The sequence below is a fragment of the Agelaius tricolor genome, unplaced genomic scaffold, assembly GCF_023055355.1.
Source record: "Agelaius tricolor isolate 1412-34295 unplaced genomic scaffold, bAgeTri1.0.p SCAF_15, whole genome shotgun sequence".
NCBI lineage: Eukaryota > Metazoa > Chordata > Aves > Passeriformes > Icteridae > Agelaius > Agelaius tricolor.
The window spans coordinates 18,961,476-19,033,165 of record NW_027269275.1 but is presented as its reverse complement, the minus strand read 5'-3'; the positions used below and the strand labels follow the sequence as shown (position 1 = coordinate 19,033,165).

The following is a 71,690-nucleotide window of genomic DNA, read 5'->3' as shown; positions in this document are numbered from 1 at the left end:
ATTTTATAATGTTAAATTTCCATAGATCTTGTGGCTCTTAATGTGTTCTGTGATTTACGACCCATTTTGTTTTTCAGATCTGGAGTTCTGCGCTTCAAAGAAATATTTTGCCAGTGTTGTTATTCCCTTCTAAAACTCCATTTCAGTGGTAATGTATTTTTAAAGAGTGAAGCCCAAGAACAGAAATAGCACGGATTTTTTTTGAAATCTATACAGCCTTGTATAGTTTTCACGTACAGCCTAACATTCATCATCATCTCCCCGCTGCTTTAGAACCACTAAATGTTATTATTCCCCTCTTTTTCTGCTAGGTAGGAATATTAATGAGATATCATTTCCCTGCTTTTGTAAAAACCTCTCTCCGGTTGCTTGTTCAGCAGATAAAAACTCCAAAAATCAGTGAGCAGCGAGACCACTGCTGAAACCCCATCCCCTGAGCCCAGCTTTGTAAACTCACAGACCACGCTCCACATTTCACCCCTGCTCCCTGATTTGCTTCCCGCTTCCCCCAAATTCCAGCAGCCAAAATTCCCCCCAATCCCACCCCTTTTACTGTCAAAATATCCAAAACTTTACTGAGGCAGGTCAAAAAAATCACCACAAACAAACAATCTGATTGAACCCCAGCGAAAAAAACCCTCTTAGACATCAGATTTCCTGAGCTTTTTCCCCCCTCTCACTGCTCTACTTACTTGTAATTATGTCTGGGGCCATTCCTTCCTATTCCACGGGATAAACTGGAATATTCTGCTCGGCAGTTTTGTCTCGAGCTCTTTAAACACCAGAGACCTTAGAAGCAAACAACCCTTTTTTTTTTTCTTCCCTGCCTGTTATGAAATTTTAATGATCTTCCAAGGCTCTCGAAATCAAACCAACTTTCTTCCCTCCCCCTGCCCCAACAACTTGGCTCCTTTGTACCTTTTGTTTCAGAACTGTGCCCAAACTAAATACACCAAACCAGGAGGGAACTCCAGCTTTAAAACAGGGGTTAAAGTGGCCCTTGTTTTCCTGCACCTCTTCCCACTCCTGGAAAATGCAAAATGAGGGGTTTTGCTTGGGGAGCGTTGGAAAAAAAGGAGGTTGGGGAGTGGAAAGTGGAGCAGGGATGAGGGCTCAGGGCAGAGAGTCCTCAAAAGGGGTTTCATGGAGGGGACGTGGGCCAAGCAGCTTTGTGATGGATGTGTTTATCCTGAAAACTAAGGTCCCATTCAGCGGGGCTGGGCGGGAGAGGTGCCCGGGAGGACACGGGGGCTCTGTTAAGGAGCCTTGTTCAAGCCTTCCCTCAAGTGCCAGGGCAAGGCTTTCTCTTAAAGGTGATCTGCAGATCTTAAGGATCACCAAAAGGGTTTTGTTGGGCTGGGAGAGAGGAAAACCTCCCTCCAAAAGATTCTTGATCTCTGGGTGTGGCCGGGCTCAAAGGGCTGCAATGACAGGGGAGCTACGAGGTGACAAAAAATGCTGTAAAATAAGGAAAATACCTGGCATATCCTGCTGCTGGAATGTGTTTTCTCAACTCAGTACTTGTCTGGAGATTTGGGAGCTCTAAACCCTCCCAAAGGTGTCTTTGCACCTCTTGTCAATCCCCTTCACCCCAATAACTCCAAATCCACAGTATTTGACTCCTCTGTAACACCTCCTGTGCTGCTCAGGCACAGATGGAAATTTCAGCCTTTCTGGACATTCCCTAATTGATTCCAAGTGCTTTTAGTCAGGCTGCAGAGAGACGGCTGAGAACCCCTAAAATGCTGCTTTGCACCCCTGAGATGCCCCAAACACCCACTCCAAGTGGAGTTAACAGGTTGCAGCCCAAATTGCACCTCAAAATTTGGTGTGTGGAGAACACCAGAACAAAACATGGCCTGGCTGGAGGCTGGTGGAGTTTAACCCCACTGCAGCAGCCCATGGAGCCCTCTGTGCTTCCCAAAGCAGAGCTCAGGGTGATTAATAAAGGTGTGGAACGTGTGGTAGGAATTTCACAACTTTGAAGGGAGTTTTGTTGCCTCAATGTGAGAAGATCTGATATAACTGCACTTGGCTCCAGAGGAGGGAGATGGAATTGGTGGATTGTCCTACTGGATTGGTGGTTGTCCTATCCCCATTTTATTGTCCTCATCAATCCATTGGGAAACGGGTGGAGAAGAAGAGACGGCTCTAAGAAAAGTCCAAGGAGAGCATTTGGGATAAGAAGCAGAGGAAGAATTCAAGGTAAAAGTGCAGGTTATGGGGTGCAGACTGGGGATTTGGGGGGAGTTCAGGAAGCCCCAGAACATCCCTGCTGCCAACAGCTCAGGGACAGCAAGAGTTGCACCCCCATAAAGGGAGGAAGGGGCTGCACTTCCCAACAGCCCCCAGCCCTCCTCCTTTAGGACTGAACCCCCTGGAAGGGGCTGGTGCAGGGCTGAGCCCTGGGAACGGGCTGCGGGCTGGGATTCGCACAGCCCAGTCAGTCCCTCACTCCCACGGCCCTGGGCAGCATTGTTCTCTAAAAGCAGACATGTTTCCTTCCAAGGAGCAGACATGGAAAGAAAAACACACACAAAAACAAATCATCTCGTCCTTCCTTCTGCGGATGGCGCGCAGCCCGCTCCCGCTTGTCACTGAGGCTGGAGGTGGACACGATCCCAGTCTGCCAGGGGCCATGGGGGAATGCAGGAGTTGTCTCTCAAGCCTCTTTTCCCTGGGAAATCCCCTCTTGATGATGGCAGAACCAACCAAGCTTTACCCCCAACTCCTCCCATGAGCATCTCCCTGAAGCCAGCCCATCCCAGCACCTCCCAAACACAAGCTTGGGGTACTTGGGGGTTTTCCACATATCCAACTGTTTCTCTGCTGTTGGGAAGGATCTGAATTAGCTCATGGCTCTGTCAGTCTTCCCTAATATTCACCCAGGGCCCTTCCCCACCTTGCTGTAAGCTTTGGAGCTTTCCTAATGTCATTCAGGGGTTTGAGGCTGCCGAGTTTTGGCTGGGAGGAAATCACTGCAGAAAGAAGAAAGAGGTGTGAGTTATTCCATCCCTGCTCCTGGGCTGCATGCAGTCCTCACGGCCAGGAGGCACTGAGGCACTGGGTGAAGCTCTGCAGATCCAAAAATCCTGGCTGATGTGTAGGGGATAAACCTGTCCCTTGCAATGGCATCGCCACCACTTCTCACCCTGCCTCTCTTAGCTGTCCCTCATCATGTATTTTTTAAAGCTTTCTCTCCTCACAAAATATTCAGTAGATCATAACAGGCTCAAAACACTTTTGGGCATCTGTCCTGCTGCTGGGGCTTTTGGCTGCATTCTGCTCATTAAACGGGCCTGGCTCTGCACAACCTGACAAATAAGAGGTGAACTTTACCCCCGGGTCTGCCACTTTCACACAACAAGGGCACATATTCCACAGCTGGGGAGCTGTTATTCGGCTGGGACTGTACCACAGGTCAGAATTTATGGCTTTGTTATTATTATGTTTGTGAGCTTTACAGCCCCACGGGTCCCGCGGGAACCCGCAGCACTTTCGCTTGGCCGTGTCAGTCAGACATTCATAACCCACCAAAAAGGAAGCATTGAAAATGCTGGGAATATCCTGTCTAACACTGTCTCTCATCTCTCTGACCCTCAGGTAAGAGCCAGACTTTGTTTGCACCCAACAGGGGAGGAAGCTGATAAAGGGCATTAGAGGAACATGGAGGGGGAGTCGATGGCAATGAGCACTCAGCAGAGCTGCTGCCAGGCACCTCTGCTGCCCTGTTTGTTCCCTCTAATGACACATGTCCCAAATTTCCTGATCACAACAGTCATCGTGTTGCTCTTGGTGTTTTATTGCCCTCTGAAGTCGAGCCAGGAGCTTCACAATGGGAGTTAACCTGGTGTTAATGAGTTTAACCACTCCAGTTCGTCTGCTGACTCCTCAGAGCTTTAATGGCTTTGGGGCGACACACAGAGGGATTGTCACTCAGGGACAATGTGTAAACACACCACACTCTGCCCAGGTTTCCCTGTGAGCCACCACAGCCATGCTGAGACCACAAAAACTTTGCTTTTTGGCTCATGGTTTGTCAGGGAGGGTGGCACTGGTGGGGTAAAATATCCAGGGTGGCAGATCTCCCTCTTAAATGCCATGGAGAGATGATAATGAGCCTCTGCCAGGCTTCTTTGTGGGGACTGCAGTGAGCAAACCTCTCTGCTGCAACGGGGGTTGTAGGGTCAGTGACATGGGGACATTTGTCACTGAGCAGGACCAGCCCATCCAGTGAATTTAGCTGCCAGAAATGCTCCTGTTTGGGCATCTGGGCCCCCTGCAGCAGCGAGGTCCTTCCCAAGAGCCACAGACTCTTCAGAAAAGTCAAAATATTCCAAACAACAGAAATTCTCACCCTCAAGGAGAACCAACATCTCCTACCACCCACAGCCAAGAGCTGACACTGAACTTAGGAGATGTATATAATAATAAAAAATATGTAAGTCCCTGATATACAGTGCTGTGGTTTTCTGTAGCATAGGATGAACTTTCTACCCACATTTTTCCCCCCTCCTGGCTGAATAAATTATTCCATTTTGCACCTGTCCACAGAATACATCATCTTCATTCAGCATACCTCAGCTCCTGCTGGGCAAGGGCAACTGGACCCCCTCAGGCAAAGGCCAAACCAGGAGTCCTTTTACCTAATAAAGCAGACAAGGCTACAAAGGCATCTACAATTCCCTTGGATTTCCCTCCAGGGAGGCAGGTGCTGTCTGTCCTTGAGGAGCACAAACATCTGACATGGCCATGACTCTGTCGTGCCTTTCTTTCTCTGCTTGTGTGTTCTGTGACAATTCCTGAGATCATGAAGTCGTGGATCCTGGAATGGTTTGGGTGGGAAGGCACCTTAAAAAGATCATCGTGGGCAGGGACACGTTCCACCATCCCAGGGTGCTCCAAGCCCCCATGTCCAACCTGGCCTTGGGCACTGCCAGGGATCCAGGAGCAGCCACAGCTGCTCTGGACATCCTGTGCCAGGGCCTCACAGGGAAGAATTTCTTCCTGATATCTAATCAAGATCTACCCTCTTCACATTTTGAAACTGATATCAACATCCTTATCTGTTCATGGTCTAGTCTAATCCCTCTCCAGGTTTCAGTTGCCCAATTTTTGGCAGCAGTTGCCCAGAGAACCTACAATGGCTGGATTGGTGCAACCACCACCTGCAGATCCCTGTGCTGAGGATGGCCCTAAAATCCACGTGCTGGATGATCAGGGGGGCTGAGTGCCACCAAAAATGATGGATAGGAACAAGAAACTGGGACTGGTCCTCCTCATCTCACATCACCACCTGCACGTTCCCAGTGACACACGAGAGGCACAGCAGCACCCGAGGAGGGAACGGTGCTGCTGCCGAAATGGAACATTTGCTGAGGGCCCAGGGCAGTTTTGGTGGGAGAACAGAAGAGATTCAGAGTCCTCAGGACCTGCAGGGTCTCCCACGTGCACCGGCAATTCACACTCAGGCTTTTACGAGGTGAGAGGAGCTGCTGGAAGGATTTTTTCCCCAGCTTGTTGGGAAGGCTCAGGCAAAGCCCTGCTGGTGAGGGCAGGCTCTCAGCCCAGGTGTGAGTGACAGCAGGCAGGAGTTCCTGGAGTCTGCTCATGCCAGCCTGGAGAATGGGCACGGAAAAAGAAATGCAGCATCTGCTTTATTAAAAAGCAAACCAGCCCTCTGCTCCAGTATATAAGTGCTTTGCTGCACTAGGAGAATTTCCCTCTTCCACGAGCTTCTGAATGAGGGAGCCAAGAATTTGAAAAGGCAAAAAAACCAAAAAAATAGAAGAAAGATGGAGATAAACTCCAGCTCCAGTGCTGTGGGCAGAGGGTGAACAAACGCAATCTGCTTTTGTGGCACTCAGCAGAAAGGCAGAGCCGAGCAGGAAGAAAGGAGGATCCGATTTCACATCTCCTCCTAATGAGCCCAGCATCACACGTGCCTTTCACGGGGAGAAAATGCTCTGCAGGCTCTGGAATGGCTGCCTGTGGATTTGTGCACACGTGGGACAGAGCTGGGCTCAGCTCTGCTCCTTGAGCCCCGCTCCCCACTCGGGCACGTAAGTTAATCCTTGTGGCCGCTTGGATTTGCACTTCGCACTCTCTGCGAAATGTTAGACATTTGTGAGCTGCGTGAGAGGGAGAAAAAGCTGCTTTTTGCCTGGCAGCCAGGGTGACCTGGCCTTATTTTGGTCCTGGCACCCTCCAGACCCACTCACATTTTTTGATTCCTCATTACATCCTGCGCGAATTCCTTCTGGTCTGAGAGTTTCCATTCTTGATCTCTGTCCAAAGGTGAGCGTTCTCTGTTGAAAGTTTGTTCTAAATTGATTTAACTATTTTTGAAAGTTACTCACTGCTGGATAAATATCCCTTTCCCCCTGCAAATGTGTTTCCCTGATTTTCTCCTCCAAAAGGAGCAGCTGGGACATAGTAAAACATTTTAGGAAGAATAGTCTGGTTGATACCAAGGGAGCCAAATGAAAGAGAAACAAAGAAAGCAAACAGGATATTTATGGCAACTCTAGAGAGCTGTCTGCATGTAGACATTAAAAATAGCCCAAAACTAACAATATTGGCTTTTTGGTCTATCCTCAAACACAGAGAACAACCTTTGAAAGACTTGGATGCACATCCAAAGCTTGTGTGAGTAACTGTGGATTGACAGGTGAAATAATCCTGAGCATGTTCTTAACCTGTCTAAAAGGCAGTTTAACTTGTGCACAGCCTGGAATACACACACTGCTCTGGTTTTAGACTGAGCTTAATGGTTCACTCCACATTTCCTTGGAGAAAGCTCACAGTTCTTCAGGGCAAAGAAAAATGTGGCTAAATTAGGCAGCTCCTGTGCCTTTCCCTGATGCAAATTTCGAGTTGCTCCTTGTCCTTTTGAAAAAGTGAGTCAATAGTATAGTTCTACAAGGAAAAAAATGCTGTACTTTCAATTTAGTAAATACAAGAGAAAACCATGCAAAGTTTATGTAATTTTCAAGCGACTTAAAAATTAAAAATCCCACTGTGTTTTCCATTTTAGGTACTGCTAATTTACAGTGGGTAAATCTTACTGCTTTAGCAATTTTCATCTCCAAAAGGGTCCTACACTGCCCAAATGTTATTTTTTCTGACAAAATAATAAATAAGCTGATATTTCCCTTTTTGTCTGCAAGAATTTGTCACTGCTACAACCGGAGTTCTTTCAGTGTTGGTCAGAACCTTCTGACGGGAAGAATTGCCTGAGATATTTTGTCCCTAAAGGGTTTTGTCCTTTCTGCTCTTTTCTCCAGCAGATGTATCAGTTCCTGCTTCAGAAAGTTGGCTGGAACAAGTAAGGCAATCCGTTTCACCATCCATTCTATTTTTCCAGCTGAATTTAAAGTCCATTTTAAACATAAATGGCATCGTTAACATCGATTTGTGGATCTGTTAAGATGTAGGTGGTCTGATGCCTTAAATATGTGCTTCATTGACTCCACCACTCTGAAAAATGCTTCACCAGGAGTTGCCATCCAACTCCTCTTTTTTTTTTATTTTTCCTTTTTGTTTCCCAAAACAGCTGTGTCACAGATAGCCCTCCCCTCCCCTTGCTCCTCTGACCTCTTACTCTGCAATCCTCTTGGATTGCCTCCAGGGAAGGCAAATATTCCCTCCACCTTCCCCCAGAATTGTGTGTTCCTTTAACCTCAGAACAATCTTTGGCCACTAAAAATAGACACCCAATTCCCAACCTTGCTGGCTCTCGTCGTGCCACCACTGCTTTTTGACATTCTGTTCTCCTCAGCGGATCACATGCACCATTCCTGCCTCCTTGCCAAGGCTGACAAAAAGCGCAACGTGTCACCAAAATTTTAAACAGGAATTCTGAGGACCAGACCAAAAAAAAAAAACAAACAAAAACCCCAAAAAAACCAACCAAAAAAAAAAAAAAAAAGCCAATGATGTGTTGAGAAGTTAAGATCAACAGAGAAAAACATTCACAGAACTACAGACTCATGGAAACTCAAAATGGAAAATGGATTAGATCCAGGCAATTTGTTTGCTAATTCAGGATAATCCCCTATGCCACTGGCTGTCTTAAAAGCCCTGAGTGAGAGATGTCTTACCAGCATCTAAGAAGATTATTCACAATCCAAGATGTCTCTGAGAATTTCTGACACTAAGATTGAATTCCTCCCCTCAGAACAGCATCTTGTCCCTTCCCATCATGGATCTCTGATCTTTCCATCCCATCTTCACAAAAGGGCTGGAGGTATTGAGACTTTCTCCATGAGAAATGTCTGGGTTTTTTTCCATATTGTTGGATAGTATACCTGCCTTGTGCTTTATCAAAGTTGCTCAATGATCTTAGAGGTCTTTTCCAAATGTAATGATTCTATGTTTCTAATTAGGATAAATTAACTTAAACTTTCCAATTGTCCCTTGGTTTTAACTGATTAGTTAGTTGCACAGCATAAGGTACCTCTAAAGAATGCACATACATAAGGTAGCCCCAGAGAAAATCAAATCAATGAAGGGAAACCCCCTGGATATTCCAGATTTGAGGCATGGACAGAAGGTGAAATATTAATTTCAATATTATTGTAGTCTATGCCACCCCATCCCTGATTTCAGTCAGTCACTTGGACCCCACCAGTTGTTTGCATTTTGGAGAGATAAAATGTTTGTGTTATTCAAGTGCAGCACAGTGAAAAACGGGTGAAGAAAAACAAATCTGAAAACTTAATGCAGAGAGCTCTGACAGGTTGGTGGTCTGGGGTGGTTGAATGATCCCTTTCTGGATTTTCCTGCTGCTGGGGGAAAATCCTTGGGGCTAAAGGAGCACAGCTCCAAACCAAACCATTTGTATCAGTGTCCTGGTAGCACCATATATCACTTTGATTTGAGAACTGTCCTCACAATCCCTGCTTGTTCCTGATCAATACTTCACTATGAATAAAAGTGAACAGAACAAATGGGAAAGATTTATTAACCCTGCTGATATGTTAAAAGCATTCTGTCAAAGAATTTGAAAAATGCTTCTCATATTAAGCGTTCAGAGACAGAAAATCCCTTTTGAGTAACGAAAGGTATGTAAAACACATCAGTACCTCAGTGTGGAAATCCAGACCTGGCTCGCTCCATACATTACTGATGAATAGGTATTATTGAAAACTGCATGTGGTTCTTAGCAGGGAGAGCAGCTCCACACAAGAATGAGAAAGTAATTGTCAGCACTCAAGGAGAAACACTGGTCACATCTTTAAGGGGGTTGAGAGAATGGGAGGCTTTAAGATGGTAAAACACAAGATTAATGGAATTGGGAGAAGCTGTTGACAGAATTTCTTGAGGGGAATGAAATTGGAAAGTGATACTCGTTGGGACGCGGCTCTTGGAAATTTGCAGCAGTCTGAAGCTATACACAGATCTCCTCACTGTAATAAAAGTATGGTCTGGGACGAGATGGGGGTTTGAACTGCATGTCAGAGAGTCACTGCTGGAGCAGGAGTCCAAAAATCACATTGCAGTGCAGCCAACGAATCCCAGACACGGGCATGGAACACACGAGAAATGAATCCAGCAGGATGCCCTGCACTGCAGGAAAATCAGCACCTTCACACTGTCAGAGAGAGCAAAAACCAACCCCAACGTGCCACCTTCACCCAAAGCACTTCTCCAAAGTTGGGACAGCACCTCGTGCTGACCTGGCCACAGGGGGAATTATTTACCTCTGGCCAAATTGCTTCCCAGTTTGTGCATGGGACCTTGCTGGGCTGGCATAAAGAAGAGAGGCAGCCCAGCTCAGCCCAGAGTGCTGCCACTGGGATGGGGCAAAACCAAGCAAATTTATCAAGGAACATGCTGGTTTTGGATGCAGGGGATATTCTGGTCATTCCTTAGCGATTTTGTACTGCTAAAACATGAAGCAAGTTCATGGCCAGGAGTTTGAAGGCAGGTTTTTCCCTCTGTGCCTGGCAAGGAGGCAGGGAGTTTTATTGGAAGCAGACATAGTTTCCACAGTTGCCTTTGTCGGCTCTGAATTGGGCTGTTCTTCTGGAGAACATCTTTAATCAACTGGAAGCTGGTCAACCCACTTCACGGGTCGGGTTTTTCACTGGAACAATGTAGTAACAGCAGAGCTGTGCTCCACTTGGAGTTCTGACATTTCTCTAGATGGCCTCAGCCATGCACTTAAAAAAAAAAAAAAAATCTGAATAAAGAGAAATAAGTAGGGCTTTCTCCATAAAGAACTTTGGAAACAACTGGCCCTGCTCTGGATGGAAACAACCTCAGCTGTGGAGAGGATATTGGAGTGGACAGAATTCTGCCATGAAGACCTTTGGCAGAAGGGTGGTCAAGGTCTTGAGTGCGCTCAAGGAGAGAAGACCCTTCCAAGAGCAGATCCCTCTCCTGGGATACTGAGGCAATACCTCCTTGGAGCTCAATTTTCTAACTGAGGGGAGACAGCATCCACTGCAGATTGTAGGAGGTCTTCCCTGTGAGGTCTTCCAAATCCCTCATGGCCATGTTGAGCCTACCCAGGCTGTGAAAGCCAAAACCATTTCAGGCACAGCGAGTGCAGCAGTAGGAAAGTCAGCTGGAAAGCTACTTTTTAAAAATTTCACAACAGAAAGTGAATCAAGTTTGATCATTTCTTCCACAGCACTAGCCTGGAATTATCAGGGATTATGGCTTGATGCAACACGAAAATTATCTCACTGTGTTTTACGTATTTTTGTTCTCTTTGGGGAGTTGGGGAGGAGAATTATGGAGAATACAGGAAAAAAAAAGTGAAATAGTCATCTTACTTACAAGAAACTGCTTGGTTTCCTAAACAAAGTGACATTGGAACACTTCTCATTAAATGGCACTTTCGGCCATACCCACAAGTATGTCTTTCCTGCCTGTTGCATTATAATCCAGCACCTAGGAACGCTCAGCCAGCTGGATCACTCCTTGGGCAGACTACTCCAGTCAGTCCCTCAGAAAACAGATGTCAAATCCGGCACTGGAAAGGCTCCTGAAGACCTCCCCACCACCACAGTGAGAAGAAAAAGTCGTTTAGAACCTCACAGAAAAAGGTTTTCTTTGGGGGTGTGTGTTTTCGGATTGGTTTTAAACTTAGAACTAAAATGAGGGATGCAAAATCAGGGGCCGGAGGAGCATCTGAAGATTTGGGCAAGGGGATCTGAATCTCAGAACAGATATTAAATTTGGTCTCTAGCTCCCAGTGTAGACTGGGAAACATTCTCAGCGGAATATCAGATTTTCAAGAGAGCCTGCAGACTTCCATCACAACTCCTCATCACTAAGTCAAAATAGATTATTGTCAGACTTTCAAGATCATTTCTGAGAGAAGAGTGGGCTAATTCACACAATAAGTTGTCAAAATCGAGGGGAAATCCCTCTTCCATCTGCTCTCCCTGGTTGCTGGGGCTGCTGTGGTTCCACACAAGAAAATGTTGATCGCGCTGGGTTTTTTTTCCATATAACTCCCTACTTCATTAAAAGCCCTGGATGGAAAATACAGTGGGAATGGTTCCAGGCTGTGCCTCAAAATGGAGTAGCTTTTGCAGGTCTCACCTCTTTTTTCACAGTAGTTGGAAGGGGCATGAACTTGGAGCAATCAGATGTCTGAAGGCTTTATAGAATGGGACAGTTTAAGGTTGCTTGGGTGTTCTGGATCCAAGCACTTCTTAATCTTCTCAGAGCTTGACTTTACAACTGAAACATTACTTTAAATACTGATTTTAGATGTGCTGCAGAGTTTAAAAAAGGCTGGCATTGTAGGAGATTGAAACTTGGATTTGTGTAAGAAATTACAAAGGGAAAGCACAATTATCTAGGATAGTCTACAGGGATTAAATGGAACAGTGGAAGTTAGGATTGACTGGGATGTTTACCTGACTTACAATATTTAAATAAAGCAGATGGCACAAAGGACTTGAGGTGCTTCATTGTAGTAAACAGTTCTCCAGTGATCCCATTAAATGGCAGGAAGATGTTCCATTCCTTCCTCCTCAAATAAATGATTGTATGTGCAGCTTTGATCCCCACACTCCACCCATAAAAGTGCTTTTCATATCCTGGGCATTGAAGAGCATGGAAAGACATCAGGATCTGGTCTGGAAGATTTATGAGAGCATTTAGTCAATCACCTCTACACCCTCAGCGAGCTGGGTTTGCCCCAGCACTGCCTGCCAGCTCCAGCCCAACCAGCATTTGATCTGGAAATGCTGCAGCAAACCCCAACATTTGTGCATGATTACCCAAATTACAAAGCCAGTTTGTAACATGCCCATAACGAATTAAACGAAAAAGTATGTACAATAATGAGGCCTTTATTTCCCAGCTTTTATTTTCTACAGCAAAACGAATAAATTGAACGATTTGAGCACCAAACCCTCCAGTCCACCTTGCCCTAAACAAACCACGGAGTGATTGCAGAAATGGAGAGGTAATTAACTGGGAGTTAGCTCAACCAGCTGCTCCCTGGATTACTGAACAGACTAAGCCTTTGGCAACTGGCTTGGGAAACACCCCTCAGCAATTTTCAGCGTGTCTTCCCTCAGAGCCTTCAACGTAGCCAAAACCCCAGGAATCCACAGGTTTTTAAATGATCAAATCCACAATTTCGCCTGCCTGTCATGTTCATGCCGCAGCCTTAGCAGATCTCTCCCAATAAGGTTTGCAGCACGTCCTCTGGATTTGATTAGGAGCAAATCTGCACTTCATCTTAACTCCTCCACTTTTTCTGCCCCAGACCTGAGGAATGCAATATTGGCTTCTCCCTCAGCAACTCCCACGTTTGGAGCAAACATTATTGAGCTGGGTTTCTATCTGGAGTGTGCTATTTTAAAAGGTTCCAATTCCCACCTGAACACCATGGCATCTCTAGCATTAAAAATCTATATTAATTCATATATTTTACTGTTAGTGATGCATCTACTCCATGGCTTGCCTTAAGCTTGGGAACCTATCATGCTCCAAACTGTGCAGCATTCATCATGTTAATTAAACACTGAATAAAGAAGTACTGATGGCAAATTCCCTCCCTCCACACAGAATATGAAATATAGATGATTAAGTAAAAAAGCTTTACTCATTTAAATTTATTTCTATAGATTACCCAAGAGCTTTCCAATTTGCTTAGACATACAAAAGAAAACATTCATTTTTTTTCTTTTATGGCATTTTATATATAATGTAATAAAAAAAACCCCAAAATAAATTGATTTGGAACTTAAAATTAATAACCTATGGTAAGCTAGTTTCTCCCTCTCAGTTTTTTGTTTTTAATGTTTAGCAATGAACACCAGAGTTCCAACAAACACTGCTCTGAGGCTTTCAATGTTAAACTCCTCTCAGCAAGTCTAAGGAATGTTTTCCATGATTTCTGTGGCCATATATTTTGGTGACTCCTGTAATCAGAGATCTGAGAGGTTGTGTCTTCCTCCATCCCTATATTTTACCTGTTGTGTGATTGATCTAAATTAAACTTCCCTAATGATCCCCCATATCACAACTTGTGTAAATCACATCCTATGTGCACGGGTGAGAAAATTTCCCACACAAAAGCTCCAGACATTGGCTGGGAAGGATTTCTTTGCTGGCTGTTGATAAGAGCCACTGGAAGTGAGTGGAAGGGGTTGAGAGGAGATATTAACAAAATGCAAACAGATAAGGAAAGAAAAATGGGATGTGTTTATCATTCCTGGCAGGGGTTCAGTGCTCTGTGCTGCAGGAGATGGTTCAGATTCCAGGGAAGCTGCTGCATAGGTGCAGATTGCCCTGGAAAAACAGACCTGGAGCCTTTGATTTTGGTTCACTCCGCAGCCAGAACACCAAACACTTTTTCCTGCTGCAGGTGAACTCTCCAAAGGGGGGGTCCTGAAACCAAACAGGTTTGGGAGCTCACTACTCAAATTAGAATTGTGGGATTATGGGCACTGAAAAAAGACCTGCACACAGCTTCAACTGCATGGACACTGAAAATGGCTTTAATTTTATTATTCAGTTGGTTTTGTGTCCCTAATTCCCATTGCTTTAGGTTTATGAGCCCTGCTCATGGATCAGGATTTAACCACTAGGGATGGTGTTAGCATGGAGCAGAAGGGGACACCCAAGGAGTTTTCTGGTTGAAAAACCCTTTTCTTCTTAATCTGAACTTGAAAGAAACTCAAGCCATGCTGGCTTTCAACAAAGGATTACTGCTCACAGAGATAAATTGATCAGATTTTCCTCATTTGGGAGGTTTAGAAGAATTAAAAATGAGATAATTGCTTTAAAACACTGCTTATTTACAAATATCACTTTGGGAGTCACAGGGATTTGCTGGTGGATGTTCAGGGTAAGCTCCAATTTCCAATCATGCCAATGCCAAAACTGATTACTTCACTGCAACCCCAAATTCATTGCTGTGCAGCTTGGTTTGTTGGTGTCAATGAGTACAGAAAGATTTTGTGTAAATGTCAGTTTACTTTTGGTACAAGCGTCACATAACTTGGGTTTGTGCACAAAAATGAAAGTGAAACTTCAGCTGAGTCCACATTATTTCCAACAATCATGTTAGCCAGGTCCACTTTCCAGCAAGCCTATGACACTCAGTTGGAAGGTCACAAACCATTCTGATGAACCTTGGTTGACTTTTCAGTTTCAAAAAAAAAAAAAAAAAAATCCCCAAGATTGGGGCAATTTTTACCTGGTTTCCAGTTTCATAGGTACAGCTGGTTGACATTTTTCAAATAAAACAAATCATGACCACTTGGCTTTGCTCCAAACATTCATATTTTTAATGCACCCCCCACCACCATTTTTCAACCTCACTACTTTCTTTGGAAAAAATTCAAAAAAAGTCTTCAATATCAAAAGGGAAAAAAAAATAAAGACCTACTCAGTGGCCTGCAAAATACATCTTTTGTTTATTTCTAGGCATTTTTTTGGTTGTTTTTGGACAGCCAGAGCAAGTGTTTTGCCGGGTTACCTCAGATTGTTCTGTGCTTTAAATTTCCTTCCATTCATAGCTGAAACACTTTGGGTCTGATTTTCCAATGACAAAGCCAAAAATATTCAACTTCTGGTCACCATCTTCCAGGTTTTCTGGGGCAATAAAAAATGATTTATCATAAAGCCAAACAGGCTGAAAAATGTTATCACACTTGTAAATGTCCCAGTAAATCTTTAAACCCTGATTTTCACCCTCAGCTTCTAAGGAAGACTTTTGTAAGCATCAGTCAGGAAGGTCACAGCAGATCATTGTATGTAGCTTAAGCAAAGATTAATGTCCACTTCTCGGGGAGCTCAGTTTGGGCTGTGCAATGGCTGCTGTTGAAAATCCAAAATGTGCCATAAATCCCCAGTCTGGTCCAGCCCTGAGAGAAAATGAGTTGAGTGACCACAGAGAGTGGAGTGAAAGGTCCCTGTGCAGCACAACTCCAGCTTTGTGGAGCTGCACATTGTCAGGAATGGCCTCTCCTCCTCCCATGGAGCTATCCCTCCTCTCCCTCCTCCTGTGAATCTGCACATTTTATGACCGAGCTCCTGGACCCCCCAACACGGGACTTGATTTCTCCTTCACTTGGGATGTTTTTCACCTCCTGGGCACTTGGTGGAGGGTTGACACCTCGGTGAGCATGTTCTCAAGCTGCTTTTAGCCAGAGACTCAGAGCTTAAGCTTTTCAACAGCTGCTTTATCTCTGCTTCTCACCCCTACCCCCGCCCCAATTTGAGGCTGAGATGAGCCTCCGCCCCCGACGCCCATGATATCTCACTCCAAAGTCCTGTCAGAGCCACAACCAAGGCCATAAATTTCCCAGCTGGGTCACAGTACTCCCTATTCATTTAGTGAAATGTTATAAATGTGTCCAGGCCCTGAGTGAAACCCAACCCCTACATTCCCTGCCTGGCGATTCCCGCGGCTGATGGCGGGGTCATCTGGAATTACCATTGCCTTATCTGATTGGAAACTCATCACCTGCAGTTTCAATGCCTCCTGAAATCCAGCCCTCTGCTCTTTCAGCTCTGCTGCTGTGCCATGGGAAGGAGCACAGGGGGTTGGTCCTGCCTGGCCATGGAGCAGCAGAGGTGAGCTGGCCCAGAGTGATGCTCTCCAGCACATCTGAGGATGGGAACCCTCACCCCAAGGCTGCAATTCCAAGCTTGGCAAAGCCAGAGCTCTTGAGGAAGGGGCCAACGAGCAGCTGTTGTGAAGCAGCATCATTTCACTGAGACTTGTAATTTATATTCTATTTATTTCATATGGGACCCTCACTGTGACCCTCACGAACATCATCTGGTAGTGGTTACGTGACATCTGATGTCTTTTCTTTCTCTCGCCCTGTCCTTGAGCGAAACTGGATCTGAAATGCAGTGGAATTTTTTTGGTTTGACAGGTGAAGGGTTCAGATTTTTTTTTTTTTTAATGTTTTTGCTTCCATTTCACCCAGGGAAAAAGAAAAAGCCAGAAGGACTCACACCTCAGACGTCACGGTCTGAGTACAAAGACCCACGGGGCAGCCCCCGTTTTGAACTGTTCCACATAAACCCACAGTTAAACCCTTCAAATGTTTCAAACACCACCCGAGGCCCTGTGCAGGTGCAGAATTAACTCCAGGTATCAGCGGATTGAGCTGCCACCCTTCCATCTCCCAGCCCAACCATGGAACTCCCATTCCCAGATACGAACAGCAAGTGCCTCCGAGCTGTGTGCTAAATAAACACAGCCCAGGAAAAGCTCAAACCAAAAGGCTCCACTTCCAGCCAACATTCCTTCCCCCGTGCCAGCCATTCATTCCTGTAATATTTAGTGGATTGCAAAGAGATTTTGGATTTCCTGTCAGGTTTCTGTCCTTCAGGGAGTTAATTATGACTTGGGACTCAAGGAATGATCTCTGCTGCGGTGCCACGCTCGTGCACGTGCTGCTGCTCTGATTTATCATTGTGCCCTTGCTCCTCTCAAAGGTTCTGTTCAAGTCTCTGAGAAAAAAAACAAAACAAAACAGGGAATTCACTGACCTGGAGTGATTGATTGGGAGACAGGAGGGGACAGGAGGGCTGATAATTTGGTCTGGGCTGGTGGATGCCTCTTACACAGCTTCAGGGAAAAGAAAGGGTTGAGAAAGGAAAAACCAGAGATTTTAGTGTCACTTTAGTTCCCTCCACCTTGTGTCCAGCTCCCATGGCGTAATTCAGTGTTCTTGGTGGGTGAGCCCTTCCCATGGAGCAGGCTCCAGCCACCGCCAGCCTCAGGGACACAGATCAGCTCCTGGGATTGCTCCAGCCTCCCCTGCCTGATTCCCTGAACCCATCTCTGACCTGCAGGGAGTGTGAGTGGGTGCAATTAGCCCTGTTTTCCATGAATTAGCACAGGTAATTCAGCACAGAGCTCCTTGCCTGAGTATTTGCCCAGCAGGGCAGGTGGGTTCTGCAGCCACGCTGAATTCCATTCTACTCAGTGACTGCTGTGAATTCCTGCACTCAAATCTCCTTGTGAGTAACTTCCCCAGCTGTAAAATAGGGACAGTGTATCTCTCCAGTGCAGGGGTGAAAGGAAAATAAATACACTAAAGCTTCTAAGCAGCCTAGGTATTAAGAAAATGAGATACATCTGTGGGTAAAATTTACAGATAGGCCATTTGGATACAATCTGATTAGATTTATCCCCTAGTAAAACGGGGTAATTTCTGTGAGTTCAAGAATGTTACTTCTCTCCCAGTGAAGCAAAAATCCCTGCCAGCTCCCAGGCTCAGGCTGTGCCAGCCCTTGGGGAGCATCTCAATGCTGTATCTGATGCAGGAGGATTCACTTGTTTTCCACCCGTGGTTGTGCCCATCCTTGGCCATTTGGGGAGGATTTCCCATGGGTGGCGGCTCACTGCTGGCTCTGCACCCTGCAGATCCCTTCAAACCACAGATCCTGGCTCTGGGTCAGCTGTGGATTCGCTGCAGCATTCCTGTCTCATTTCCCAGTTTATACTGGATCTCTGCTTCGTGGGCTGTGACTGTGGGGGTTTAGGTCTGGCACGAAAATGAGGACAGAAAAGTGTGGTTTGCTGTGTTGGTGAACCTAAAGCATCATTGCAGGGCCTGAAAAAAAGTGACAATTAATAAAGGACATCTGGTAACACTGGGACAGGGTTATTCCAGGGAGATAAAGTTCATTGTCAAGGCAATCTTTCTGAAAATACCATTATTCATGACAGCAGTGACCAATTCCCAGTGTTGGATTTTTCCTGGGTTTAGACCACGTTTAGCCAAAGCCATGCCCTGTGTTAAATGAGATATCCATCAGACAAAATTCTGGTCAACATTTTCATCTCCCCCTTTTCCTGGGGCTGGTCACATCACAGCCTTGCACCGTGGTGGCATTGCTGAAGCCTTGCTCCCATGCAATCATGGAATCATGGAATGGTTTGGGTTGGAAGGGACTTAAAGCTCATCTCATCCCCTGCCATGGACAGGGACACCTTCCACTGTCCCAGGTTGCTCCAAGTCCCATCCAGCCTGGCCTTGGACACTGCCAGGGATGGAACAGCCACAGCTGCTCTGGGCACCTGTGCCAGGGCCCTCCCACCCTCACAGGGAAGAATTTATTCCTAATATCCCTTCTGACCCTGCCTTTTGTCAGTTTGAAGCCATTCTGCCTTGTTCTGTCCCTCCAGACCATCATAAATTGTCACTCTCGTATTTCTTGTCAGCTCCCCTAATGTACCAGCCCTCCCTCTCACCTGCAGTTTGAGGTTAGGCTTCACAGTTGAAAAAATGAAATATAAAACCAACCAAAACCAGCACTGAGGGGCCATTTCCCACTCCAAGGAGCAGGTCTTTGCACCTCCCAAATCCCCCTCCCACTTTTCAGCACACACAAATCAACTTTGCCATCCTGACCACAGCATCCCGTGTCATCCATGCCAGGATTGTGGACTTGTGGCAAATCACTGGGAGGGTCAAACTGTGGAAACCTCCTCAGGAAGCACCAGCCCAGTACAAAATTACTCTGGCTGCAGCTGGGGAGGAATTTTGAGCAAAACATGGCAGTTCCCCTGGATCTGTTGCCATCTCCAGCAGGCTGCTCTTTCCTTACCTTTAATAACTTTTATTAAGACTCAAACAGCACTTCCTAAAGCACTTCTGTCATCTGAAGGCTTTGACCTGGTTGAAAAGTTTATTGTGAATATTATTTTCTGACCATTAACAGAGGGATCATCATCTGTTTGGGGAAAGCAAGGTGCAATAAAGCAAAAAATTTAACCAGGGCTACTGAGAGGCTCATTGTCAACACCGAGATTAAACTTCCAACATCAAAGACCACCTCTTCTGTCATGAGGCCATGTAAAAATAAAGAGATTGTTGCTGGAAGTGGGTTTGTGAGAGAGGCTGCTCCTTTTCTTAGGCAAGCTGTGTGTCCTTGGATCATCACAGCTACAGCAAAAGGCCTCTGGAGGTCCTGACTCTGACAGCAGTGCTAGAAGGTTTGAGTGGTCTGGGAATAATCAACCTCAACTCCAAAAATAATACAGTTTAAAGGATTAGTCCCTAATTGTTTCACCCTCAGACAAAAGCCAAAAGAATGGGGCTGTCTCAAAGTCTCAGGCTAATGGCTTAATATTAGTGTGCTTAAATTAAAATTATTCATTTTGCCAAGAAATTAGCTTAAAATTTCTTGCTTAATACCCAAGACCCAGCCTGGGTGTGCCTTTTCCAGCTACAACAGCTTCCTCAATAAAACCACATTCCTGTTTCTGAACCCTTGTCTTGCTTTTGTCTTTCTCCCATCAAAGTGACCACAAATGTTTGGTGCATCACAAATTGAGGTCATAATTAGCTCCTCTGGCACGTTTTTCTTGAGAAGGTGATTGAGCAGGCACAAAGGGCTGACACACCCAGGAGATGTGCAGCTCCCTGAAAAAGCAGCATTTTTTACCAATTTTTTTTTTTTTTTTTTTTGTAAAAAGAAATATTGCATTTTTTGCTTGAAAATTCAAAGTGGAGAAGATTTTCTGGTTGATTTTTTCATGTCCCTGGCCTGTCACTCATCCTCAGCCAGGCTGAGTTACACCACCTGCACCTGGCCCTGCAGCTCCCCTTGGACACACAAAATTCCCTTGGAGAACAGTAAGGAAAGCCTTTCCATGGAGAAACCCAAAGGAATCCTTTGGGTTTCTCAGCACCAAAGCCTTCACTGAGCTCCCACACTGTAATGAAGGAATTTTTAGCAACCCTACATATAAAATTGGAGCAGGTGCTCTCAATAAAGAAAATTCTTAACCTTGCTCGTATTTATTTCAGTTCCTCTCTGTCTGGGCATTAAGCCACTATTTCAGGTTTCAAGCTTTCCTGGCTTGCTGGAAAGGTGAAGGATAACCTTTTCTCCCCCTCTTTTTTCTTTATTTTTTTTCCCCTCACAAGAAAATATGGAAACAGATTTTAACATCAGCCCTGGAAGCAGTTTGGGTGATTTGCCAGCAAATGAACTGTGAGGCCACCTAATTAAACAAACCTCCAGCATTTTTCAAACTCCTCTCTCCCAGAGTGCACAAAAGATGGATTTTTGTCCTTTTGGAAGGTGGCATGAAGGAGGGAACTCAAAAAGCCTGATCCTGGTTGTGTCCCAGATATGGATTTATTTCAGAGATGAATTCCACCTGCAGGAATTATCCAGAATTATCTGGATCCACCTGGATCCAGACCTGTTGGAGCTGCTGGTGATGGAGAAAGATTTTAGATCTGGCTTATATTAGGCACAGGGTGTGTTTAAATTTGAGCAATTATTTTAAGCACGTCAGGTGCCCAGAGCCACATCTTTAAGAAAAACAAAAAGCAGCTCCTTGTCCTGCACCTTCTCAAAAAGAAGAAATTTTGTAGTGAAAAAACCCCAACTTGACAAAACTTTGGCACTCTGGGCACAAACCAGCAGAGCCACATCCACATTTCCATAATTCCTGGAGCTGCCGTATCTGCCAAGCTGCTTTGGGCCACTGGACAAGTGTGGGGTGAAAATAAACAATTTAAAGGGGAAAATAAATAATTAAAAAAAAAAAAAAAGGGGCTGGCAGGGGGAGAGGGAGACAAACAGTCCATTCATGAAGGCATCGGGGCTGGGCTTTCCAGCATTTCACACTCGCTGAAGGAATCACTGGGAAAGCTGGAGGGAGGCTCCCTGTAGGCCATGGCAGGGGCTGGAACTCTCCTGCTGCTTAAAAAGAAATGTTTGCCCCCAGAAAGAAATGTTTGCCCCCAAAAAGGAATGTTTGCCCCCACCCCACGTCACTCTCCTCGTGCAGACCCCGCTGAGAGATGCCCTGGGTCAGTGTCCAAGGGGAAAGTTTGGCTCTCCAAGCACCCAGGGCGTGTTTGCAGCTAAATCCTGCTGCTGTTTTTATAATTCATAAATCGTTTGGGCAAAAATTACAGGCAAAAATCAGAGCAAAATGAAAATAACTTGAATTTATTTGAGGTGCTGTGTATGAACACTGAGCTTTCCTTACGGATTCTGCAGACACCGCATTGAAGGAAAATATTTCTTGCTTGAAACGATTATTTGAAAGATTTCACAGGAATCTTTTCTCCTCTGGAATGGATGGGCAAATTCCCAAAGCAATACTATCAGCTGGGAAAGAGATGAAAATCATTTGAGTCAAATAATTTAAGAAAAGACTGTAAAAATCTGCCAAAAACATTGTCCTGTGAATTTATTCAACAGACTCCAATCACTGGTGGATCAGACAATAATCAAAACACTGCAATGATTTTCTCTGCCAAGGAAGCAGAATTTTTAAACAATTGGTTGAATTCTATTGAAAAAAATCAGAAATTCTTTATTTGCATATATGAAACCTTCCACTTGTAGCAGAATTAACTTAATCCCCCACCCAAACATAAATATTTCTGAAGAAATTTAATAGAAGAAAGAATTGAGTACTCCCACCTGAAAAAGAGAGGACAACCTGACACAGTTTAATTCAAAATTAAGAGTCCAGCCTGTGCCACTGCCACATTATTTAATATATATGACATATATATTTCATCTTTATCGTATTGCAATATTCAGGCCTACAGATAACTTTTTTTTCAGTATGTGAATTAAATATTTAAAAAGGTGTCACTAATAGGGAACGTACAGGGAATATTAGGTAAAGATATAATTTGGATAAGAATTTAATTGAATTTGAATTTGAATTGACTAAGTCTATATATAACTGTGAGGAAAACAATACTCAGAGGAGCAGGGGAAAGTTCAAATATCAGTGAATTTGGGAGATTTTAGTTACAAAAACCCCATTAACAGCACTGACATTCAACAGTGACCATGAATCATTTTTAGCTTCTTTTCTCTTATCAGAGAGTGAACTAAGAGTTAGAGAATCTATTTTATCTTTTCCTTTCATTTACAATTTTCCCCTAAACTCAGCCCCAGTAAAACCATAATAAAGTATTATTTAATTCTTATTATTAAATTTATTATTATTTTGTGCAAAGATTAACTCAAAGATCTGCCCACAGTATCTGACACTGAAACAACACTTTCAAGGTATCAAATATTTTGGTGTTGCTTTCTCTAGAGAAAAAGAATCCATCCCCTCAAATCCGTCAATATAGAAATATCTCAACTACACCAATTTTGGGGGAAAATAGTAACTCCTTAAATCTAACTATCACTTTCTAGGTATTTGTACATCTCATTAGGCTTCTTCATTTTCATCCTTAGCTAAAATTTGTATAATTGTAACTTTTCTTTTTTTTAATAGCGGCTACAATTCTACACTTGAGGAAAAGAATATCTTGAAATTACCACTGAAAACTCAACGAACCCTTTGAATTTCACAACTTGACTCTGAAAAACCCCTTCCTGGGAAGCCCTACAAGTTTTGTGTGCTTTCGTGGAGGGGGCAGCCTGGTCATCTATTTTTAGCTTGGAGATGAACATTTGCTGACGCCCAGCTGGAAACAATTGGGAACGCAAAGAGCCTCGCTGGGCTGGCTCAGGGGCTGACCCACATTTGTTAATCCCCAGTTTTGCCTTCACCTGGAATTGGGAAGAAATGGTGCTCACACTTTGGGGCTAAACGTCTCCAGCAAGATGAGAGCTGATAAGACACCCAGTTAAAGAGGGAATTGGGAAAAAAAAACCTAATTAGGTTTAATTGTCGCGCAACGGTTTCATCAATGTGGTTGGTAATTAAGTGCAAATTATGCACATAATATATTACAGATGTGGGGCTCTGCTTTGGAAACATAGAGGCTATTATGGGATGGAGGGGAAGAAATTTGTTAAAGTTGTGGTAGAAATGTTGGTTCCCCCCAGAGTGAGGCTGTAGGTCTCGGTGTGTCAGAGTAGTTTTAATTTTAGAGCTCGTCCTATCAAGAACTTTCTTTGTTGTTGGGCTTCAAACCAGCAGAAAATGTTAAGAAAACTCAATCTCTAAAATATGGGGCACTGGGGAGATTTGTGATGGTTATTATTTTCCAGAGAACTTGAGTAATACTGTAAACACAATAAACTCGAGCTGAAAGAGTCACTCCAGTCCAACCCGCTGCGTTTATATCTTCCCACATAACTTAAAAAAACCCCCAAAATCTAAAAAATTTCCTTTCTGTTTACAATTTTTCATGTTTAATCTGAATTTAGAGGAGACTTTTGTTTCTTTCTAAGCTGCAGTACAATTAACTTGGCTACTGTAAGATTTAAGACATGAGGAAGATCATTAGACTGGACTACCTTGCCCTGTAGGTGCTGCTGGCATCACATAAATATCATATAAATAATTCACAAATTCCAACCCACACCATACTATAAAGAAAAGAAATAGCATTTTGGAAAAGGTTTTACCAATTTTTCTTTTTCAGTTCATCCTGGAAGAGCAAAACACTTCCTGACATTGGGGTGTGTTACAATGAAGAAAAAAGATTTTTAGAAGCTCTGAAGAAATTTCACTAAATTTAAAATATTTCAGAAGTATTTCAGAAGAAAGATGGTTCTGTTTTAAACATCACTCTGAAGAGGTGGATAGGACTGTGGAAGTACACAGAGCCACTTTGCATCACTCATCTGTTTTATTTTCAGCATTTGTGGATGCAACATCATTCATCATATTGCGACTCTGAACAGCAGTTGGGTAATAGGACAAAAAGGAGATGTTTTAACAAAAAGCACTGATTTTCAAATTATTTGAAGAAAAATTGAGTTCTCTCTCCTAGTTTCGATCACCTGAAGTTTAACACTGACTACGTGTTGAGAAAGTGAAGTTTGATAAATCCCAGTTTACGATTTCTATGGGGAAACTGAGGCACAGAGAGAAAAACATGGGTCGATTGTGGTTTCTCGAGAAGTATGTGATGGTCTAAACCCGACTCACCAAACTTCAGCCATTTATTTACCCATAACACTTGATTTCTTCTATTATTTTGCCCACTTTTAAGTCACCCAAGCAGCATAAATACACAATACCAATTCCATCATTGGGCAGGCTTGGGATTTCAAGCCTTCTGTCAGGCTCCATAAGGCTTTTCAGCTGGAATATGAGGTGTGAACAAAAAGAACTGTTAAAACAATTGGGGTCAGCACCTGCCCACTGGATACGAGAACTCCTGTGGACTTTAATGGCATTATTTGCATGAATAAAGAGAGCAGGGATACCCCATGGCTTCCTCATTTATTTCCAGCAAATGGAAACCTGGTGTTATATGACCAGAAGAAAATGAAAAAGAGGTGGTCGGAGTGTGGGATTTCTCCAGTGATTTTTGCAAGCAGCTGAAAACCCCTGAATTCCCACAGAAACGTTTTTGTTTACTGACAAACCCCCTCCCATTTTTAACAACTCCTCTTCAGTTACTCCTGGTTTCTGAAAGTTGAAGCATCTTCAGATATATCCATATTTTTATCCCCTTTGGTTTCCAACAATTCCTTTTTTCACAGAACAGCAGCAACTAAATCATCTTAGCAGAAATACAAATTTTAGCCAAAAAAATTCAGTAAGGAATAAAAAGGCTTTTTTTTTTTTTTTTTTTTTTTTTTTTTTTTTTTTTTTTTTGTTCCAGAGAAACCCTGGAGGGTAGCTCTGTGCCTGTGACAATAATTGGAATATCAGACAGAGGTTCAAGGAGAAGCTGCTGCAGCCCAGCCCGGGTAGGGCAGTGTAGATGCTGTCACTGATGTCCCCCAGCCCTGGCAGGGAAAGGTCAGTGGGAATGGTGTCCCTGTGCCCTCCTCACTCCACAGGACAATCAGGTCCATATGTTCCATGTGCTCCCGAGATGGCTGCGACTGGAGCAAGGTCAGCACTGCAGAATTATGGGCAGGAAGGTGGGAAAGGGAGAAAAGGTTTAAAAAGGCCAAAAAGCGAAGCTTTCATTTTATATTCAATTTGTCTTTTCGCCTAGGAAAAGGGCACAGGGGTTGGGAATTATGATGGGTTTTTTTAAATTTTATTAATGACAGGCTTTGTGGTTGCTAAGGGAACTTGACCCAACCAGGGGGAAAGGAATGGCCCAACTCTGCATTATCAGGATTAATCTGCTGCCTTGAAATTGTTGGATCTTTCTCCGCCGGCCTCACAAGTCCTTCCTGCTCTGTCTCTATCTCCACGACCACCTTGTTGACATGAGCCTCCCGCTTAATCCTTGGGAGGAAACCTAACCCTTGGCCTGGGAGAGCTGTCCCAGGGAGAGGGTAAGCAGAGTGCAGCCGTGCAGGAGGTGAAGCAAACCCCCCAAAGCCCCCAGGCTCACTCCCATCACACAATAAAGCAGCGAGAGCAGGGCGATGCTAATTTAACAGGAGGCTTGATTACACCCTGATAGGCCCTGCTGCTGCCTTCCAGCAGCCCCCTTTATAGAATCAGCATTTATGACACCCCACATTGTCAGGCACGGGGATTTGCTTCTGTAGGGCGCTTTGGCTGGGCCATGAAATGTAATGTTGTTTTTATTGCTCAATAAACGCTGCTCGCTCTCTCGCTGCCGCTCCAGCTCCGCTTTTTGAAGCCTGTTAAGCCTCTTACACAATAATCTCACAGTTTATACCCAGTTCTGGTTACTCCCGAGGCCTCCTAGAGGCCAGATTCCAGGATAACTCAGTCTCTTTTGCAATCCAAATTTTTTAATTTCTAATTCTTCTATTTTGTTTTTTTTTTTTTTTTTGGAAAGGCTTTGCCCTTCAGGATGGTGAGGTTCAGTGGGTTCCTGTCATTGAACAGAAGGTTTCTTCTCTCTTTCTGGAGAGTGTTGGCCTGAAGCACAGGGTTGTAAAGCCTCTGGTATTTTCTTTCCCTGTCCACGTATGTCCACGGGTGGCTTTGCATGCCACGATTTAATTTAGGTGCTGACAAGAACCCTGCGGGCATCTCCCCCACTTCCCTGCCAGCAAACCCAAATCTCTTCCTGTGACATGCCCACCTCCAAGCTGGCGCTCCCCTCTGAGGAGCCCAGTGTCTGTAGCACATTAATTAACAGAGTTATGAAGGGTTCAGCTGTCCCACCACGCTCAAGAACAAGATTTTCCAGCGCTGACTTCCCTTCGGCATTAATTAATGTTTGGGAACTCCCTACACCCACACTCCGCACTCCTGCGCTGTTCTCTCATCACCTGGGAGGGCTCCTGCTGTGCCAGACCATTATTCCTCCTGCTGTGAGGGGATGCAGTGCTCACAAATGCACCTCTTTGCAATAACACTGTGCATGGGGAGCGTTTGCAGCAGTGAAATGCAGATATTTTAGGCATTGGTTGTGTGGAGCAACTCATTAAGGGCTTAAAAACCCCGCTGTGCAAGCTTTGGGGGCAGGACTAAACATTGCAAACTAGGCTAATAGAGCATAAAATGATATTTTAAAATTCAATTTCACATTTTGCACTCAAGGCTCAAAGTATTCTTCCATTTCTTTTTTCCCTTTTTTTTTTTTAATCATCAAAGAATCGCAGGCCTTTGGGTTAAATTGTGCCAAAATCTCCAATGGGATTTCTGTTTACAATGATTTATTTATCATGAGTGGCCTGAACTCTGTGCACCACTGGAAACTCTTGCAAGCAAGTGGGTCTGTCTCTGAATTTCTCCTTGAAAAATAATCAGTGTTTTTCCCTTCAGACTGGACCATTACAATTCTCTTTCTTCCTCTTTTTTTTGGTCATTTTAGATAACCACTTTTGATTACCCATTCCCACACATGTAGATCATTTTAATATCCCCATTGGTCAATGCCAAACATGAGCACAGTGAGTGGTTCTCATCTTTTCTCTTTTTTCAGTCCATGCAGTTATCCCAGCAGGAATCTTATCCATATGAACATGCTTTAGGATGCTGTCCCTCTCTTCTGTTGAGTGATCATGGTTTTGTTTAAATTAAATACTGAAATAATAATTATAGCATTACTGTGCTATCTTCAGTGAAGGCCATGGCCATTTTCATACCTGCCTTGATTCTGGCAGTTATTCTTTCCCAGAGATTATCAGGATATTGGATCTCTCTTTCACTGTCAATACACATGTGTTTATATAAAATTCTGCTACCATGTTTAGCTATTTTATGTTATTTTCATGCTTTTCTATAAGGAAGCTGTATTGGGGGAAATATAAAATAAAAATTCAGGAAAAATTAGTAAAATTCAGGAAAAAGAGAGGAGAGTTAAGTTTCCATAACATGTTTCTGGCAGATGTAAATGGATTTAATTTTTTTAAACATATAACAAATTGATAAACTATAGTTACAGCAACAGCTTCTCTGCTTGCTTCTAGGATGATTTAGCTCTGTATAGAAAATTTTATCTTCAAACAGTGCAGGTGGCCCTGGTTCTCTGATTCCTAAATATCCCAAATGCTCTTTAGGGGATGTTTGCTCTCATTTATTCCTCTAGAAACAGTGGCTTTTTTGAGTGATATTTTTATTACATTTATTTATTTATTACATCAGCGCGATGGGGCGCTGAATGACATAGAAATAGTGGATCTGATTAAACCCACAGAGGTCAGCTTTTACTTCCCTGGGGTTTTAGTGAGCCCAAATTAATGTTGAATTCCTCTTTTAGTGTCCAGACACGTGAACCGGGTTCAGCTCAAGCCCCCAACCAGTTTCATCCACAAATGTGACCTCCAGGACCCCAGAACAGCAGCACCACAAACCCCTCCTGGTCAGAGCTCTTCCCCTCCCCAGAATCACACACTCTGTCCTGCCAGCAAAGGGTTAATAAACACCCCTTTGGAAAAGAATCTCCTGAGAGGGAGCTCAAATATTTTCTCAATGGAGAGTTAGCGGAGTTTTCTGCAGGTCTGGGGTGAAAGAAAAGTCTTCAGAAAGTTGGAGAAGAAAGCTCCTTTGAAATGGCCCGACTGGTGTTATGATAAGCACTTCGATAAGCCCACCCATGGCAAAGTTATTAGGAATTTATATCATATGGATCCCATTAACCTAAACGTTTGCTTTCAAAGAAAACTTCTCGGTACATGACTACCACTAAGCCCAAGCACTTCAGGTTGGAGGATTGTGTTTTTACAAAGGAATCGAGGGTTATCCAATCAATTAGCTGAATTCCCTGTGTAATTGTGCTTTAAATGAATCACCTGGTACTAATGAGGCTGCTTACCCATTAAAGGGGGGGAAAAAAAAGAGTGTTGCCTTTAAAGGGAAACATTTTTAAATCTGGAGAAAAAAACGTAACGCAGTTTTTGGTTAATCTTTGGCCCTCGGTGCCTTGGGATATACCCAAGGCAGGTCGATTGGGAAGATTAGGTGGAAGGATTTAGCTTGGATGGCAGTCAAAATATCACTCAAGCTATTTTTAATTCATTATTACAAGACCATCTGAAATCATTACTGATATCAAAGCCGTGTTATTTGGGTGACAACAAAAATATAGGCTAAGAATAAGGCTGCAGGTTATTCTTTAAGAGGTAGGAAGCAGAGCAGGAGCATGGAGCTGACAGAAAGAAGAGGAGGAAGGAACTGGGGTTGACTGGGGCCAAATGCCCAGTGCTGGTTGTGCAGAAATTCAGCTTTAGAGCTTGGAAGAGAACCCAGTGGTTTTCATCATCTCGCCTGCCACACTCTGCTGCACTGTGGAAGGGTTTAATACATAGGCTTTTGCCATGGAATCACTTATCTCTGTGCTCTATTATTGCACAATTTAAACACATTTGAGACCTTGCAGAAGCATAATTCTAGGCTAAATAGGCCATTTGTCTATCCCAGCCAGGCAGCACGTAGCCATCAGTGGTTTGGTGAAGGATTTTATCATTAACTTATATCGTGTTTCTAAATCAATTCACTTGAGCAAGAAGAGAACGAGGGAAAAAAAAAGCAATTAAGGCCCTGCTCCACTCAGCAGAGTCCACAGGCAGGAGGCTGCAGTGAATTATCCAGAGCGTGTTTCTCCCAACCACAACTGGATTGGAACAATTTACTGGATGTGAGCACTGAATGACAGCAGATCTGGATGGCTGATGGTGGAGCACCCTCAGACCTCCTTCCTAAAACTTGATTTTCCTTCTGGGAAATGCTTCACACCTTGTCCTGCTCCTCTTGGTCACGGTGGGATGGGTTGTAATGCCTTGGATCCAGAAGGGTCCTCAAGGCAGATATTGAGCAGCTTGTTGGAATTATTGCTGGGCTATTTTTGGTTCGTTCAGAGGTCAGTTCCTTTCCATGAGCAGGGAGTTATGAGATATTCCCCTGGACAAACAAAGACATAATTGCTCGGCAAAATAAAAGAATTTGCTCAGGAGTTGGCAAACCAGAGCAGGTTTTTGCTCTAATTCAGAGAAATTTCTGCTGCGTGTAGCTGGGATTTCTGGCATGTGAAAAGAGTCTGACTGAACGTCTCCCCAACTGTTTTCAGTCAAGTGGGAAAAAATGAGAAACACGCGAGAAGTGCCCACTTTTGATCAGCAAGGTGTTTTGATCTCATAAATTATGTCTGAAATTAGGCGTGAACTGGAAAGTGTGAGAGTGTTTTCCCTTGGTCTGGGAGCTTCTTGTTCGGAGAGAGGGAGCACTGTGCCTCCACCTTCATCAAATACCTTTTCTTTTTCCACCTCAGCTTTCTAAGAAGGAGGTTTCTGCTGCCATTTATCAGGGGTGTCATGAGTGTAGGACGGAGAAGCACCACATTCCTCCCCTTCCTTCTCCTCTGGGATTTCCTCTGTCTGAACCTCATGCTTAGCTCCAAAGAGACCTGAAAACGTTCCAGGCTGTGGAGCAGGTTGACCTGCAACCTAATCTCATCCCAACTGTCATAACAGTGTGTTAGCCATGCACAGCTCATAAATCCCAATAACGCAGAGTTAACGGGGAGGGCTTTGACAGTGCCAGGATTAGAAGGGCACACAATAAACAAAGAGTGCCTGAGTGCAGAGGTACAGTTGAGCAGTGAAAAATCACCAGGTGATGCTACAAATCTTGTGCTGGTATTTCCATGGGCCTCTGGGGGAGCTCAGCTCCCTCCTGTGATCCCTCTTTGGACACACCTTAGGACAAGGCATGGGAAGAGGGTTGGTGGAGGGGCTCAGCCTGGTGTTATGTGCAGCTGAAGGGACAGGTCAGGCTGCCTGGGAGGATATGAGAGGAGTTATCTTCCCTCAAGCAGTGATTCCCTCCTCTAGAATTGGGATTTCTCACCAGCAAGGCTGGGAATTCATGGCTACGTGAGGAAGAGCACAACGTGTGCATCCTGTGCACCAGGTCCAGCTTAAACAGAACAAGGAGAAAAATCACCCCTGAAAAAGATGCTCAATTGTTAGAGGTTTCAGAATATCTGAGTGAAAGAATTTTCCTTGTAACTTCCACAACTTCCACTCCAAAAACATGGATAAGTAGAAAGGCTACAGAGAAACTTATTATCTTTTTACAAGAAAGCTTGTGGTGCTGAATCGTGCATCTCTTAGATCCTGAAATAGATTTTAACATTGTTTTCTTAACCCTGGCATGGGAAAGAGTGGATTTTCCAACCTTTGTTAATGATGGACAAGCCTGAAGAGTTTTGATAATTTACTTCACAATGGGTAAATAGCCAAAGTAACCTTATCTGAACAAGCCAGGATCATTTGGTGTGAATAAAGAAGCTGAAAGACTCATGAGAATGGGACTTCTTGCAAGATTTCCTTTATTTCCTCTTTCCAGTAGGAAAAATGACACACAGAGGATATCCTATCTTTCTGTATTTCAGCACCTCTGCTTCTCCTCAGAGCTGGACTAAAAGCTGCAAAGTCATGTGAAAGTAGAGACTGGGAATCATTTCACTGACCTTCCTGGAAAGATTAAATGTGACCCTAGGTTTATCTGTATCACCACAAAGTGATAGAGAAACAGCATTTCTTTGATGCATTTTTCTTTTAAGCCTATTCATTTCATTGGTGTGATTTATTCACTTCACGTATTTTGTTAGGCAATGGATCGGATCCACCTTTACCCCCTGTTCTTTACAATCTTTTTTGCTGGTAAAACTGGGGCTTTCTTAGCTGAGGAGAAAGTTTAAATCCTCTTGGACTCACCCAGAGAGGTGATAGAAGGATCTTGGGTTACAAGTCGAAAGAGTAAATAATCTACTCAGAGGAACCAATTTTAAGTCCAAGTGAGCAAAGTGTGGTTTAGCTTTCAAATGTGAACTCTTAGAATTGATGGAAACATCCCTTTGCTGCAAAAAAGAAAAATAAAAGCAGTGCAGGACTTGACTAATGGAAACACACTATTGCAGAGGTCTGAGCTAAAAAAGTAGAGAACCTGGTGTCAGTAAAAGTGTGCACCTCCAAAAGAAAAAAAAGTTTTAAATACTGTGTATTCAGAAAAAGAAAAAAAAAAAAAAAAAGGAAAAGTAGGAAGAAAAAAAAGGGAAAAGTAGGAAGAAAAAACCCAAAGGAAAAGAAGGGCCACGATCCATGCTGATGCCTGCATTTCTGTTATTAGTAGTGGCCCTGTCCCAGCCAGGCATGAATCACATGCAGAAATCAAAACTAAACATTGAGCAATCCTTTGGGGGGCTGGGGGTGGAAATCTCCACGTTTGGGTTTCCTCCAAGAGGAGCAGGATGCTGGGATGGGGATCCTCCCATGCTCCAGGGCCTCCAGCAAAACCTGCTCACTGGGATTTTGCTTATAGTACCTGAAAATGCAGCCCACAGGCCTATGAAATGAGCAGCTTTCAGTGTCTTCCTTAGTTTGGGGATTTTGCTCTTGTGAATATCTCTGCCCATAAACATGGACACATCCCCACATTCCTGCAAGGAGTCATCAGCAGTGCAATGGCTGCAAAGATTTATAAATTCTGCCTCAGGCAAATTGGAAAATGTCTATTTTCAATTGGTTTTTGGGGTTTTTTTTTGGTTGGTTTTTATTTTTTTGGTTGTTGTTTGTGTGGTTTTTTGTTTCTTTGTTTGTTTGGGGGGGGGTTGTGTGTTTTGGGGTTTTTTTTCTGTGTTTTGGGTTGGGTTTTTTTGTGGGGTTTTTTTTTTGTTTTGTTTTGTTTTCATTTTTTTGGTTTGCTTTTTTTTTTTTAATGTGTGGAACTGCTGGAGGCTAAACACTTGGATTTCCCTGAGATGTTTCCGTGCTCTTTCCATGTGACATCTACCTTTTCCTCAGTCAAAATTAGCTCCTAACATTTGTGGGTGCCCTGTTTTCCAGACAGACCCCACCTGGGTTTTTAAGACCGAAACAGCTTTACCTCTTCCCAGAGACACTCAAGGCCCAGGCTGAACCTCAGGCAGTAAATCCCAAAGGTTCCAGTCCCTGAAGGATTCCATCCCCTGGTACCTTCTCCCATCCATCCAATGCTTGAGCACCTGGTGAGTTCATTGCCCATTTTATGAGCTATTGAGTGGGGTGAGCATGTGACTGGACTGTAATTGAGTTTTAACTGCTGGAAAAATATCTCATTTCTATTTGGGTACCGTGTTTATTGGTCTCTCAAATTTTTATCAGGTTTTTGGTTTTTTGTTTTTTTTTTTTTTTTTGGTGGCTCTGCTGACTCAGAAATGGGAGAGGACACCGTGAATTAGGAACTGTAAAAGGGAGGAAAAGTAAATTAGCAACGTTCTCTCCATAAATAAATATTTATGACTCCACCAATGGGTTCTCCTGCTTCAGCCCTGTGCAAACACTGTCTGCAGCAGAGGTAATGTTGATTTTAAGCAATGTGCTCTCAGAGTCCTGTTCCTCAGTGCCTGGAGTGGGACTTAGCTCAGCTGAGATCCTCACAGGCTCTTTGATGCTTGGGATGCATGTCCAGGTGCTTTTTAGGCAACAGGTAAACTACTTAATGCATTGTCATTTCCATGGAATCTCCCAAACTTTTGTGGCATCAGTTTTTGCAATCTTACCTGCAAGTTTATCTGAGCTCTTCAATAAATCGCCGAAATTCACTCGAATTCCTTGACTTCTGTTCCCAGCACAGAGGTTTATTTAGGAGATCCCATCCCTCCAGGCTGTCCCTCTTCCTCCCTGATGTTCCAAACCCAGCTGGAGCCAGGAGGACTCTCCTCCTGGCTGGCACTCTGATCTGGGCTGGGCAGAGGGATGTTTTTCCTGCGAGCCCCGGAGTTTCCGAGGGCGGCCGCTTGAGTTTGTTTATTTCCCCAGCATTTCAAAGCCTGCCCTGTCCCGTGGCTCCTCGGCTTTCGGGCAGCTTTGGAGTCTGACAGAAGTGTGGAGGAAAACCCTCCCGAGCACGGGGTGTTGCAGCCTCCTGCAGAGGAGTGGCCAAAGCCCTCGGCCTCCCAGCGTCAGACCATGAGCTGGGTCTGAAATTTGCTGAAATTTGTTCCGTCCTGGCACTGCTCAGGAAGAGCCAATTTTGTGGGAGAAGCTCTGTCTGTAAAGGCTTCAGGATAGTCTGATTTTTATCAGAAATGACAACAAAATGAGAGCAAGCCAAGGGTGCTCCAAAAGTTTTGCTTGTCTGCTGCCTCCTTTCATTTTCACCAACACCAGAGAGAGATTTTCCTTAGGATTTCTCCAGGAGACTCCCTATAGAAGAGTTTGTCCCTGTTGCTGCAAATCCTTATGTTTCAAAAGGGAAATGAGTGGTTTTGGGGTAAATTATTGACAAAGCAAAAGTGCGACTGCTCTGAGGTCGTTTCAGTGCATGAGGCTACATTCTTCCTCGCAGAGCTGGTGAAAGTAAACAACATTATTACAGATTTTGGTCATGCCCTGGCATCAGGCAGTGCAGTTTCTGTGTTTGCCATATGCTTGCTCTGAACTGGAACAGCTCTGCGTACACAGGGAAATTGTTTCAAGAGCCAGCTCGGCCTCAGAACTCGCTGTCAAAATGACGACGTGCGCGATGCGTCCTGCCCACCACAAAAGGGTTTTTGTTTGTCGAGTGGGATAATGTGCAATTTGGGATATCATTCAGGAAAGCTTTTTTTTAAAAAAAAATTCCTTATTTTAGTTTTTTTTTTTTTAATTTTTTTAAGGTTTCTTTCGTTGTCGTTTCATACCCAACCACAGGCCTGGAGGCTGCAGCACGGGATTAGCGGAGAGCATCCTGCAGCTTCCCGCCACGACCGCGGCTCCACGTGAGCTGGGAGCTGGAGGAGGCACAAGCCAAAACTTTCAACTGGGATCGCAGAAGGCAACTTGCTGAGCCAAATAGAGAGAAGAGGGAAAATTGACACCGCACAAGACATGGACAATTGTTGCCACTGGCTGGGAGGCCTTAAATTACAACCCCACGTTGTATGTCCAAAAGCTTACACTTTCTATTTATATACCCCACTTCTTCTGTGCACCAAAAGTTGGATTTGGCAAATGCAGCTATTCCCTGCAGGCACATGGGTGGGGCTTGCTGCAGAGAAAATAAACTTGATTGTTGAAAACCTGTGTTTGCAATTACTCGGAGTTTCAATATTCTGAGGTCAAAATAGATCCTTTTCAAATTCATAATGCTTTGAAACAGATTCGTTCTGAAATGGTTATTGGATTAAAATGAAATATTGGGATATTTTTGGTAGGCGAGTTATAGCAAAACCCTTCAACAGAAATTATGAAAATCTGGAAAGAAAGCATTGAAAGCTTTGGGGGGTTAAAGAAGACCTTTTCTGTTGAAAAAAAATTAGTTCTAAAAATGGCAGCCACCTAAAATTAATCAGTTAAGCTACAATGAACTGGCCAAACCAGGTTTCCAATCCATCTTTTGGGAGATTATTCTATAGTCTGAAAGATCTTTGCTTGGCAAAGGAGCAGGTATAAATAGTAAGAGACATTTTCTTTGGGGACTTTGGGGGACTGGACAAGAGTCTTAGCTCATAAATATTGTCACAGAAAACCCTGTGACTGTCTCTGGACAAAAAGCCAGATTTTGCAGTGTTTTTAGTGTGCCTTAATTTCCTTAGGAGTGAGGAACATGGACTGGCATTTAAAAATAAATTAAATGTCCCACCAGGACTGAGCCAAGGAGGTCTCCCAAGTCAGAAATAATCCTTAAATTCTAAAGCAACCATTCAAGTGGACAAACTATTTTTAATCATTTATTTGCTATTTATATTTCAATGACATCTCCAGAGCATTTCAGCACAGCTTCCACCTTAGACGACCAAATTCGAGATTACTTTTGAATGGAGAAAGAGTAAGAAACGGGGCCTTCAGGAGCAGGGATAAAAAGAAAATTCAGAAAAAAACAAACAAAAAATAAAAATAATAATAATAATAAAAAAAAAAAACACCAAACCCTCCTAAGTAATTATTTAGGTCCTGGAGCTGTGGCAGTGCACTGCAAAGGAGCTCCAATAGGGCTGAGAGCCGGAGCCTTTCTCCTCCACCTCGGACTGGAGCTACATCTGGCATTTCCCCCTCGCAGGAAAACAGTGAGGGGCTTGTTCCAAGGAAGGTGCAAGGAGGGGAGCCAGAGCCCGCTCTGCATGCTCCTTGCCTTGAAATATTCCTTCACTGCATGCCCACTTGAAGGCCCCTTTCTGCTGAGGAAACTCAGTGTAAATAGGAGTGAGGCTCAAAGAGCCTGGAGAGCCGGAGCACGAGAGTTCAAACCTTTTCAATTCCAACCTTCAGAGCAGAGCAGCCCTGAGCCTCCAGCCAGGTTTCACCCCACTGGACAAAGTGTTCTCGTTAGGGCTGGCTGATGAGCTCTGCTAATTACCCCATGCGTGGGGCTGCCATGTTATGGATGGCAAGAACACCAGGAGAATGTTTTTGGAGCAGAGGAGGGGGCATCTCTTAGTTCTCCTCAATTTCTTGAGAAGAAAAAGCTTTTTTTTTTTTTTTACTTTTTTTTATTAACCTTAACGTGTTACTTGTAAATGGAGGCCAGAATTTAATTTCAGATAGTGTTACTCCACCTTGTGCAAGTGATTTCTCTTGACACTGCACTGACTGCCTGTGCACAAAAAGCTCTTTATGACTTACGCCAAAGAGCCTGAAGTATTTTTTGCCTCTCCAAAAATGACATTTCATTCCCCCTCCATTTTTTTTTTTTTTTTATCACCTGAACACTGGCCTTAAAACCACAGCACGCAAAGGCCCCATGTGAAGTAGGGAAAGGCATTCAGCATCTGCTTATATCCCCAAACTGAAGCACCAGTGTGCCTAAAAAAGCTTGTATTTAAAGGCATTGCAGCTGCATCAGCTCATATTTCATCCAGCCACCAATTTCCTTTTCCCCCTGACAAACAGGCCTCAGAAAGAACCCAGGCCAGAAATTCTCCACGTTAGCGAAACATTTCCTCTTTCCCGTTCTCCCTTCCATTAATGTTATTACACTGCTCCTGGGAAAAGATGACTTTTCCAATCCAGGCAGCAAATTTCTCTCTTTTCTTTTCTTTCTGTCTGTTTTCTCCTTCTCCTGGCTAAGGGTAAGGGAAGAACAGGGAGAAAAGGAATATTGGGGTGAGAGGAAATAGAGTTTCTTCAGGAAGGATACCCTAAAATCTGCCTCTCTTTCTGCACGTGGCTGCAGAGGGATAGCAGTTCCTGGTTTTCCTTCCTCTGGACGTGAGACACAGAGAGGGAGAAAGCCACAGTGTGGGTGACAACATTCAGGTGCTCAAACACCACCTTGGTGACAGCTTCCACCAAGGGTGCTCCCTATGGAACCAAAACCTGCTTCAAGCCCATTTGACTGATCCAGAGGTTAAACTCATCCCAGACTTGCCTGTGGCTATTTACAACTTGTTAACAAGACAAAATTCGAAGTTGTCAGGTTATTATATTTTTTTTTTCTGGGTGCCCAGCAGCTTTCATGGTCTGTGCAACCCCACTTCTGCGTGTCCACCCAAGATCTCCATCCTCCCAACGTTTTAACTCCTGAGTCTTCCCTGCCTGACTTATATCAGGACCAAAGTTCAACCAACACCAGACTAAAACCAGAAAGAAGAATTATCCTGGCTATCAGGAGAGCTGCACTCGCATCAAATCTGATTTTACCATGTGCGTGTTCACTTCAGCCTGCTTTTATTTTCCTTCTCTCCCAGGACAGGAAGGCAGAGCCCCAGAGGACAGAAAACATCTCACTGAAATGAGTGGCAAAGGACAGCCAGGTCATAATTCCTGGCCTCAGAGTGAGCGTGGCGTGACTGAGCCATAAACTTTCAGTTATGCACATAAAAAAGGTGAAACAGCAGCATCTGCTCACTGAAAACCCTCTCCAGCACTATTTTAAAGTCATTTTACCTTATTCTAAGGTAACTCATTCAGGAAATCCACCCTTGAGGCAGCTCTGGTAAGTTCTGGTAAAGAATTATTTCTTTATTCTCAAACCCTAAAAGCCATGAAATAATCTGGGTTTGTCATGTTTGGGTTTTTGAGACGTGAGCCCAAAAATCAGGTAGATTTTATGAAAAAGAGGCTTACAAAAGGAGCGATTTTCCAGTGAGGAATGGGTCTGACAGAAAATTTCCTGCAGGTACTGGTTGTTTGATCATGTCCTCGTGGCTGGATCAGGTATTTTCAATCAATCCAGTTTTAAGTTGTGTTTTAGCACTTCTTGGCAATAAGAACTAAACGTGGCTTCAGAAATGGTGAAAAATCATCATTTAAAAGAGCCAGGAATGGTTAATTTCTGGAGATCAGACTGAGCAAATGTCCTTTCTGTTGTTCTATTCCACTTGGACTTTGCAATTTCATTCTAAAAACCTTCTGCAGAAATTGCCATTTGCAGTGAGGAAAGCAGGATTCACACCCAGCCTGAACTTTTCCCCCAGGATTACTGGGAAGGGGCAGTTTCTCCAACCACTCTTTGTTCCCCTTTTAAAATTATTATTTTTTTGTGTTCTTACTCACTTTTCTGCTTTTGCTTTTTCCCCCTGAGCTGGGAGCTTTGTTCAGACAGACCTTCCCTTGTGAATGGTTTCGGTTTCAACAAATTGCCATTCTGTGACACCCCGCCAAAAAAGCGCCTTGGAAAATTCCCAACCACCTCCAGCCCGTGCTCCGGAGCACATTTCATTCCCAAATCCTGGGCTAACCATGGACCAAACCATCCATGGCTGTTGCTGCCTCCACTCCAGGGCATCCCCTCTGCCAGGGAGGTGGCCCCAGGGAGCAGGGAAGGAATTTGTGGCCAAGGAGTTGCAATCCTTGTGGAGGTGACAGCCTCGGTGTAGGGCTGGGGAGGGTGTTATTCAGCATTTCTGACAAGAACAGAATAATGGTGCTGTGTCTGGTTTTGATTTAGAGCGAGTTCCAGTGCCACACTTCAAAAAAAAAAAATTATTCCTTTTCTTTTACGGCTTGAAATGATCAATTTTCTCTTTCAAAAGGTTAAGTGTGGGCAATTCTCTCATTTTTTGGCTTTGTCATCAGCAAATAGAGAATCCCCTTTTATTCAAGTGTTCACAGAAACAAGAACTTAGCAAGTTTTGAAAGAAATATAAAAGTATTGATAATCCCACCTTTTTGAAAAAAAAAAAATTTAGTTTTTCAGGAGTGTCCAGCAGTGATAACATGAAAAAGATGGCATGAAAAAGATGGCATGAAAAAGATGACATGAACTCTTTTTTTTGTTTCACTAGTGGTAAAAATAACTCTAGAAAGTGCAGAAGATGCATAATGAGATGCAAATGGACTTGTTTAGACAACCCAGGTTAATTCTTTGCTGACATGTAAAGATTTGTTCTTCATTATGCACCTCAGTGATTGATTCTCCTCAGATCCCCCAAACGTGATCCTTGACTTCATTTTTTCCTTTCTCTTTCAACCTACACTGCAGCAACTCACACAAAAATTTTGAACCGTGTTTTTCTGAGTTTTTCTTCCTTTTCACTCTTCCCCACCGTGGTTTCTCAGAGCTATAAGGACAACAAAAATAATAAAGCCAATATTCCAGTTACGCCGGCAGAAGTTTTATTTCGGTTTTACTTCCACCAATGTCAAAAATACCACTCGGAGCAGCCTTCACTCCCTGTCACGTGCTCACAGATTTTTCCTTCATGCCTTTCTGGTTAGAGATGTCTTGCTGGAGGATTTTATTTTGTGCATGTCAGAGAACAAGTATGTTTTTTATGACATTTATGAATGTGACCAGTCTGGGAACATGCTGTCTGTCTGGACGGGTTGCAGCCAAACTTGAAGTCATTGTGACCAGAATTTCCAATTTTGGGGATGGCTGATCCATCAGCTGGGGTCAATAAATTGGCAGAGTCATCTTTTATAGCATGGGAAGGGGACCTGGAGGGATTGTCAGGGTGAGGTTTTAATTATCTGGGATGTTAAGCAGGACAATTCCTTCCACCTTTCTCTGCCTTTCCTTTTGGCTGTGAAATTTACATTAACTTCAGTATTGAATAAAAAAATCATTTTAATTCTGAATGTCTGTTACAGAAACTCCTCCTGACGTGCAAAGATCAAGCCTGTAGCATCAAAATATCAAAGAATTTCAGATTTTTTTGCTGCATGAAGCCTACCTGCCTTATTTCAGCTGCTCCAGCCCTCTGAAATCCATGACTGAGAGCTGCTAACTCCCAACGATACCCTCCTGGCAAGCAGGCTTGAGGGGTTTTTTTTTAATATTTTATTTTAATTATTTTTAGTTTATAGCTCAGCAACTCGCCTGACCCAGGGGAACACTTAAACTAAATTTGATAGATGTCAAGTCAGGGGGAAAAAAAAAAAAAGAGAAAGACAGCAGTGTTCTTTCTGCCTGCAATTACAAATGTTTGCTGGAGACTTTTCTGACAGGATTAAGCGGAGCAGAGACCTGGGGGGAGCAGAGAGAGATTGGAGCCCAGGGCCCAGCTCAGCCTGGCTGATGTTCTCCAGAACATCCAAGGGGAGCAGGGCACCTCCAGTAGCAGTTTCCCACTCCAAAAACAGCGGGTTTTGCCTTTTTTCGCCCCTTTTTCCCTCAATCCTGACGTGTCTTGCACCAGCTGGAGGAGCTAAAAGGAGTGTCCTTGTTTTTTGAGATGATTTTGAGGTGTGGAGATGCCCCCAGGCAAAATAAAAACAAACTGCAAAGAAGCAGAGAAATGCTCCAAAATCCCGATTTCAACATCGCCCCCCAAAACAAATATCAGAGACATCCAAAACATTTTTTTTAAATGAGAAAAAAAGTGAGTCTGCTGTTGTCTACCCCATTTTTTTCCCTGCAGACTGAATTTTTGAAGATACTGTAAAACAGACTGATGGGATCAGTGACAAAGAGAGAAAAATTGGGCTCTTTGAAATTCTATAGGAATTATTGAGATGGGAAAAATGCTGCATTTCTCCAGTGTAATGTGCTGGCTGCATCAGGGAAAAGGAATGGGCTCTCCAGTTTTGTATCATTACATCACTGGCTCAAATCTTGCCCAGGAATTTAATCCAAAACTCAGTGAAATCAGTGGGAGTCTCATTACTGGGAATCAATTGTCAGGTACACAGAAAAAAAAAACAAAACACCAAAACAAATAGAAATTGTTAGTAAAAATATTGAATTGTTATTTTGAAAGTGTTCAGAGTTTTCTTTCCAATGGAATAAAGAAAGAAATTATTTAAAATTTGGACTTTTCCATGTTTCTTTTCAATAATATCTTTTTGGGTGATCCCTACTCCTTGGAGAATTACTGCTGGGAATGAATGATTGAAATACACCAAAATTAGGTTTTGTTTAAAGGCTGGGAACACTCCTTTTTGCTTCTTTTCTTTCTATAATGAAGAAATCAAAATGCTATCTATGGGACTGGATCATTTTTCCCACTGGAACAAAAGGCTGACAAAGAAATTCTGCACAAAGATGAAAGTGCTCCGTGGTTCATGTGCAATCAGTCCAGTTTTGGGAATATTCTGAGTGAAATAATATTGCCAAAGCCGTGCCCATGGCTCTCGAAATAAAAATGCTCTGAGTGTAACATCTTTCTAAAGCTGAGTTGCAATTTCCTGATGGAAATGCCCTTCCCATTGTGGGAACCAAGGGTGGTGCTTGCTCGTGATTTAAAGTGTCTATTTTCTGGTCTTAATAATTAATTTGAAGGAAAACTCCTTAATGAATGGACAGGTGCTCTTATAACTTACTCAAGAACATGTACTTAGAGTGAAATCCAAGCTGATTTATTTCTGTGACTGTGGAATGCAAGACTATTCCCTCCATATTTTTCTTCCCAGCTTTCAGACAAATAAATCAACACTCATATTTACAATATTTGATAACAAAAAAAAAAGAAAAAAAAGTGGAGGTTATCTGAATGAGTTCATAATCAGCCAGGTAAAGTGGTTTAGCAGATGATGAAACCCCAAATTGTTCTGTGCTGATAATTATTTGCTCCTGTTCCTTAACTCTGGGTGGGCAGCGTTGCTTTTCCTCTGTCTGCTGGAAGAAAAAGCAGGATGGCTCTCCCTCTGCTTTTTGGCTTAGCTGCACACATCTGGGTTTCCTATCAAAAGAAATAAATATCAGCCCTAATTAATCCTTGGAGGCTGCTGGGTACGAACTCCTGAGCAGCCCAGGCTTTAATTCCAGGCCCAGGGATGGGGTGGGCTCTGCAGGGCTGGCTGTTGATTTAATGCACAATATCATGTCCAAAAAGATCTGGAACAACACTGATTTACATCAGCTGAATATTTGGCTCATTTGAGACTCCCCTGGGATGGAGAGGGGGGATACCTCCACACATCCACCCCCCTGCTCTGCTCAGATGTGGTGTGCAGCAAACTGCCTTGCAAAATGCTTGGGAGACCCAGGGCAGTTTTTATAAATGCAACTTGCTGGGGTTGTTTAATTGAGGACAAAAATATTCCTTCAAGAAATGCAAACTGCTTGATTTATTAGTCCTTTAGAAAAAGTCGTTTATAATGATTTGACCAGAAGATAAAACTCCTGTGTTTCAGACAAAGGAGTATTAGGATGGCAACACTCTGATTAGTTTTACATCTTTCCTAATTCAGCTAATTCAAAGATAGACCTCAGGGATTTCCTTGAACAGCAATAAAACTTGTTGAGAATGGGCTCTGTTACATGTTTTACAATTCAAAACCTGTCTGTCTTTTTTACTCCCTCTTTTTTATTTTATTTTTTATTAAGAAAAAAACCCTAAAACGATTTTGATCCAAATATCTGAGTGAGTTCAGAGCAAATGGAAGTAAAGGGAATGTTAACACTGGCCTGGGTACAGCCAGGCTTTGTGCAAACTTCTCCCCCTTCCAGCGCTCCTCAAACCTAACCTGCAGTAAAAGTTGTTATTCCAGCCCTGGATTTACCCAGCAAAAAGCTGCCAACGGCCCCAAATCGTGTGGCTGATTTCTGTAACGAGTGCTAATGAGACCACCACACTGATTTTCCCTGATTTATTATTTTCCTTCCCAACCAGAGCCCAAACTGGAGCCCTCATCCCCAGAGGTTCAAACCTGGTGTATTAATTCCTTGCAAAATTCCTGCTGCCTCCCCACCATGCCATGTGAAGTCATTCCCATGGATCCAGGCTGGTTTTGTTGTGTTTGCATGACTATCCATCTATTAAAAGATATTCTTTTTCCAGTGGAGAATATTTCAAATATTTCCAAAGAAGACTTTTTCTTTTTTTTTTTTTCCCCATTGAGATTATTGAAAGTGAAAAAATGAAAGGAATATAATCATACCTGAAAAAAAAAAGAAAAACAAACAAAAAAAACCTATAGAAAAGTCAGGAAAGCAGGGAAAAAATTGAGAATTTAGAATCATGGAATCATTTAGCTTGGGAAAGACCTCTGAGATCATTGAGTCCATCCCTTGTCCCAGCACTAACCCATGTCCCCAGGTGACACATCCACATGTCATAAATCCCTGCAGGAATGGTGACTCACCCACTGCCCTGGGCAGCCTTTCCCAGTGCTTAACAAACCTTTCAGTCAAGAAATTTTCCTTAACATCCAACCTAAACCTCCCCTGGCACAACCTGAGGCTGTTTCCACTTTGGTTACTTGGAAGAAGAAACCAAATTCCACCTCAGCCCAACCTTCTTTAATGACAAAGCTGATGCTGACACTTGATGGCCCTGGATGAAACAGATTTCAGTCAGAAACCTCTATGCAGAATTTTTCTCCCTTTTTTACTCCCTCTTTTTAATTTTTTTTATTAAGAAAAAAACTCTACAATTATTTAGATCCAAATATCTGAGTGAATTCAGAAATTTTATGAAATTTCTTCCTTGCACTTTCACATAGACTTGTGGCAAAACAAGAGAATCCTCTAAATAAAGAAAATTAATATTCTAATTAACACCACTGTCCAGTCTTGATTTCTGAAAGTATTTCATGAACACAAAGGGTCAGATTTATAAAATAAGGTTCATAAAAAAGGGCCAGATTTTTTTGCTGTAGTGGCAGAAAATCAATGCCATAAAAATCAGATTGAATTGCAGAAATCTCACAGAATTTTTTTGCCTTTTTGTGCCATTTTTATGGCCAATCCGAGAACTGCCACCAGCTCTGATTTTCTTCAAACCCTGTGAAAAAAGGGAAGAAGTAAAATCACAACAAAATAAATTATAATCCCTGCTGTTGCTGGGCAAAGAAAGCCCTTGTGAAGGAGAAGAAGTGGCTGCAGGAAGGTCATTGCCAGGAAGTATTTGAGCACCATTAACCCTCCTCTATCAGTCCCTCCTGGGTGATAAGAGGCTCTTTAGACCCCTGAGTTCCTCTCACCCTGATATCTCCAAGTGGTCACTGACCTGTTCCTGTTTTCCATGCCTGGCTGGAGATTTGAGTTTCTCTCCCAGTTTTCTCTTTAGTTCTGGAGCCAGGACAATGTGGCCTCATTGTCAGGATTCTTCTCCATTCAAAGTGAATCTTCTATCAGCAAAAAACAATCTGAGTTTTAAATATGAGTGTGCAAGCTCCATATTTGTATTTAAATGCTCATTCTGTATTTGCCCATGATCTGTAAGTGCCTGGCTGGGCCATACAGAGAGTACAAAGCCTCCTTCCTCCATGAATGGCATCATTATTTAGATTTAATTGTATTCTCACCTAGAAATTCCTAGATAGAAATGTGTGTTTGGGCTCCAGGGCAAAAGGTACCTGAGATTACAACAATTAATTTGAGGATTTTTCTTTTTATTTATTTCTCCAGCTATTTATGGGGTCACACAACCAGTGCCACCCCATTCATGGGCAGGGACAGCTTCCAGTGTCCCAGGGTGCTCCAAGCCCTGTCCAACCTGGCCTTGGACATTCCAGGGATCCAGGGGCAGCCACAGCTGCTCTGTGCCAGGGCCTCACCACCTTCATGAGGCAGAATTCCCTTTTTTCCTGAATTTTGTGTCATAACACAACTGCATAATGAGGTTTAGCACGGAGCCATTCAGATTTTGGTTGTGTTATCCCCATAAAAATTCATCCCAGCCAGTTATAATTAAGAAAGTGGAGGAGGGATTCATGATTATTGGTTACATCATCCAAACCTACTTGAGGAGCTGCTCATGAACGTCAGAGTTTGGCACAGATTTGGAAAATTTCATTTTCCTTTGGCAGGGGAAGCTGACTAGAAATACTCAGTGGTCAGATTTTCAGAGATGTTGAACCTTTGCAGCTCTTCCCATTTCCATTCCAGGGTGTGACACAGCTGAGCCTCTGTTTGTTATCATCTATAGGTTTCTTTTGTGAGTCTCTTATTAAAAATGAATCTCTGTAAATGCATCTTCCAGAGAAGAAAATGCAGCTTTGCCTGTGCCCTTTTGGGGTGCACACACAAATCCTTGCTCATGCCAGTTCATTTGTCCTGCAACCCCAAAAAACTGCCCGATCCCACAGCCTAGACCAGCCTGAACATTGCAGGTGTTTCACTCCCTGTATTTTACAGCATATTTGAAACCCATAGTTTTATGAGAAAAATTAAGGATTTGTGCTGTGAGCCTCATTTGATGCCCTGTGGATTTGTGTATGATTTTTACAGCACACACAGGCAATCCAGCTTTCCCTTTAAGGAGGACGTTAAGCCAAATTTCTGCCTCTGACTATTTTATGAAACATGTAGGAAGTTAATATTTAGGGAGAGTTTGGCTCATTGATCCCATTTGACAGATGGATACACAGATACAACCCAGACACAGGGACTGCATAAGCCTGAAATCCCCAAGGAGGGCAGCTAAAATGCATTTTGTGAGGAGCAGGCTCACTTCTTCACAGGCAGTTGCAGAAGTGCAGGTGGGATTTCACATGGACTGTGGAGCTTTGGCTTCAGCCAGGGCTGGGTTGTCTGTACAAATGGAAAATGAAATAGACATTAAAAATGGGTGAAATGGGAAAATCAAAGCGTTCAGTAATTTATAATTAGGCTAAAAGAGGTGATTGCACACATCTAATAAACCTGCTCATTGTGCTGTGGGCTCCTCTTTGTCTGGGATGGATGTTTGGGAAAAAAGCCCACCAGAACATATTTACAAATGTCCACTAATAAATTTGCTTTTTAGATTTCCTTTTTTTTTTTTTTCCTCTTCATCATAATCAATTCTTTCTTTTCTATGATGACTCGATTATAAATATGGCATTTTGGCCATAGGTGACAGGAGCACTCTGGGCCAGATGTGCTGGCTGCCTCTGAAGGGCTTGGCCATGGGATGCTGGTGGTTTAAAGTAACAGGAAACCTGAGGAATATCATAAATCAGCCTTTTCTGACTGGGTTTCTTGTACAGAGTATAACAAAATGTATTGAATAACTTAAGTATGTGTGAGCCTCCTGCCTACCAAATTACCAGGGGCTGCCAGTGGAAAACACACTAATTTGATGTTGGCCTCCACGAGAAAATTGTTAAACGAAAATTAGGTTTCAGCATTTTAACACAAAAATCAGCTTGGAGCTCAGCGTTAACAGGAGCCTAAGGATTTAACTAACTGCAAGGAAAACAAGGAGAGACAAAATTCCTGACTTACTAAACCCCAGTCCTGAAAAAAAAAAACCCTTTTACTTCTGGATCCCAACACGGCAGGAGGGACCAAGCATGTACCAAGGCTGGTTTTCTTTCTTTGCTGTCTCCTGCCATGGATTTCACGAGGTCATAGGTTGACATTTTGTACTTTTCCACACTTCTATTGCCTTTCATTAACAATAAACAGAAGGTGCTGGGCCAAAGTCATCGAATCCGTGACAGAGCGTTCGAAAATATTAAACTTCCCATGTTCAAGGACATCAGAAGGGGCTGAGCTCAGAGATCCTCTCCCCTGGTGTCCTGGCAGGGCTCTTCAGGAGAGATATGAGAACCACATCTGAGCTGTTCCCCTTCAAGGAGCTGTTTCCAACCCTAACTGGGGTTGAAGCAATCACATTCCAGGATATTCCTGTGGATGAACCTGCCTATGGCAGTGCAGCTCCTGCCCTACCCAGCTAAAAGAAGTTATTGCAAATTGATTCATTCCAGGCCTTAATTAAAAGATGCTCTGTTCTTATCACCCCATTAAAGAACATTTTAAAACCATTCATTAAGAGCAAAAATGTGGCCTGTTCCTCTCCCAGCTCTTCTCTGCTCTACTTAAATAAAATAATACTGAGAAAACAAATGTATTTTTTTTTCCATCTCATAACCATTCTTTTGGGTTTATTTTGAAGCAATAACTCTAAAGGTCTTCCAATCTCCTCTTTCTGACCATTTTGTGGAGGCAGGCATGGCCTGGCACTCTTGTTCCCTGCAGGATGGCTCCCACATCAATGCTTTAGCACCCACACCTTCTCAGATGCCCGTGCTTTCCCTTTCAGAAACCACTCTGAAACAACTTTTAAAATTATAAATTAACGGCCTTGCAGTGGATTGGCCCAAGTTTTACCATTTCCTCCACACTGGAGATGTTTTTTTGGTCAGCCTGGGACGTTTTCCTTCCTGCAGGGTCTCTCCCTTTCTCCACGGCGTTGCGACGTGATCTACTCGAACATGGACCTCCTCCCGCATGGAATTCTTATGGCTGAGAGAGCAGCTCATGCATTAAATATTAGAGAGAGCTCCTGCTTGAAATGCATGCACAAAGCCGAGTCCTGAGCCATACTTCTTGCTCTCCTTTGATTCCGTGTTTTGGGCTCTGGCAGAGGGACAGGAGCGAGCGTGGCGTGCGGCGTTTCCCAGACTGTGTAGCTTGGCACCAGAAAATCATTTCTTTGGAGTTCCAAACCTGTCAGGATGCTCTCTCGAAACTGCTCCGCGCTTCAGATGTGTAACACTAAAATGTCACTTTTGGAGCCCAAACCGGAGTGCCTTCATCTCTCTGATTGGCAGGAAACTGATGGATAAACTCCAGGGAATTTCTCCTACAGCTGTAAACTTTCAAAAATACTTTACTGCTGCAAAAACTATAGAGTGTGGTTTAAATGAACAATATGCCCTCTTCATACCTCAGCAGCAGCGAGAACACACTTCCCACCTCAGCATGAACAACCCAGGGGTTGGTTTCTGAATTTTTTTCACCCACACAGAACAGGTTAAGCAGTTTTGAGCTCGTTTCTACCTATCACACTAAACAGACAATATTCCAGACATCTCTGGGAAGAGGAAGAGATGATACAGATGGTTGTGCAGATTTTTGGAACCTGTTCTCCTCATGCTCTAGGCAGTTTAACCTCGTTGTATGTCTCACAGAGGACCAGATCACAGCCCTGTTCTGTCCCTGGGATCCTGCAGAAATCCCAGTCTCCAGTTAAAATGTTTATGTGACATTGGGAGCTTGGCTCTGCTCTGCCCTTGTGGGCCAAATCCTAATGTGACCCAGTGCTCTCTCACATCAGCTGGAGGTTTGCCTGGATAAAGTAAAAGTTAAAAGTAAGCCATGCCTCCAGGTTTCAGGCCAGGGATTTCATTTCACAAAAGCTCCATGTGTTAGAAAAAGATACATCGGCTTCAGCCCGCTGCAGGGTTGTTTTTTTTTCTGGAACTTTTTGTGTTTTGACTTTGAAAAATCTGAAATATGAGGAGGAAGGTCTTCTCCTCCCACTCCTGGGGCTACACCCTTCCCTGAACAAACCTGGTCTCAGCAGGACCTGAATCCTTCCTGGAGCATTTACATCTCCAGGGGCCAGAGCTGTTGGCACTCTGCCCTAATGTCATCAAGGGAAAGTTGTCTCCTGAGATTACCAGGGGCTGGGCCATGTCCTGCTTTATTATCCAGAGCAGCTGTGGCTGCTCCAGCCCTGGCAGTGTCCAAGGCCAGGTTTGATGGGGCTTGGAGCAACCTGGGATAGTGGAAGGTGTCCCTGCCCATGGCAGGGGGTTGGAACAAGATGAGCTTTAAAGTCCCTTCCAACTCTAACCATTCTGTGATCCTATAATTTTATTATTCCATTTGCTTATGAAAAACCCCCAGCTTTTTTTTCTGGTTTTATATTAACATTTACTCCTATATTCTCTCCCTGCCCTCCATTCAAGCCAAAGGAATGGCTGATGGTTTTATAGGAGCAACTCTGACAAGACAATGGAAGAGCTAAACTGTCTTGGGAAAGGACATGACAGCTCTCAGTCTGAAAAAAGGACTGCTGGAAAACACACAGGCTTGGGGAAGAGCCTTGAGCACCAGTTCCTGGGGAGGGTTGAATGCCTTGGGTTGTACCCTTTGCTTCCATGGTATTCACACTTTCCCAGTCAGTTCTGGCCATCTATCCCATGGTTCCCAATGCCAGTGGACAGCTGGGACTGCTGGGGGACATCTGGGGTGTCCTTTGCAGGGAGCAGTGAGGAAATGTGCTGGGGGACTCCCTGCCCCTTGCACGACACATCAACCCCAGCCCAAACTGGCAGAGAGGCCAAGCTTGACCCCACTGCCTTTTTGAGCTGCTTTCGGTTGTAAAGGGTAAAATCTTGAGGTGGTATCATAGAACCACAGGCTAATCAAGGTTGGGAAAGACCTCCCAAACCATCCAGTCCAACTTTTGACCTATCACCACCATGCCCACTGCACCAGATCCCAAAGTGTCATGTTCTTTGAATGCATCCAGGGGTGGTGACTCCACCGCTTCTCTGGGGAGCATCACCCCTTGGGAGGGACCATGGGTGTGCAGGGATGATTGTGTGCATGGAGATGTCCCCGAGGGGTTGGGTGCAGACTGGCTGTGTGGCCTCTTGTGGGGAGATTTGTCCTTTTCCACAGGGGTCAGCTTCCCCAAGGCCAGGTGGTTTCTGCTCTCCCTCTCCCCAGCAACACTTGAAATAATTACCAGCCCAAAAATCGGCCAAATTCATCTGTGCTGTCAATCTCCTCTACAGATGCTCTGGAGGTAGTGTGGAGTCTCTAACCACAGCATTTCAGTGCTTTAATTGTGCCTTCTGCTTTGGGAACACAGAGAAAGGAGTGAGTGAGTAATCACCACCAGCCCATGAATGAACAGCGAGATTGTGCATGGAGAAACTGAGAGAGACCACACAGAGAGGAGTGGGAGCCGTGGGATTAGGAGCAGGGATTTCTTTCTCTCTGTGCACAATCCACGAGGCCCTGCTGCCCTGCATGATCTCATGGAAGAAGTATATTTTCCATCTGTGAGGAACTCCTCGCAGTATCAGCTAAGTGCAAATTAGCAGGATCATTAGCCACTCTTTGAGGGGGATGGCTGCCAGGAAGCCTGGCTGTATGTTTGAGGCAGAATTCCTAATGTCTGTGTGTCTGGAGGAGTATAAATTCTTCTATTCCCCTCCAGTAGCCTAATTAGATTTTACTCTGTTTATTAGAAGAGTTCAGTTGCTAGCTTAACATGAAATAAAATCTGCATGATTAAGAAGTCACGAGCAGTAAAGCTTACAGTGTGCTGGTAGAAATTTTCCTTTTGGATCAACAGTGGTGAAATCCTCCAGGGTTAAATAAAGTGAAAGCAGGAATGTGTTTAGATCCAGGATCAAAACAGGGTGTCAGGGACGGAAGGAGGGTTGGGAAGGGGGTGTCATGCCATTCAAATCATAATTGAAATGAGACATTTTCTGGGGAAATTGTATTTGTAACCACATAGCAGAGTGGATCTTCACTGGAAAACAAGGATAGGAAAGATGCTCTTCCATTTGAAAATATGTTCTTCAGCTCTCCTCACTTCCTTCACAAAATATCAAGAGTAAAGGGCCCTAAAAAGGTGGAGTAATACCTAGATCTAACTCTATTCAAGTGTCTTCAAGCCTTTCAGAAGCTGATGGCCTTAGTGATGTCAAACAGCCTCCAGCAGATCCTGTTTCTCCTCATTAATTTTTCTAAAGTGAAGCTTGGCCTTGGGATAAAAATCCACTGAAGACAATGAAATTCTTGGGGCTAGGATTAGATCCTTGCATGGAAAATGCTGAACAGCCAAAAGCCCCTGAGATTTCTGAAGTTCAGGATTTGCCCTCCAGTTTCCAGATCTATGGTGGCACAGAATTCCAGGCATGCATCCCTCAAAATTTCCATGTAACATTTTAGGAACTGAAGGCCATGGAACCAGAAAAGAAAGCAGATATTCCATTTCCACTGACTTTGTTGGGAACAGCTCTGTCACACACAAAGCCATCAGCAATCTGCAACAGGGAGTTTTCCAAATGGTCTTTGAGTAATCAAATTTTGGGGTTGATGACCCCAAAATCCTACTGAAAAAACTCCTCTGTACTCACTTACTTGTAGAAAGAAAAATATAGAGTGTTTTTTCTTTCTCCCAATAATCTGAGAAAATAAACTCTGATTGCAAACGAGGTTATTCTTTTGAAGGACCTCCAAAAGCTGCATCTAATGTAGTTTTTTTGGTGCTGGGCTGTACCTAAAACCCCTGAGTCCAGCCCACCCTGCTGGTAGGGGCAACCTGATCACAGACATGAAATCCTGCTCCTTGTGGACCATTTAAAAATCCATCAGGGTGCAAATCTGAGGATGAAAGTCAGAAGACTGGTGTAGAAAGTAAATTCTGGAGCCTAAAAAAAGAAAAGAGCAAGCTCAGAGGGGGTTAAGAGTCAAGGGAAGGAGACTCGAAACCTAAAACCTTCCCCAGAAAAGCAGAGGGATTTGTGCAACCCAAGGGACTAAAAGTACATTTTGGCCCATGCTCTGGTTTTCCTCAGCACGTGCCCAGCCACAAGAGCCCATGTGGTTCTTCTGTTTTCCCAAATCTTTTGAAATATAGATGCTGGAGTCTCGAATCCCCGCGCTTCCCTGCATTCCTGAAGAAATTGGCCCACCAAGTCGCTGTAATTCAGGATACCACCATACACCCACATGTAAGATTCCTTAACAACTATGCACATTTTTAGGCTCAAATATTTTAGAATTGTTTTCACTGTGCCTGAGCTGTAATTGGCTCAGCTTCCCAAGTGTTGGATCATCTAACTGGAGTGATTTTTGACTCCGAGCCCAGGCACCATATCAAAACATTTATCAATTAATCATAAAAAGTAACTAACATTGTTGTCCACCCAAGAAAAACTGTCACTTACAGACTCATGTATGTTATTCCTTATGAAAGAGCTGCTATATAGAAGTTGATTTCCTGCACAGACCAGGTGGAAAATCTGCTAAAGGCAGAGGTCAAATTTAGTTTAATTTTATACCCTTTGTTAAGAATGTTCTCCCTCTCTCTCTCTCTCTCTCTCTCTCTCAAAAAAAAAAAAAAAAAAGAAGAAGAAAAAAACCCACCCTTGTGTTCCTTTCCAAGTATTCTAAAGTTAATTCATGTGGAAGAAAAAAAAGATTAGGATAAAATTTCAAATATTAAATTCAAATGTAGGATTAATGAGTTTTATTTCAAAGCCCCAGAGGTTGTCTGGAATTTAGGACATTTTTTTAGTGGCAGACACAAGACACAGCCAGATGCAGTCGTGTTTTGGACCAGCTCAGCACAAATTTAGCACCTTGAAGGAGAAATTTTATGTCTGTTTTGTAAAGCAAACATGTCAACTTTTCCAAAATCCCTTGTCCAAAAGATATTATTGTTGCACTGGATGAAGGAAAGGATTTGAACTGAGGCTGTCTGGTTGCTCCAACACAGAGAAATTGCCACCCCATCACCATCCCTGTAGGTGACATAGGTCTCCTGCCCTGTGCAACAGATCCATATAAATCATATCTTTATTTTTTAATAATGTGGAGCAAGCTAGATTTAAAAAAAAAAAGTCAAAAAAATTAAAGAATTGAACCATTTCCTGAAGCCAAATTCAAGACAGTCCTTGCGACACTCCGCAGGCAAGAGCTTTTTGCAGCTTGGTTCCTCCAAGAGCAGCAGGGAAGGGCTTGGCAGAGGTACAAACCCCATTCTTCTCACGCCCTCCAGCCAGCATGGCAAACCCAGGGCTCAGGGGCTGCTCCCCTTCACACCCTCTCCCCAAGGCAAAGCCCTTGGAGGCCAAACCTTCCCGTTCATTAAAAGATGTTGTTATCATCCCAAAAATTAACATCCTTCAGCTCCCTCCCTGACAGGGCTGCTCCCAAGAAGCCCCAAGCATCAGTCGTGTTTCAGGTCACTATAATTTGCTCAGAAAAAGAGAGAAATTCCTGTTTCCAGAGCAGTGATGGCTTGGGAAGCGTTGGTAACACCTGTGGAGCTCAGCCTGCGGATCCAGAGCAGGTGGCTGGACCATGGTGTCTTTTGGGCAGCCAGAAGTGCTAAACGTTGTCCTGATTGAAATAAAAAAAACTAAATCCTCATTGAGTTCAATGGAAGAGGAAGGCAGCCAACGTTGGGTTTCATATTTTATGCATTAGGATTGAAATCTTGATGGGAAAGAACCAAAACCTTGCAGTGAACACCTTCAAACACTGGAATCTTAAAAGATTCCAATTATAGCAAGAAGAAAACACTGGTGTTTCAGTTTCACATTCTGGCACTTGATCAAATGGACATACCACAGTCTGTAAATAGACCCAAAAAACTGAAAAATCATTCCAATTAAATTCCTTCATTGCCTTTGGACTCTGGCTCACCTATGGACAATCAATGGAATTAACATCAAAAAATAATTAGGACTTGGTGATAGGCAAGCTTAAGATTAATTATTCCATTTAGAAAAACACTCACAAATTATTTTTTTCTTATTTCTTTCTAGGATGAAAATCCTACAAGAACAGGTTTTCCCCCCCTCCAGTACAGAACAAAAATAGTCCATGGGAACAGCCTCATCTCACAGTATTTCAAAATCAGTAAGTGTGAAAATATAACAATATAAAAAAATATAACAATATAACAAAATACTATGCAAAGTAGCAAATATATTTTAAAAAACTCCTAAAGTTTTTTCTGAGTTGCAACTAAATTTTCTGGTCAACCCCAATTTTATCCCATCTGACTGCTCGTAGTCTCATCCCATCCCTAACCCTTTTCAACAGCAATGGAAGTTTGGATGTAAAGCTCATTTCCAAATGGATTTCTTGGCCAGGATGGGGGAAGGTGGATGTGATTGTCAGGAATTTCAGGCTCTAACAGCCTGGAGCTCTCTGAGTGCAATGTTGAGCCACCACCAAAGGAAGGGCAAAGCTGTGCAAGGCAGGGGCAGCTGCTCTGACTGCAGCCACATTTCACTCACATGAGGCCAATGCCTCTTTTGGTCTTTCTCCTCTCTGAACTCAACCCCTGACATGGCTTTAAGCTGAAAAGTACCTTAAAAATCAAAAATTTCCCCAAAATTTGCTGAAGACTCGGTGTTTTACAGACAAAGCCTTGTTATATATTATCAATGGCACAAGTTTATGCTTCATTTTGGATATAATAAGAAATGTTTTATCCCTAGACACTGCTTTGCCCATGTCCAATCTTTATCAAAACCTCACAGTTCAACACTTGTGTCCAAAAGTCCCCAGAGCAGTTGCATCACTCTGACCCATTGTCCAAGCTGAACTGGAGGCTGAGCCAAGGGACACGTTATCCAGAGGAAAACAGCAATAGCTGAAACGTATCTGAGGCACCAACAGGATGTGAACCCTTCACAACATCTTCCTCTGCTGAAAACCAACCAGCCCGGCACAATGAGAATATTGGGCTGTGCTGCCACCTGCACCACCAGCACCTCCCAAGGCTGCTTGGCCGCAGAGATTGGATGGTTTTCCATTCTTGGCCTGGCCCCTGGTGGGAAATATTCCCACAGCTGGATGTGAACAAAGAGTGAGGCATCCTAGTGAGTGGACAGGAGGCTCGAGCCAAGCCCTGGCCTGGGTGGAAGCCTGTTCCATGACCAGTTGCTCCACACCTGGCTCGGAGCTTGGGGATGTCCCACACGGAGCCGTGAGGTTTTTATGGACGCTCCATCTATCATTGCATCCAGGGGAAATAAAAAGAAAAAAAGGACAGCAGAAAGAATAAAACCAAGATTTTTTATGGGCCTAGGAGGAGCTAACCTGGAAATATCACTGGCACAAATAGAGCTGTTGAGCAGACAATAGCACTGGGGTATTGCCATGGGTTTGTTTACCCAAACGTGGCCGTCCTCGCTGTGAGGTCCCCACCCTGCAGCTCCCCAGCCTGGGGAGCTGGTGGAGCACAAGCTGTGATTGCCATGCTGACAGCTTTATTGCCTCCCTGACCCTGCTATTTTTAAGGGAACAGGTTATCTCCGTGATGTAATCAGGTCTTCCTCGTGCTGTGAGGTCATTCCCACTGCAGGGAGCTGGAGCCTTTGGTCCTCACTCGCCTCTGGAATGCCAAGTCAGCTGTTCCAGGTGGCCAGGAGCTTATGGCACTGGTTGGACTGAAAGCTACTGAGACTGATTCCCTTTTCCTAAATCACTCAGAAAATACAGCTTTGGTTCCCTTCTTCAAACCTAATTTATCCAACTTGACAAAGAGAATTTAAATATCCGAATTCTGAGACTTGAAGCTTAAAAGAGCATCAGTGAGATTAATTAAATGTATGTTTGTGTTAGGAGTGGGAAAGTGCAAGTTGTAGTTCACAAGTGATTCTCTGGAATGAGTGCAGTAAGTAAATAAATGATAAAAAATGTTGTTGCACTTCAATTTTGAAGGTTCTCATTATAAAACAAGTGGACAGAATGGCCAGACCTTCACTTAGGGAAAATATAATTTCCCAGTGGGCTGAGTTCTACAGAGTTATTAAAGGCTTTATGTCAAAATTATCTTTCTGGAGAAGACACAGCCATGATTTCAGCAAATGCTAAAAACTTGGGTCAAATTAGAAAAGCATTTACTGATTTGGTAACTACTTATCCAACATTATCTGTATGTAAACTATTTGCTCAGAATGATATGACTTAAAAGCTGTCTCCCATTCTGAAATCCCTGCCTCCTGTCCTAATTCCATGAGACACACAGAGCAAAGGTTAGATGAGCTCTTTGGAAGCATTTTTCCAGCTCTCATAGGGATAAAACACCTTTTCCAGTCTCAGCTGGAATGAGGAAATTAAAAATAAAAATTAAGAATCAAATCCTATATGAGCTACTGCAGTCCAAACACAGCCAAAGGTGTCCAAGGTGCTCCAGAGAATTTCCCCAGTCCCTATTCTTGTTGATCCCAGTGTCAAGTTGGTTGTGGAACCCAACCACAAAACTGCCTGGAAGTTTCCTTGGCTTCTCTCAGCTTGCAAGCCTCAAATCTTGAGGGATGCATTAAAGGAAATGGTGGCCCTCTCCTCCTCAGTTCCTTGGGAATGGGAAAATGAGTTTCTGGGCCATTAAATCCCCCCATTCCTTCTGAGGTGCTGGAATGGGCACATCTGAGACCTCCAGGGAGCAGCCAGTGGGTGTAACCTGCACAGGGACACGGTTCCCATAACGTCACAGCAAGAAGAGGTGAGCTGGAGCAGAAATAAATCCACTTTCTCACCAAACACCCTCCTATTTTTCCCGAGTCCAGATAAGCAAATTAAAAATGATGTCATGGCTCCCCCAGGACACTGCAACACGCTGCCATTTGTCCAGCCAGAGTACAACTCCTATTAGTGTGATATAACACAGTAGTTGGGAACTCAATAGGAAAAACAGAGCTGGAATTTAATAAAAAAACCTCTCCAGCTTTTAACTCATTGCCCTTTACATGCAGAGCTACTGTAAGTGAGTGCCTCAACACGAACACTCTGAAGACCAAAGAATTAAAGTAAATGCAATCAGCAGATTACTAAATACCAATGGGAAATTTAGAGCTATAGAGCAAAATCCTGGAGCATTAAAGGATTTACTGCTTGGCATTGATGAGAAGCAAATCTTTGGATTTCCATTTCTATCCTTAATTAGCAAGTGAGGTTTATTTTAGTCTAAACTAAGTCACAAAAGATAACACACCCTAAAAGAAAATAGATGGCAGCGCAGTAAACTTCATAAAATGTCTTATTAAAAATTAGAAGAAAAAATAACAGGTTCAAATGGAAAATCAATTTCCAGGACTTCCATTTCCTTTTGTTTTCTTGTCTTCCCACCCATGCTCAGCTGTTTTCTAATAACATTCAGCTCTTTGCTAGCGAGGTTACCAAGGGTGGTAACAAAGATAGCATTGGAAACCCAGAAGGGAGGCTCCCTTTTAGAAGGGACATTTTGGGAGTGTTCTTGCTCCTTCACAGCTTGGGGTTTGAAAGTTTGCTGTCTCCCTGCCCAGTTCCCACTGGAAGAAGGATCTAAAAAGGATGAGCCGTGTTCCACGTGGCCTCAGCTCTGAGCAAAGCAGCTGTGTGAAGTTGAGTGGTTTTTATGGATTCTCTGGGACTGGGGAAAGACAAGGCTCTTCTGCTCAACAAGGACATCCCTGGCTGGTTCTCCTCTGATCCCACCTACCATTTGCACGGCTGGTGATGTGCTCCCAGCAGCTGCTTTGGCAGGGTCTGCTGGAGCATTCCTGGTTTGCTGGAGCGTTCCCAGCTGCCAAGATGCACCAGGGATTTGATGTCTGGTCTCCTGACCTGGGATGCAGACTCCCACGGCACCATTTCCAGCACAGCTCCTGCCATGGCTTCAGGAAAAGCTGTAAAATATAAGCAGCTGCTTCAGAACAGGAGAAAAGTGAAAGTCTGGGAGTTAAATCTGAAATTCATAATAATGAGGCCAGTCCCAAACAAACCTCATGATTCAGTGAGAAGGAAGCTGAGGTCCTGCTGTTAATCACTCTACTTTTCTCCCTTCACCAGAGAGCCCGAGAATTCATTTGGTCCACATAAAAATTAACTATGGAGTGATCTGAGTGTGATCCAGATCCATAGATCCATCCCTCCACGGCTTCACAGTCCAGGATTCAAATCAAATCCAGCTCCAGCATCAAACGGATCATCTAGGCCTGTGCATCATCTAAGGAGAAAAACTCCATTAAGTTAAATAAAGCCTAAGTTGCCAAGTTGGTACCTAGCACTCAAAAATTATTGGACGGTGTGGGAATTATTTATTTTTAAAAATTCAACTTTGAATTATTTTTATTTGTCTTGTAGTTAGCAGTCCATTGGAACTATGAACTGGACATTTGAACTATGAAAACTGGACATTTGTTGGACATTGACAAAGTTTTCATTGTGTGCTAAAATAACTACTTATGCATCTGAAAATGCATTGATTATAGTCATAAAACTGCAGGAGCTGAGTCCTTAAAATAAATTATCAAATAAAAAGTAAAGTTTTAATTTAAAGGAAACAAAAAGGATAAAACCCCGAAACCAGAGCCACAACCAAAGAAAGCAAAACCCCACAACCCTTTTAATGAATTACTTAACAAGTGGTGATACTTCAATCTCTAGTCATTCATTACACCCTGATTCTCGAGGTGAATCCTGAATGAGCACAATCTGAAGGCACTGATGGATATCTGCCCATCCCAGCCTTTATCTCAGAGCCTGAGCAGAGGCTTTAATGCATTTTGGGTTTGTGACACCTCTGCTATCGCCAGGAGGGACAGTGACAGAAGGAATGTGATGGACGAGCATCGTGACAGAGCCAGGAGCTGGGACTGTGAGGGTGCCCTGCGTCAGCCCAGCGAGAAGAGACAAAGGAACTCCCTCCCTTGTTTTTTTAATTTGTTAAAATAACACCTCTATATTCCCAGGGGCAAAATGTCAGGAATAATTGCATGCAAATTGCACCGGAGTCACGCTGAGGCACCCAGTGCCACCCAAGGGCTCCTGAAGGGTTAAAATCGAGGAGTTCAGCTAATTTACAACTGGAGACCTTTATCATCTCCCGGTGACTTTGAGGGCTCACATTTCGCACTTAATTACTCGTCCAGCAATCAGGCCAGGCGAGAGATAGATGTGTTCTGTGTTTAGCCCTCGCAGCTGTGAATTGTTTATTTACTTATCGTCAGGCCGGGAATGGCTGCAATTTAAAGGTTCAGATCTCTGCTACCCTGAGCGGGAAAGGTCTTCCTTTAAACACTTCCATATTCCGCGCTGGAATTCCGCTGGAGATGCCCATCTTCTCCTCCCGTTCCGGGTAGCCAGCAGGTGTTCCTGGTTAGTGGCCACTGGGGCTGTTCACGCCAGAGAGCCGCTGCCAAGTTCACAATCGGGATGAGGAATCTGCAGAGATAAAGTGGGGAAGGTGAAAATCAGGCCAGAGAGATGAGGAGAGATGAATTCCAGCGGCCCGGCTTCCGTGGGATGGCTCGATCCCTATCTGGGACAGCTTCAAACGGTGGCTGCCAGCAATTCCTGGGCCAAATGGTGTGATTACAATTTCAGCTGTCAAATGGTGACCAGATGGCTTTATCTTTCACACCAGAGGTCTAAGAAGTTGGTTAGGTGTGACCTCTCCACATACCAATCCACCTGCAGAGCGCCAAGGCCTGCAAGGCCCGAAATTCCCGGCGTTCCCAACATGTCCATCCTCATCTTTGGGAACTTTGGAGCAAAGCTGTGTGAAACCAGCAGCATCAGCTTTCACAGGGTCACATCACCCTCCAGTGCAGCACCACCAGCAATTCTGTGGGACCACTTGGGGGGCTGGGGATTACAACAGCAAATGGAATGGAAAGGCCAAAACTTCAACTATTTCCTCAAGAACCAAATCCCTTACTTCTGGGAGAAAAGGATTTTGCTCCATCTTTGCCCTTTTTCTGTCTTACAGCTTTCCTGTGAAAAACACAACTCAATCAGTGGTGTTACTAGTATAAATGTGCCAAAAGTAATGTTTTAATTAGGTTTCTATCCCTCCCTCCAGGCAAGGATGTTTCTAGGAAGAAGGGTAGGGAACACAGCTAATAATTTTGTAGACAAAGTTGGGAGGTGATAGCACTTTGTGGAATTTCCAGTTAGTCCAAATAGAGGCTTCCTTGTTTTTTCCAGTAGTTTATTTTATTCAGAGACCACAGTGTCTTTTGCCCCTCTCCCAGAGTCGTGTAACTTAAGGTTCTTCCCAACCCAAACTCTGTATTTCAGCCCACGAGGGTTACTGGGTTACAGAGAAAGGGAGGATGATCCCTGTTATTCTCTTGGGGCACACATAGACTTCCCACCTACCCAGGAAAGAAAGAGTTGTGCAGGGGAAGAGCATCTCAGCTCCACAGTTGGCCAGAAAAGGACGTTTCAGAAGGAAAATTGGTGAAATTCCCTGCCAAGAGGGAAAAGCCAAAATGGTCTGAGCATCCAGGCATCGCTGCTATCCTTGTGATGTGCTTGATGGAGGAGAGGGTGGTGGTGGGAGCAGGCTGGACAGACCCCCTAAAAACCCCAGTGTAGCTCCAGGAGAGGGGCTCTGGGCAAAGCCCAGCCCAAATTCCCAGCAGCAGCAGCTCTGGAGGTCAGGGGCTTGCTGGGGAATGTCCCATGACCCGTTCCCCTGCCACAGGCAGCTCCCTCCAGCCTCCAGGAAAGCCTGGCTGTTCCCACACGGAAAGCACAGAGCTTTGCAGCAGGTCTCAGATTAGAGCAGTATTAAAAGTAAGGACTTTGGGGTCGATATTAACCCCAGAGAATTCTGCCTGTGGGCAGGTGGAGGGGCTGACAGACATCAACAGCAGCAGCAGAGTTTCTGCCTCCAGGCTCTTGCAGCAGCCAACTGCTTTTGATTTAAAGAAAAGGCTTTCCTGTCCTGTGCTCTTATGAGAAACACACTTTTCTCCCAGTCCCAAGGTTATTTCTATCCCACAGATGAGGAGAAGGGGATGCAAGCTGACAGGGAACATGGCAAGGAAGCCTAAAGCACAGAGGTGCTGCTTCCTAATATTTTTTTGTATTATCATCACCACTGCTGTGGGAACAAATTACCAATCTCTGCAAGTGAACATTAAAGGGTTTTAATAATAATATGTAAAAAAAAAACTAGAACTTTCTAGTCTTGAAGAATTATAAGAGATATTATTAGACATACACAAAGAAACAAAACTGCAGATAATTCCAGGGCGATTTGGATTTTCTCAGAAACAGATCTACAATCATCTGTGTCACTTCAGTAAAGCCAAAGAAAGAAGAAAAGAGCCTCCATAGGCATAATTGAATTAGACAAAATCCTGGAATTTGATGAGAGATAAAGTTACCACTAATTCTCTTTAAGAAAAAAAAAAGAAAAAAGGAGATGAAATTAAAATGTCAAAAGAGCAGTGAGCTGCTAAATTGAACCTTCAGGTTTGGGTGCATTCACGGTTGCGTTGGCAGTGCATCCGTGGAGGCACTGAAGTAAAAACACCACAAATGAGAAAGAAAACACCCAAAATGCAACTTTGAAAAGGACTGAAATGAGCAGCACAGAAATGGTTCAGGATTTACAAAAGAGAATTGCGAGGCAGAAACAAATACAAGCAAAACCTGGACCAGTAACAACCCCGCACTTACAAATGTGCTGGGGCTGGGATGAATTCTGTGGGCTGGATCGATGAGAGGGGTACCAAAGACATAGACCCAGCCAGATCCCAGGCTGGCCCTCACCCACTGACACAGAAAATGGGAGAAATATTTGTTCCTTCCAGTTTTTGGCTATTTTTCTCCTTTGTTTTAATTTTTCCTTCTGCTGACGTTGAGTTGACAGCAGCAATGCGGGGGTTCAGGGCTGCAGCCTCAGCTCAGGGAGGTGGGGATTTTCAGAGAACTATGAAAATTTAACTCAGATGAACCTTGCCCTGATTTAACAGACATAAAATGAGAGAAAGGAACTTCTCAGGTTCTCAGGCCAGCAGAGGAATTGTTGCAAAAAGCCTGTGACAGAGATGGTAAAGGCAACGGGCACAAGGAGCTGTTTGGAAGGTGAGCGCAGAGGCAGAGGGGAGAGGATCCCTTGTGCTGCCTCCCCTGCCCTGCTGCTTCACTCAGCCTTTTCCCACACTTAAAGGGAAGCAGAACAGTTCTCTGAGAGCCTGAGGGAACCCAGAGAACAAGGTGGGCAGGGAAGGATGTGCCAGGATCCTGCTTGGTACCAGAACGCTGCTCCAGATACAGAGTACAAAGAGGGAGGGAGGCTCCCACAGTGATGAGACTCCCGAATTATTTTTGTCCCAAATACACAAAACTCTGGCTCTAGCAATCAGCTAGGAATAATATCAGTCCCAAATGCCTTTTTTAACCTAGGAATTTGCAGCAGAGCACTGCAGAGATGCACTTCTGCCAGTGATGGTGATGCTTTTGCAGCACTGGAACCTGGGGGCCGAGAAAATCCCATTTTCTGACTGTTGCTCATCACCCCCCCGACATTTCAAAGAGATTTTATCTGTCTGGCGTGGAAGATTTCCCAAACTGTTTTTATTAGGAGGACTTTTGTATGCCAGCAATGAATATTACTCTATTACTGAAAGGAATCAAAAGCTAAAGTGCCTGCGTGTACAGTTAATCTATCCAAACAGAAAATGTTTCTTAAAAAATTACGGCACTATTTTTATAACAAACCTCAGCCAAACGCAAAACTGAATAAATGGAATGTGTTCTTTTAAAACCAATTTATTTTTTTAATCATGGGCAAGAAGTCCTTTCCTTGCTTTCATTCATCAGGTAAGGCTTCACCCCCCCACATTTGTGTGAGGAGATTTGTCTGTCGGGGGATTTTTGCTTTGGAGGCATGGGATTGAAACATTCCCAAGGCTGGAAGGTGGATGTGAGCCTGGGATGGCATCACAGCCAGCCTGTAGTTTCTATCTCTTTTTAACAAAACCACGAACAAGGCAAGGAAATGCCTCTGAGGGGCTGGGAGTGATGGGGAAGAGCCACCTTAAAGCCCTGATCCACCTAAATAAAGCATCAGGTCACAGCCATAGGAATTTCTATAGGATTATACAAAGATCTATTCCTACTGAAACGTTCTGAAGGCAAAAACACAGAGCCACTGTTATTTACGTTATTTAAAACTGGCCTGCACACTCATTACCACAACGTAATTATCATTAGGGCCGCTTAAAGCAGAGTTTGGCCCTTCCTAGTTCAAACTCCCTAATTATTATTACGGTTTTACTTTAACTAGAAGCCCGTGCAGAGCTCTCCCTGCAGTTTTTCAGTGTTTATTTAGACTTGCACCACTGCCCAAGACCACAATTTGAATGTCCCAAGCCTCATCCCACGATCTCGTACTCCCCAAAATGCTGCGCATTTTTGATGCCGTCAGGGAGAGGAGTCGGACCAAACAATTCCCGAACAATTCGCAGCCTGCGAGGACCCTAAAATGTGGTTAAACATCCCTGGAGGAGGCGGTGATGAATAGGCAAGCAGGGTAACCTGACCCCCAGGGCTTAAACATCCCCTTTTTGTTTGTTTGTTTGGGTTTTTTCTCCTCCTGAGCTTTCCAGGAGTTTCAGCCGCGAGCAAACCTGGGGGCCTTAAAAAAAAAAAATTAAAAAATTAAAAAGAAAAAGCCACAAAAACTCTTTAATTCCTACAACCACGTCGCTCCTTTGTGTACGTGCTTTTTAAGGGAACTTTTCTAATTCTAGAAAATAAATTAATTTGAATTTCTCCCCTCTGGTTTTCGTGGGTGAAAGAGAAACTCTGTGCCATTGCCGAGGGTTTGAGCGCTGCTTTTTCTGCTGCCCTGCTAAAGGTCAAAAGCAGGTAATGGATGTCGAAATTTCCACACACTGGGGCAAGCTCGGAGCTTGCTGACTTTAATATCAGTTTTCTTCCAACGCGGGGGAAAAAAAAAAAAAAAAAGGAAAAAAAGAAGAAAAAAAAATCATTCCAGCTCCTCATTGATTTTTCAGGGAAATTCACCAATTTCTCCTTGTTTGAGATCTGGTCTCTGATTTCTCCTGGATTATCATATTGCTCTGCCCCTCAAATAAAGCCCGGCTTTGTTTCAGCTCGGGATGGTGACATCGCTGTTACCGCACGGGGAAAAATCCCAAAAATCCCGGTGTGCTGGAGGTTGGTGCTGCTACCTCAGAAAAAAACAAACAGAGCCCTCGGGGAAACCCACCTTGAGGAAAAGGAGAAAGAGAGGAAGAAAAAGTCGGAGAAAGCTGGGGGAGGGAATGTGCCTTGGTGCAGAGGGGAATAAGGAGCTCAGCGTGGCAGAATTCAGCAGAGTTCAATCTGAAATGGGAATTTTGGGAGTCCCAGCTTGCCCTGGCGGGGTTGGGTTGGGTTCAGCCTCGGCTCTTTGCTCTCAGCTGCAAACGGAGGCAAGGGCGGGAAAATGGTTTGGGTTTCTCCAATTTTCCATCAAAAACGGATGGAATGAGCCATGGAAAATTATAGTTTTGTGTGTGTGTGTGTGTGTGTGTCCCAGTTGTGCAAGGGGCAAAAATGACCTTTAAAACCCCAAAATTTTAGTCATCGTTGTTGTTAACTGCTGCAGAACTGGATTGGGATGTTCCCAACGGGCTCCAAGAGTTGAACCACTATTTTTTCAGATAAATCAACATAAATGTTGGTATTCATTGACCCTCTTGAGCCCTTGTGGATATTACAGGGACAGTATTTCAAACTTACATTTGAAAGTATACCTGGGATGTGAACACTCATTTTGTTATTGCTGGAGTCTAGAGAACCAAGCTATTAAAATGATAAATTTTTTGCTAATTATCATGGAATCACACTTTGAAATAAAACTATGTGCCCACTGTATTTAAAAAAAAAAAAAAAAAAGAAAAAATATTTGAAAACATCAGTTGTCAAAATAAACAGAATATTCCCTCCCATGGGAGTGGAGGAAGGGTCATTAATAGAAGTTCAACACATTTTCAGAGCAGGTAAAGAAAGGCACAGTAAGGAATGCAAAAATGGGCAAAAATTATACGATGAGAAAATTTTGTAGCTTAAAACAATTTTTTTACTAGATAAAAAAAAAGCTTTAACATATATTTTGCCATTAGTACATGTATATATTTAATTATATATAAATCTTCAGGTAACATTTCTGATACAGCTTGTCAGTCATCATTCTGATAAATAATACTGTAGTTATTATTATTAAATAATAATAAGGAGGAGGTTTTAAGTAATCAGGAGGTTTTAAAGCCATTCAAACACAGTGCCTTGAAATCAAAATCCAGATTTAATTCTTTAGAATGTTTTCCCCAAATGAGGATAAATGTGGAGCCTGCCCTTTAAATTAAATGACAGCGAGAAGTCAGGGGGAAAAAAAAACCAAAACAAACCAAACAATAGCAAACAGTTTGAGATTGATTCTGCTCATTGTAAATAAGGAGCTGGCTCTAATTTAGTTAATGAGATTTCACCAGTGTAAATTGAATTAGGTTCATTATCCTATGATTAAAACGATCTCTATCATTGCAAAAAAAAAAAAAAAATAAAACAACAGTTGAAGGGCTTTTTTTTTCTAATTTAACAAAAACTGCTGGAATGAGATGTAAAAACAGAACTCTCACAAAGTTGCTGTGAGCAGGAAAATATTTTTCCTAATTGATTAATATCGACTTTTATTTTTTAAGAAATTTTAATTATTTTTACTATTTAAAACTGCATCCCTTATCCATCAGAACAAAACTACTTCGTGCTATACCCATTAAAAAAGGGTTTTTTATTTTCTTATTTTCATCTTTGTTCAGCAGACAGCACCCCCACAAGATGTGTGTAAAATTCCTTTGCCGATGAGTGCAGCAAGGCACGGCTGAATTCTCAGGTGTTTGAACCCCTAGAAAACAGGAAAGGGCTGTGTATAATCTGCTCTATGTTATACATGATTATATATATATGATATATATCTGTTCTACATTATACATTATTATATATATCTGCTCTACATTATTCTACATTATATATACATGATATATATCTGCTCTACATTATACTATATTACATATACATTATATTGTTATGGGTTTTAAGTGTCGTACAACAACCAATTATTTTGATAACGCCTTTAATTGCCCACAAAGCTCCGCGAGGGGACAGGGGAGGTTCTCTCTTCCCCGATCAAACCATTAAACCGCCTGTTGATAAAGCAAATTACGCAGCGAGTATCCAACAAGTGCTGAAAAGATAAATCCGCTCCCAAAGGCGAGGCAGAGGCAGCGCTCCCTGTCCCAGCACCAAACTTCCAATGCCACCTAACGGAGAGCCCGCACCTCGCAGCGATCCCGGCCGCGCTTTTCCAGCCTCCCTAAAGCTCCTCAGAGCCGCGCCTGCGATGCTGGGATGACAAAACCCCGCAGCAAAGGATGCGCAAATGTTTGGGGTGCCTGGCGGTCCCCAGAGCGGGAGTTTGGGGTTGGTTTGTTTGGGCGCACGGTTTGTGATCTCCGCGAGGAGATTTTCCTGGCGGGAGGAAAAGGTGAAGAGGGATGCGAAAATAACGCGGGATGCGCAAATCGCCCTCCTCGAGGCGGGGTCGGGGCGCTTGAGCATCTCCCCCACGGCTCGGCTCACGCGTGGGGACACCGAGAGCGTGGACAGACTGACGAGAAATCTGTCCTTGCCTCTTTCCGTGTCATATCTGATTTCCGCAGCGCATCCAAAGCTCTGTCCGTGCGGGAGTGCTCCCACACCCCCTGGGCAGCGCTGCAGACACGCAGCTTACCCGTGCACACGTAGAAATGCAGGGCCCAGCACTTTAGGACCAGCTTTTAGGACTGACTGCCAAAGCAGGCCCTAATTTGAAGGTGGTTTGAGATTTCCCGCTGAAGGTGGTTGGAGATTTCCCTGTGAAACCCCTGGCATCAAGCGAGCAGTTGGGATTTTGCTGTGCCCTGTGCCCCTTGCAGCAGCAACAAAGCCCCATTCTCTCTGACCCCAATATATTTTCTTTACACCGTACCCAGGATTTCCCTCTGGTTTATTTCTGTAGGGCTGGACCCAACGCTGATTTCGGGGGTTTTGGGGTTGGGCCCTGCACTTCTGCAGCTCCAGACCTGCTGCAGCCAGGGCTCAGTCTCTGCTGATTTGAATGATAAATATCGGCCAACACAAAAACAGTTTAGAAAAGGGGCTTGGAGGGGGGGAAAAGACAATAATTTTCCATAAAGCTTGCTCTGCTAATGCCAAGCTTTGCATAAGCACCACTGATTTTAAGCATATTCTGGTATGGCAGGATTAGGGATAAAAATGAACTATGAGAAAGATAGATACAGATTTAAGATTTACAGGTTTTTAACTGCACAGCTCTTGTAGACTTTTTACACTTTAAGCAGCGGGATTAAAGACAGTAGAGCTGGGAATAAAATGCAAAGGGCGTTTTGCTGCTTTCAGAAAAAAAATAAAAATGAAATAATAGTAAACCAAGCTCAGACAAACCCCACAACAAAAAACCCGAAGCAAATAAAGGCGAGTGGAACAGATTTCCATGTTTACTTTTCTTCCTGCAGTTGGATCCCTTGTCGTAGCCGCAAGAACTGCAAGCATAGGGTACGGAATGGGAAAGAAAAGACAGGAAAAAGAAATAATAATAAAAAAAAATTAAGCAATTTAAGGAGAAGGGAGCAAACCCAAGAGCTCGGAGCAGCAGCTCCGCAGAGCCGCTTCCCCTGCTCAGGCTCCGTCCCTGGAGCAGCGGAGCTCTGCGAGGCAGAGCTGCGAGAGGAGAAGGGGACGCTGCAAAGCCCGGGCTCGCAGGGGAGGAAGAGGAAGAGGAGGAGGGTTTCGGGACGGGGAGAGGGAAGAGAAAAAGTCCAGTACATATACATACAGCTCGATGCGTCCACCAGCCCCCAGCCTCCGCTTGTCTCTCTCTCTCTCCCTCTTAAGTCAAAAAGGAAATGCGGTTCTTTTTTTTTTTTCTTTCTTTCTTTTTTTTTTTTTTTTTTTTTTTTTTTTTCTGAATCAGAAACCGAACCGTCAGGAAGTTGGCAAAACCTCTGACTAAACAATCAATGGAGGAAATGCAACAGATTCGCTTTGGCGGCGGGGGAGCGAGGGCGGGCGCAGGACGGAGCCGCGCAGGCAGCGCGGGGAGCTGCGCACCGCTCCCAGGGCTCCCGCCCGCAATTCCCTCACATTCCTGAATCTTTTACCCCACGGACACCCAGGTAGGCGAGGCAGGGACTGGCTCCTGTGTCCCCCACCCCCGGCAGAAATCCGCGCATCTGTCCGCAAAAGGAGCCCCCTGTGCGGGATGCACAGCGATTTCCCAGGAGTTATCCTCCCTTCCCAGGGGCTGGGATAAGCAGGATGGAGAAATGAGCCCGTTCCGTGCTGGTGTTTCTGCTACAAGTGCAGTTTGTACAAGGGCGGGGGTAGCAGGGAGAGGTTTGAGAGGAGTTTGTTTTATATATACATATATATATTTTTTTCCCTGATTTTTCAACAATTCACCCGTCCCTCCCTCATCCCCGAATTTCAGTCTCTGCCTGGCGGGACGGAGCGAGCCGCGCACATCCCCCCCTCCGTGTCTTCCTTAGGTAAAACAAACAAACAAACAAACAAACAAACAAATAGGTGGATCCTTGGAAGTTCCCCGAGCCGTGCGGAGCGGAGCTGCCCCGTCCTGCCCTCCGCTGAGTGGCTCCTTTAGGCTCCCGTTCGGGTGAAAATCACCCCCAGCACCCCCTCCAGGGATTTTCTCCCAGGTGCTGCTGAGGGCGGCCGAGGATGCCCCAACTCCCGCGGGTGCGGGGCTGGGAGCGGGGGGAGCCGCCCTCCCCCAGAACTGCGGGGTCACCGCTAAAAGCAACACGAGTCCGTATTTTTTAATAAAGAGCGTTCTCGGGCGAGCTGGCTGCCTTCCACCCGCCCCACGGATGAGCTGGCTCTGTAAACCCTGCAGAGCAGACCCACGCTGCTGTTCTAACCTCATAGCGAGAGCCCTGCCTTGCGAGAGCTCTCGCTGCTGCTGATCCGTGCCCCCCAAAAGAGCCCTTTAGGTTTAGGGGTGACAACACCCCCAGAGCGGTGCCTCTCCATCACCAGCCCTGCCCTGCCCGGCGCTTTGAGTCTCCCTCCAGATCCTCTCCAGCATCATCATCATCTCTGCCCTCCCTGGGAGCCACCGATGCTTTGGGTTCCTTCACTCCCCCTCCATCCCCATCTCTTCCTGCCCGAGGTTCTCGGGGTCTTCCCAGTCCCTCTCCATCCCCATCTCTCCCTGTTTGGGGTTCTGGTGTCCCCCCAGCCCCTCTCCATCCCCATCTCTCTCTGGTCGGGGTTCTGGTGTGCCCCCAGTCCCTCTCCATCCCCATCTTTCCCTGTTCTGGTGTCCCCCCAGTCCCTCTCCATCCCCATCTCTCCCTGTTCGGGGTTCTGGTGTCCCCCCAGCCCCTCTCCATCCCCATCTCTCCCTGTTTGGGGTTCTGGTGTCCCCCCAGTCCCTCTCCATCCCCATCTCTCCCTGTTCGGGGTTCTGGTGTCCCTCCAGTCCCTCTCCATCCCCATCTCTCCCTGTTTGAGGTTCTGGTGTCCCCCCAGCCCCTCTCCATCCCCATCTCTCCCATGCCTGGGTGTTATTACACAGACTCTAGGTGTCCTCCCAGCGGAAGCAGCGGCTTCAAAAATCCCCCTAATTTTAAATTCTATTTTTTATTGTTACTATCACGATGATATCTTTAATTTGGCGGCCGAGAAGAGCTGGGAACCGATGTCAGAGCGAGCTGCCAGCGGTGGCAGGAGCGCCTTTGGCACCTCCCGCAGCCGGGACAGGGAAAATCTGCTCCAGCTGCGAGGGGAGCGCGGGTCGGCTTCTAGGGAACCTCTGGAAATCGAAAAGGAGGAGGAAAACTGGCAACAGCAAGGTCATTCACCCAGGAATTCCATAAACACACCAGTCCCGGGGGAAGAGGAGCCCCGGGATGGCCGGGATGGGGTTTGGGAGGGGGGAGACGCTGGGTTTTGGGGTTTTTTTGCCAAAATAGCACCGAGCTGGGGAGGGGGAATGAGGAGCGAATCAGGGATAAAAGAGTGGGGGCAGAACTGAGTGGCCCGGCCGGGGGAAAGCCCAGAGGAGCCCGCGGAGCCACCGCTCCGCCCTCCTTCCCTCAGTGTCACCCACCCAGCTCAGCACAGAGAGGGTTCGGGGCTGGAGAAAAGGAGATGAAACACCAACAGTCGTGGGGGAAAAGCCCCAAGAACAACCAGTAATTAAAAAAAAAAATTAAAAGGAGGGGAGGAAGAAAAGGGAAATTAGATAAATCAACAAAAAAAATAAAAAAAGGAATATATTTTGGAAAGAAAAGGCAAGAAAAACAATGGGGAGAGAAGAGGAGAGGAGAGGAGAGGAGAGGAGAGGAGAGGAGAGGAGAGGAGAGGAGAGGAGAGGAGAGGAGAGGAGAGGAGAGGAGAGGAGAGGAGAGGAGAGGAGAGAAGAGAAGAGAAGAGAAGAGAAGAGAAGAGAAGAGAAGAGAAGAGAAGAGAAGAGAAGAGAAGAGAAGAGAAGAGAAGAGAAGAGAAGAGAAGAGAAGAGAAGAGAGAAGAGATATATTTTCAATTGAAATAGTAAAAAAAAATAAAAAAAGAAAAAGTAAAAAAAAAAAAAGAAGAAAAAACAGTCCAGCTTCCCCCGCCCCACTCCCAACAAGACCTTTACACAGTAAAATATTTCCTTGGATAAGGATTTTCCCCTGTGCCGTTTTCTCCTCTGGATCCCTTTAGGTGAATCCCTGTAAAGCACGATAGGTTTGGGATTTTTGCCCTTTCCCAGTACCACTGCCATGAGCTCTCCTGGGGATGCTGCTTTGAGTCTCTTTGCCCACAATCCCTGTGACAGCGACACCGGGGCGTTTGAAAACCACATAAAATCCGAATGAAGCAGCAAAATCGGAGTTGGAGCGCCCGGAAAAGCGTCAGACAAAACACGCTGGAGCCAGAATGGGCTTCACCTTTATGAGACGCTACAAATTGCTGCTATGGACACTTTGGAGACCTCTGAAATCCCTTCATTAGCTGCTTGATGCATTTGACATCCGAGCTCATTGTACCCCCGAGGCGTCCAAAAGCTTGGAAATCGAGTTTTATTAACCTAATAAAACGCACGCACGCAAAATTCGGGGGGAAAACTCAAGAATCGAGAAAACTTAAATAAATCCTCTGACTAGGTGCTGGAGATTTCTCAAGGCTGTTTGAAATGGGGAGGAAACAAACTATTTACTTGTCAGAATGGGATTTTTTAATTTTTTTCCAGACGATTAGTCCTGCAGAGGGATTTCTTTATAAAAGAAACCGAGCATTCATTTGCGCTTAAAACTGACAGGCTGCCTTCGTTTCCATCCTCATGCTGTATTTCCCTTTTCCTTGATCCCCGCATTATGCAATAACTCAGTCATTTTTTTTGGGAACAAAGGGGAAATGTAATGAGAAACATGGCAGCGGCAGCGCGCGTTTGCTGCCCGCGAGCAGAGCGCTTTGCGTGTAATACATATATTTTATTTCCAGCCAAAACTAACGATCCCGACGTCCTACATGATGGGAAGGGACGCGTTTACAATGTGGCCATTGTGAGCCGGCATGAGGAGATTTTTCTGTGCCTTAAACATCACCTGGGAGAGGTCCCGGCGCCTGGGCAGGCAGCATCCCTCCTCCGGCAGCGGCAGGGACGCGGCTGAAGAGGCTTTTCCCTCCTTTTCTCCTCTGCAAAAGGACAAAAAGAACAAAAAACAATCATAAAAATCACCTTCGTGATCGCTTTGACCCAGCAATCCAAACAAACTCCCAAACGCGGCTGAAATTCAGCTGAAGCCGCGCGGTGCTTTTAATGCCCGGGGCAAACTTTGCTCGCTTAAAGCATGAGCAAAACACCTTTTTTTTTTTTTTTTTTTTTTTTTTTTTTTCCTAGCAGGTCCCTGTAAATCGCTTTATTTTTTTTTACCAAAAACTCCTGTTCGGGGCCGTTTGGGGCACGACTACAATGGGGCTACCTGGCCCAGATAAGCGGGGCTGTTGTCACCGAGGCACGAGTGCCACCAAGGCACTCGGCATTAGCAGTTGGTAAATAAGTGTGCAGGCTGTAAAGTGGAGTTGTATCCTTTAGATAAGGGCTTATCTACACAGCCATTAAACCCACACTCACCTCCTTAGCGTGTGGAGAGGCTGGCGGTGTCAACTCCCAGAGGGAAATATTTATTTAGTCCCCGTTGGAACGGGAGGATTTAATCCCGATTTGATGCGCCAGGAGAAAACCTTTCCTTGTTTTTGTTTGGTGGGTTGTAATTCTGTGGATTAAAATCCTTAAGATCTTGCTGTTTGCCTACAAAACAAATAAAAGATAATC

General features: G+C 44.1%; 2 long non-coding RNA genes across 3 annotated transcripts in view; both read right to left on the bottom strand.

The window, feature by feature from the left end:
- The window catches only part of LOC139596150 (uncharacterized), a 5,398-nt gene extending 4,455 nt beyond the window's left edge, over positions 1-943 (bottom strand). Inside the window, exon 1 of the long non-coding RNA XR_011681260.1 lies at positions 693-943. This is a non-coding gene — a long non-coding RNA (uncharacterized lncRNA). The remainder of the gene's footprint in view (positions 1-692) is intronic.
- A 40,179-nt stretch (positions 944-41,122) lies between these two features.
- LOC139596467 (uncharacterized) lies at positions 41,123-67,581 on the bottom strand. Of its 2 annotated transcripts, XR_011681329.1 has the most exons (8): positions 67,182-67,581; positions 58,479-58,702; positions 57,262-57,485; positions 56,979-57,165; positions 47,114-51,186; positions 44,025-45,550; positions 42,724-42,829; positions 41,123-41,753 (listed from the first exon to the last, which is right to left on the bottom strand). It is a non-coding gene; the product is annotated as an uncharacterized lncRNA (long non-coding RNA). The 2 variants fall into 2 exon arrangements; XR_011681328.1 differs by having other exon boundaries at positions 42,724-45,550.
- Positions 67,582-71,690: the final 4,109 nt, after the last annotated feature.